The 72,089-nt window shown below is 40.4% G+C and overlaps 1 protein-coding gene and 1 long non-coding RNA gene across 2 annotated transcripts; both read right to left on the bottom strand.

The window, feature by feature from the left end:
* Nucleotides 1-18,747: 18,747 nt before the first annotated feature.
* On the bottom strand, nt 18,748-28,486 carry LOC127351268 (uncharacterized protein C14orf132-like). Its single transcript, XM_051378615.1, has 2 exons — nt 28,454-28,486; nt 18,748-22,466 (listed from the first exon to the last, which is right to left on the bottom strand). Exons 1-2 carry the CDS (start codon nt 28,469-28,471, stop codon nt 22,236-22,238), a joined length of 249 nt encoding a protein of 82 aa, XP_051234575.1. The 5' UTR covers nt 28,472-28,486; the 3' UTR covers nt 18,748-22,235.
* A 29,673-nt stretch (nt 28,487-58,159) lies between these two features.
* Nucleotides 58,160-64,925, bottom strand: LOC127351280 (uncharacterized). Its single transcript, XR_007880838.1, has 4 exons — nt 61,741-64,925; nt 60,451-61,112; nt 60,166-60,320; nt 58,160-59,421 (listed from the first exon to the last, which is right to left on the bottom strand). It is a non-coding gene; the product is annotated as an uncharacterized LOC127351280 (long non-coding RNA).
* Between the last annotated feature and the right edge of the window lie 7,164 nt (nt 64,926-72,089).

Below are 72,089 nucleotides of genomic sequence, written 5' to 3'. Positions count from 1 at the left end.
AAGTGAAAGTACACAATTCAGTCTACCAGGATAAAATCATTTGAATAACAATATACTAAACATTGTCTGTTCAGACTAAGGATAAAAGCAAATTACTTTAACAGAGGAACGTCAGAAAACAGCAGCATTGCAAAAGAAAAGAAACACTTAGTGCTTAGTGTTGCTTAGTGAAGGAGTTGGCAAATTCACAATGAACAGGCTTCGGCAAGTCAAACTGAGCTGTATTCTCATCAGAATGTCAGAAAACTGTCAGCAGAGCCCACAGGAGGTGCCTGTAGGATTTTGACATCAGGCCTTTGGGGATGTCGGTGTCAGCGTGGCAGCTCTAAATGGAGGGTTGACCTGTCACGATTCACTGTGCGTGCTCAGCCAGGCGAGCAGTGCACTGGGGCGGTTATAGAATGCTGAATATTGCAGGGTGGGACAGTGTGATGTAAATGCTCAGCAGATGGACTCATGTCAGGATCCAGATAGGTGAGCACAGAGAACTCATTATTGCTCAAGTACGGCCAGTGGTGTTTTGCCCTTTGGGCATGACCGCCACATTGGTCCACACACCTGCATACAAGAACTGTTTTCTTTATACATATCACCACACAGAAGGAGGAATGCATCTACCCATGGATGAGAGGCTCGTGCTTATGACAGAGTAGGATGTAAAAATTAATGGTGTTCTCCTCAGCTGAGCTGCAATGTTAGCTAGCTAACCTAGCGCCACTGAGATAGCTAACGTTCAGCTACTGTTGTGTCAACTCAGGGTTAAAAGTTGTACTGAGCACTCCAGCCTAGATTCACCCAGGAGCACTCCCAACCTGCAGGGGGCAACCATGCAACAGAGTTGGTGGAACTAACTTCTCAGGAAGTGCTCTTGGGACCATATTCACCTGTGCACCCAGAGGGAGTGCATGGCATTTGAAATGTTTGGTAAAATCTCAGTTGGCCCTCTCACCCATTCCTGAAGAGGCACTATGACCACAGCTCCTGATCATCTAGAGACGCAACTGGTAGGACAGAATTTGGTTGAATGTGTTGAGGTCATGCTTATGACTATATGACTTTTGCTTGGTGAAATGTGCAATTTAAGTTAAATAGTTGAAAACTTTATTATGTTAACAGATCTTGGAAGAAGTAATGTTACACAAAGCATGTATATTGTTTAATTATTATATAAGTTTAATTGTGGGATTTGTACTTTAATTATTAACTAGTAGAGATCCTAGGTTAATCTAAATTACTTTGTTTGGTTGGGTTTTGAGGATTCAGTAACATTAATTTATTATTACTTTGAGAAAGTGATTTATTTGTAACTAATTAATGTATTTTGTTTGTATCTTAAAGGTTCATCAACCTATTCTGCTCCATCCCAATTTATCAAACCATCTTCAAGAAAATAAAAAACCAAAAAGTGAACAGATTTGAGTTGTCCTTTGCGTCCATCAGAGATCAAGCAGTTTTTCAAGTTTGGGCAGTGCTGTGGTCAATCACAAAACACACAGAACTTGACAGCTACAGTTGGTTTGGCAGTAAGAAAGTAGTTCCTACATGAAACTGCTCACAACAAGGTCTGTAGATTATCTTGAGTAACCATTTCCATTTCTAGAGACATTGCTGTCAAGTTTTTCAAATGTGATTTTTTTTTTTAACTCTTTGAATAAGCCCAGTGACATCAGAGGCCTGTACCAGGAAGCAAGTTCAACATACCCATATAGCTTATCTTATATATGTAGCCAGGTGGGTTTTGGGCTCCTTAAAAAGTGTTATGTAGTTTGCTTGTGGGATTAGTACGCCACGCTGAGGGCAACACTGAACAGCGGGGTTAGCAGGGGGGATATATATACGTGTTGAATTCCAGGTGTGTGTCTTGGAGCACAGGCTGCACACTGGAGTGAAAAGAGGTGCCACTACTGTTGTCTAGATATAGCTAATGTTTGAAGTTCAGTATAATGAAGTTGAGCGTTATGAGTTTGAGCCTGGTTGCTGTAACTGTGGGTAGCCTACATACACCATTGTTTATCTAGTGCTAATGTGAACTGTTGAAGCTGACAGTTGTTGTCAATTCAATTCAATTTAGTTCAGTTTTATTTGTATAGCGCCAATTCATAACAGAAGTTATCTCAGGACACTTTTCAAATAGAGCAGGTCTAGACCGAACTCCTTATAACATTTACAGAGACCCAACAGTACCACTGTAATATCTTGAGGTGGAAATAATAATCAGACGGAGACCAACTTGTGCCATGAGACTCCCGTACCTTTACTGTGCAACGTTAAAAAGGGTCCCAGTGGAAGCACAACACATACACCCAACACTCGCCAGTAGATGGCAACATAAACTTATAAATCATTCCCACTACATATAAATTATTCCCAATACACTACAACCACCATGAGCAAGCACTTGGCGACAGGGGCAAAGAAAAACTGCCTTTTAAGAGGCCTAGGACAGACTCAGAGAGGGAGAGGGAGAGAGAGAGAGAGAGAGACAGACAGACAGACAGACAGCAACAACTACCCTAATAGTAGTGACTGATGACGATGAACACGAAGATGATGACGAAGACAACAATGATGGGGGAGCAACAAAAACAACAACAATAATAATAATAATAATAATAATATTTCTGTAATATTAGCAATGGGAGTCAAGCAGGACTATGGCAGGAGGCTCCACCAGGGTCCATGAGAACCTGCGAGACGAGAAAGCACAAGAACTCCAGGGAAGAAGTGAAGTTAGTAACATGCATTAATGGGACATGAATGAGTGCAGAAAGAGAGGGAGAGGAAAAGATAGTCTAGGCCTATAGCAGCATAACTAAGGGATGGTTCAGGACTCACCTGATCCAGCCCTAACTATAAGCTTTATCAAAGAGGAACGTCTTAAGCATACTCTTAAATGTGGAGAGGGTGTCTGCCTCCCGAACCACAACTGGAAGCTGGTTCCACAGGAGAGGAGCTTGGTAGCTGAAGGCTCTGACTCCTGTGCTACTCTCTGAGACTATAGGAACCACAAGTAGCCCAGCATTCAGAGAATGCAGTGTTCTAGTGGGGTAATAGGGTATTATGAGTTCTTTAAGATAAGAAGGGGCCTGACCATGAAGAGCTTTGTAGGTGAGGAGGAGGATTTTAAATTCTATTCTAAATTTTACAGGGAGCCAGTGCAGAGAAGCTAGTACAGGGGAGATATTATCTCTTTTCCTAGTTCCTGTCAGTACTCGTGCTGCAGCATTCTCGATTAATTGGAGCATCTTAATGGACTTATTGGGGCAGCCTGATAATAAGGAATTGCAGTAATCCGGCCTAGAAGTAACAAATGCATGGATTAGTTTCTGCATCCGTCTGTGACAGGATGGGTCTAATTTTTGTAATATTACGTAAATGGAAAAAGGCAGTCCTAGAGGTTTGCTTTATGTAGGAATTAAATGACATGTTCTGATCAAAGTTAACTCCAAGATTCCTGACAGTGGTGCTAGAGGCCAAGGTAATGCCATCTAAAGTAACTATATATTTAGACAGTGAGTCTTGGAGGTTTTTGGGGCCAAGTACAAGAATTTCATTTTTTCTTTAGTTTAACATTACACATCATTTGTAATTTAGATAATGGGTTAATTTCATCAGGCTTGATCGACAGGGGTAACTGTGTATCATCTGCATAACAAGTTAATGGAGTGATTCCTAATAATGTTGCCTAAGGGAAGCATATATAAAGTGAATAGAATTGGTCCAAGTACAGAACCTTGTGGAACTCCATGACTAACTGTAGTATTTATTGAAGATTCATCGTTAACATGTACAAACTGCGAACGATCAGATAAGTATGACCTAAACCAGCTTAGTGTGGTTCCTGTAATGCCAATTTGATGCTCAAGTCCCTGTAAAAGAATATTATGGTCAATGGTGTCAAATGCAGCACTAAGAAGAGAAGTACAGAGACAAGTCCATTGTCGGAAGCAATCAAAAGGTCATTATTAACTTTAAACAGAGCTGTCTCTGTGCTGTGATGAACTCTAAATCCTGACTGAAAATCCTCAAATAAGCTACTGCTATGTATGAATCTTAGAGAGAAAGGGGAGGTTAGAAATCGGTCTATAGTTGGCTAAAACCCCTGGGTCAAGAGTGGGCTTTTTAAGAAGGGGTTTAATTACAGCTACTTTAAAAGGACTGTGGTACATATCCTGACAATAATGAAAGATTGATCATATCCAGTAAAGAAGTGCCAATTAAGGTTACGACTTCTTTAAGCAGCCTAGTTGGGATGGGGTCTAACAGACAGGTTGATGGCTTAGATGTAGAAATTATTGAGGTTAACTGATGAAGATTGATAGCAGAAAAACAGTCTAAATATATATCTGAGTTTACATTAGTGGAAGTTCCTGAACTTGGAGAGACAGTGATACCTGTTGAGGGCATTTGGTTATTAATTTTGTCTCTAAAAGTAATACTTTTCTTATAAAAGAAGCTCATAAAGTCATTGCTACTGAGGGTTATGGGGATATGTGGCTCAACAGAGCTGTGATTCTCTGTCAGCCTGGCTATAGTGCTGAAGAGGAACCTAGGGTTGTTCTTATTTTCTTATATTATTGCTGAATAATAGGCTCCTCTGGCATTCAAAGGGCCTTTCTATATGTTTTAAGATTATCTTGCCAAATTGAGCGATATTCTAATAATTTCAAAGGACTACAGGAGTTATAGGACTCTGTTGTGTGTGTGTATATATATATATATATATATACATATATATACACTGTTATATTCAGTCATGGCATTGAATTAAACACTGATGGAATCTCCTCCTTAAATTTAGCTACAGTACTGTCAGATAGACATCTGCTGTAGGAAGTTTTGCCTAATGGCTTGTAATCTAGTAATATGAATTCAAAAGTTATTAAATAATGGTCAGATAGAAAAGGATTTTGTGGGAAGACTATTAAATGTTCAATATCAATGCCATATGATAGAACAAGGTCAAGAGTGTGATTAAAACAATGAGTTGGTTTATTTACACTCTGACGGAAGCCAATTGAGTCTATTAATGAGATAAATGTGTTACTAAGGCTGTCATTGTTAACATCCACATGGATATTAAAATCACCTACAATAATTACTTTATCTGATTTAAGGACTAAACTTGATAAAAACTCTGAGAATTCAGATATAAAATGAGTACGGGCCAGGAGCGCAGTACACTGTAACAACAGAACTAGGCTTTCAAATGAATTATAATTTAGTTTAGGTTTAGGGTCCATTAAAACGCTCAAATTATATATGGCTGCTACTCCACCTCCTGGGCCGGTGCCTGGAGGAATGGGAGTATTAATATGACTGGGGGGGTGGATTCATTTAGGCTAACATACTCCTCATGGGACAACCAGGTCTCAGTAAGACAAAGTAAATTAATATTATAATCTGATATTAATTCATTAACTAGAACAGCTTTACAGCTTTTCTCTTATTTTGTGCTACTGAGGAGTTAATTTTAATAATTTTTATTAATTTTTATGTTTAATTCCTCTTTTTTTTATTTCTTTAAATAATTTAGGTGGTCTTGGGACAGACACAGTCTCTATGGGATTTTGGGTGGGTAACTGCTCTAGTAGAAGCAGAGAAGTGTGTAAGACAGCAGCTCTGCTTCCTGGTCCCAACTCTGGACTGTCAGGTTTTAGAAATAAACTTTGTCACATTCCTAGATAAGAGAGCCACTCCATCCAAAGTGGGATGGATGCCGTCTCTCCTAATCAGACCAGGTTTTCCCCAAAAAGGCTGCCAGTTATCTATGAAGCCCACATCGTTTTCTGGACACCACCTCGACAGCCAGCAGTGGAATGACGACATGCGGCTATACATGTCATCACTGGTCATATTGGGCAGGGGTCCAGAGAAAACTACAGAGTCCGACATTGTTTTTGCATATCTACACACTGACTCCACATTAATTTTAGTGACCTCCGATTGGTATAATCGGGTGTCATTACCGCCGACATGAATAGCAATCTTACTATATTTGCGTTTATATGGAAAAAAAGACGGATAAAACTTAGCCTTGATAATAAAAGTTTCCTCAAAGTAAGTTGAAATTATGAGATAATACGTAGAAATTATGAGATAAAAAGTCATAATTATGAGATAAAAAGTCATAGGCTAATATGAGGTAAGACGTGCGCACTTCGCGCATCAATAACTCATAATCGAGACATTTTTAAAACACAGCCGATGCCTCTTTCCAATCGTAGTAAAGCACACAACGAGCTACAACCTCATTTTCATTAAAACAAGCCGTCCTCTGCGCTGCTCGAATAACATTGATCTCTATGTACACCGGGCTGTGAGACGAGTGCGCAGGGACCGTCAACAATTTTCAATAACGAAAATAGATATCAGGGGGGAGAAACTACAGTGGCTGCGAAACGCGAAAAATGTGAATGGCCCTATCTAGAGCCAGTGTTTGGTTTGTCCCTTCTGGGCTACTTTAGAGACATGGCGGCTCAACATGGTGGACTCAATCCGATTGTTATTTTCAGGTGATTATACAGTAATGAAAGATACCTCTGAATGTTATATTATATTTCTGACAATAGATGTTCCTAAATGTTACACACCTTTAAAGATACAATTGATAACCTCAATTTGTAGCCCATACACCTAAGAAAAGGTTTAATTATGCCTTTTAAAATGAAAATAAAAAACATCAAACAACAAGATATTTCCAGTTTCATCTACTGTGGAGCTAGATAATTCTGGGTCAGTGTGTTTTTGTTCGGGGTGAAATGCGGTTAACTGATGAGTCCAGTGTGGCTCCCTCATGTATTGCCATTGAGTGAGAGAAACAGACCTCAGCAGAGGAAATGACATGACTTTGAAATGAGCGGCTGTGGCTCAGAGGCAGAGTGGGTCGTTCCTTAATCGGAAGGTTGTGGGTTCGATCCCCAGCTCCTGGTGCCACATGTTGAAGTATCCTTGAGCAAGATACTGAACCCCAAATTGCGCCTGATGCTGTGCATCGGTGTATGAATTCGATGGACTTTGCCATCACTGAGTGAGTGTGTGTGAAAGGGTGAATGTGGCACGTAGTGCAAAAGTAACTAACAATAATGCTTTGTTACTGTACAGACCTAGTACAGACAGTACCTGGACAGACCGGGAAGCACTGTGAGAATCATGTTCAGTGCGTTCAACACCATCTGGCCTGCTTTGCTGGTAAACTGACAGCGATGCAGGTGGACCCTCCCCTGGTTTCCTGGATTACCGACTATTTGACGGGTCGACCACAGTTTGTCAGACTGCAGGATGCTGTGTCTGACACTGTGGTCAGTAGCACTGGGGTTCCACAAGGAACTGTTCTTTCCCCCTTTCTGTTCACCCTGTACACCTCAGACTTTCAGTTCCTCTCTGAGTCCTGCCACCTGCAGGAGTTTGCGGACGACTCTGCAATTGTTGGCTGTGTCAGTGAGGGGAAGACATGACAGAATGTTACTAAGACACCTTGTGTTTAGATGGTAAATGGTAAATGGACCTTTACTTGTATAGCGCCTTTCGAGTCTTCTGACCACTCAAACCACTTTTACACAGCGATGGCAAAGCCCATCGAACAGAAACTAATGCATTCATACACATTCACACACCGATGCATGGCATCAGGAGCAATTCGGGGTTCAGTATCTTGCTCAAGGATACTTCGACATGTCATGTGGCACCAGGAGCCGGGGATCGCACCAACAACCTTCCGATTGGGGGACGACCTGCTCTGCCTCTGCGCCAAAGCCGCAGCACATAGGACGCTTTTCATTTCAGAAGTGAGGAGAGAAGAGGCTTCTGGAGGAGCTGAGAGCAAGGAAACACCAGTTTATCCTACACGAAAGTCTTCTTCAGGGGCGGCTGTGGTGCAGAGGCAGAGCGGGTCGTTCCCTAATTGGAAGGTTGTGGGTTCGATCCTCGGCTCCTGGTGTCACATGTCGAAGTACCCTTGCGGAAGATAGTGAACCACAAATTGCTCCCAGTGCCGTGCTTCTTGGTTATACAAGTACAGGTCCATTTACCATTCTATCAAGTGGCGTGGGCGTGAAAAATTCTGCACCTTCACATATGGAACATGAGTGCTATTTTTTTTGTATGATTGAAAACCTAATTGATAATATTAAAAACTAAATTTGATCACTCTTAATTCACACAGTTTATTCTCACAGCTCTTACTCTGTAGTGTTGCAGGGATTGCAGTGACACATTACATAGGCTAATAGAATACGGTTACATGGTGAGATGCAACATAAGGCACTGTTATATTGTTAGGTTAACGTGCTACGGTAAGCGTACTGACTCATTTCCGGTTTACTTCCTGCTCTGTGTACACTGTTTGGTGCTGTAGCTCTGTCGGTGAACGCTAAATCTAAATTTGTTTTACTCGTTACAGCGGTTATTTTCCTGCTTAACATTTAAACGTAGACTAGTTATAGCTAAGCACTCGGAGTTACTCCTTCTTTTAGCGACTTTTCGCTATTTTCAAAGTTTTTCATACACGCTAGCTTCAGTAACATTAGCAGTTAGCTATGGCTTCTTCCTCTCCCTCTGCTCTGTCCTGCTCAGTGTGTCAGATGTTCAGTTATTCCTCTGCCTCCTTTAATAATAATGGTACCTGTATTAAGTGTAGTTTATTTACTGCGCTCGAGGTGAGGCTTAGTGAGTTAGAGGAACGGTACCGCACCACGGAGATATCTTTAGCCGCTATAGTTAGCCAGCCCTCAGCAGCCGGTGCGGTCCGACTGAAGGTAGCTTCTGTTAGCCGTCCTCCGGTAGTTCCTCCGGTAGTTCCCGAGCAGGCGGGAAGACAGGGAGGCTGGGTGACTGAGCGAAGGAAGACTAAAACACCGAAGCCCACAGTTCACCTTCAACCCATTCATGTTTCTAATACATTTTCCCCACTCAGCGACACACCCGCTGAGGAACCAACTCTGGTTATTGGCAGGTTCATAGTCAGAAACGTGAAGTTAGAGAAGCCAGCGGCCATAGTTAAATGCATCCCTGGGGCCAGAGCAGGCGACATTGAATCCTATTTAAAACTGATGGCTAAAGATAATCGTAAATATGGTAAGATTGTTATCCACGTCGGCGGTAATAAGACACCCGTTTACGCTTATCGGAGGTCACCAAAATTAATGTGGAGTCGGTGTGTAATTATGCTAAAACAATGTCGGACTCCGTAGTTTTCTCTGGACCCCTGCCCAATGTGACCAGTGATGACATGTATAGCCGCATGTCGTCATTCCACTGCTGGCTGTCGAGGGGGTGTCCAGCAAACGATGTGGGCTTCATTGATAACTGGAAGCCTTTTTGGGGAAAACCTGGTCTGATTAGGAGAGACGGCATCCATCCCACTTTGGATGGAGCGGCTCTCTTATCTAGCAACATGGCGAAGTTTATTTCTAAAACCTGACAGTCCAGAGTTGGGACCAGGAAGCAGAGCTGCTGTCTTACACACTTCTCTGCGCTTTCTTTAGAACTCACCCACCCAAAGCCCCATAGAGACTGTGTCTGTCCCCCGACCACCTAAATTATTTAAAGAAATAAAAACAAGAGGAGTTCAACATAAAAATCTAATAAAAATTAAAACCAACTCCTCAGTAGCACAAAATAAAAGAATGAAATGTGGGCTGTTAAATATCAGGTCTCTGTCCTCTAAAGCTGTTTTAGTGAATTAATTAATATCAGATTATGATATTGATTTACTTTGTCTTACTGAGACCTGGTTGTCCCACGAGGAGTATGTTAGCATACTTGTTGTCAAGTTTAGTCCTTAAATCAGATAAAGCAATTATTGTAGGTGTTTTAATATTCATGTAGATGTTAACAATGTGCCTTAGTAATTTTATATCATTAATAGACATGGTTTGTCAGAGGTAAATAATAGCCAACTATTTTTTAATCACACTCTTGACCTTGTTCTGTCATATGGCATTGATATTGAACATTTAATAGTCTTCTAATCCTTTCCTTCTGACCATTATTTAATAACTTTTGAATTCATACTATTAGATTATAAGCCATTGGACTTCCTAAACAGATCTGACACTGTTTTTGCGTGTGTGCTAATTTAGGGATTCCTTCAGTGTTTAATTCAATGCATGTCTGAATTTAACCGAGTCCTATAATGACTTTAGTCACTCTGAAATTGATAATCTTGTTATGTTTTGTTATGTATGTTATGTAATTATGTTATGACATCTTCTGGTAATGTAAACTTAGATTTTTAGCTGTTTTTTTGTATCGATCTTCTTTAATGACCTTCAGATTGCTTCATGGCATGACTTAATGGACTTGTCTACTGGTATGATCTTTGTATTATTAGGATATTCCACATCCTTTAAGTAGCTGAATTAAACCCATTTGAAAAGCCCACCTTGACCCAGGGTTTTAGCCATATTAACCTCCTTCCTCTCAAGATTCTGGAGAAAGTAGTCGCCAAAGAGTTGTGTGACTTTTTAAAAAAAAATATTTTTTTTTAAATTTTTTAATAAAAATTTAAAAATTATAACAAACAGAGACTTGAGCATCAAATTGGCATTAAAGTTAATAATGAACTTCTGTTGCTACTAATGTCTCTGTACTTGTATTATTAGATTTAGTGCTGCATTTGACACCATTTATCATGATTCTTTTCAGGCTTGGAGCCGCACTAAGCTGGTTTATGTCACATGTATATACTGACATGTTAACCACGAATCTTCAATAAATACTACAGTTAGTCATGGAGTTCCACAAGGTTCTGTACTTGGACCAATACTATTTACTTTATATATGCTCCCTTTAGGCAACATTATTAGGAATCACTCCATTAACTTTCACTGTTATGCAGATGATACGCAGTTATATCTATCAATCAAGCCCGATGAAATTAATCAATTATCTAAATTACAAACATGTCTTAAGGACATAAAATCCTGGATGACCTGCAATTTTCTGATGTTAAACTCGAAAAAAACGAAATTCTTGTTCTTGGCCCCAAAAACCTTAGAGACTCACTGTCTAAAGATATAGTTACTCTAGATGGCATTAACCTTGGCCTCTAGCACCACTGTCAGGAATCTTGGAGTTATCTTTGATCAGGATTTGTCATTTAACTCCCACATAAAGCAGACCTCTAGGACTGCCTTCTTTCATTTACGTAATATTACAAAAATTAGACACATCCTATCACAGACAGATGCAGAAAAACTAATCCATGCATTTGTTACTACAAGGCTGGATTACTGCAACTCTTTGTTATCAGGTTGCCCCAATAAGTCCATTAAAACGCTCCAATTAATTCAGAACGCTGCAGCACGAGTACTGACAGGAACTATAAAAAGAGATCACATCTCTCCTGTACTAGCTTCTCTGCACTGGCTCCCTGTAAAATGTAGAATATAATTTAAAATCCTCCTCCTCACCTATAAAGCTCTTCATGGTCAGGCCCCTTCATATCTTAAAGAGCTCATAGTACCCTATTACCCCACTAGAACACTACGTTCTCTGAATGCTGGGCTACTTGTGGTTCCTATAGTCTCTAAAAGTAGAACAGGAGCCAGAGCCTTCAGTTACCAAGCTGTGGGCTCCAGTTGTGGTCCGGGAGGCAGACACCCTCACCACATTCAAGAGTAGGCTTAAGACGTTCCTCTTTGATAAAGCTTATAGTTAGGGCTGGATCAGGTGAGTCCTGAACCATCCCTTAGTTATGCTGCTATAGGCCTAGACTATAGGGGGATTTCCCATGGTGCACTGAGCTCCTCCCTTCCTCTCTCTTTCTGCACTCATTCATGTTCCATTAATGCATGTTACTAACTTCACTTCTTCCCCGGAGTTCTTGTGCTGTCTCGTCTCGCAGGTTCTTATCGATTCTGGTGGAGCCTCCTGCCATGGTCCTGCTAGATTGCCATTGCCAATACTGTTGTTGCTGTGCACCTGTCCGTCTCTCTCTCTCTCTCTCTCTCTCTCTCTCTCTCTCTCTCTCTCTCTCACCCCAACTGGTCGAGACAGACGACCACCCACCTAGAGCCGAAGGATCTGTCCTAGGTTTCTGCCTTTTAACAGGCAGTTTTTCCTTGCCCTTGTCTCCAAGTGCTTGCTCATGGTGGTACTGTTGGGTCTCTGTAAATAATGTTATAAGGAGTTCGGTCTAGACCTGCTCTATTTGAAAAGTGTCCTGAGATAACTTCTGTTATGAATTGAATTGAATTATATTGTGTGTGATAAATAACAATTTACTAGATCATTTAATCTCACAGTGTTGTGGCATCACTCAAAGCAGTGGTTTATTTTTTATTAGGGCCCGAGCACTGACTATGCAAAGGCCCTATTGTAATTGAAGGAATTTCTTTTTCCTCCTAGACAAATACATATTTGGAGGCTTTCCCATGCTAGACAACTCATGAAACGCGGCACACATGTCAGTCGTAGCGAAAAAAAAATTTTATTTTCTAGGGGCCCACTATAAGCATGGCAAAATGGCCCCTCAGGGGCCCTAAACTGTGCCATCTGGGGCCCCTTTCACCGATATGCATAAAAATCGGCACACGTGTAGATCTTATCTAGACAAACAAAAAATCCAGTGGGTGCCATATCCCAAACCCAACAGGAAGTCAGCCATTTTGGATTTAGCGGCCATTTCTGGCGATTTGCACATGTTGTATTTGAACAAACTCCTCCTAGGGAATTGATCGGATCGTCTTCAGATTTGGACACAGCCAACTAAAGACATTCATGATTAAAAGTTATGCTATTTACGACCGTCGAACTGTGTGCGTGTGGCGTGGCGTGGGATTTCAACGACTCGCCATGAAAGAGGGATATGTCATAACTTCTGCAGACATGATCTGATCTCAATGAAACTTCACATGTTTGATAAGAGTCCTGCCCTGAACACATCTATGTGATAATATTCAGTAATAGTGAGAGTGCCACCTAGTGGTGAAAGGAAATGTTATGTTTTATACTTCCATGTTCTACTCCTAGCAGGATGATCAGATGTAGCTGAAATTTAGTTGGGAAATGCAAAACATGTTGTTGATGATATTTCATGATTGTGTTGAGTTTTTGTCAAAGGACGTGTCCGTGGCGTGGCGTCAAATTTTGATGACCGCTAGAACACACAAAGTTGCTATAACTTGAGTGTACATTGTCCAATCGTCTCCAAACTTCACTTGCCTGATAAGAGTCCTGCCCTGAACACATCTATTTGATAATATTCAGTAATAGTTGGAGCGCCACCTACTGGCAACAGGAAGTAAGTGCTGCGTGGTGATTTTGATCTGATTTTCGGGAAATTTTCATCTTGTGGTCCGCACACGTTATAACGGCACGTGACGCGGCCGCAGCACACCCCGAGTTGCGTGGAGTGCGAGGGCCCGTTCATCGCTGCTTGCAGCTTTAATTTTATTTTGTATTTTACACACAGTCGACATACACACATTCTTATGCAGCTCTTTGGTGTATTATTGTGCAGACAAAAGCAACTAAATACATAACCAAAGTTATCTTAACAAATAACACTCATCTCTTCATATATTAGTTAATTAATTATTTGGTATTAAATTATTAGCAATAGTTATAATACTGCTAAAATGGGCAATGTTAAGCAATTTACATATCTAAATGAATACTGTGAGGTTTTAAAATTGTTGTTAAATAAGGGATTCAGTGGACATTAGTACCAGCCTGACAGGTGATACAGCTGGGCAGTACGTCATAAGTATCTGGTTAGGGTTGTGGCTAAAATTAGTTTTACAACGTGCTGTCAAACGATTAAAATATTGAATCACGATTAATGGCATTAATGTCATAGTTAACTCTCAATTAATCACACATTTTTATCTATTCTGTCCCTTGATTTCTTTTTGTCCCATTATTTTTTCTCATTTTAATGCTCTTATCAACATGGAAAAGTGGATCGGCTTGCTTTGTGCAAAAACGTTTTTATTGAAAAATCATCCATTGTCGCCTGGCTTTGACGAGGGGGCGGAGAATTCGCATCAGCTGTGTGCTTGGCCATCAAGTGGTATTTCAGACTGGGCGTGCTGCGATGATAGCTCAGTTTACAACGACAAAACACACAGATGACTTTGGTCTTGTCAATGGAACCATTTGGCAACTTTTTAAAAGTAAACTTTCCATTCAGAATATTATTGGCATCCATTTTGGCGTCTCGTGCTCGCCATCCACTCAAAACGTAACGTCTACTACTCTTAAACAAGAGTGTGCAGCATGCCTGTTGTTTGTTTCCAGTCTAGCTAGATCCGGTATGGTGTTGTAGTTTTTCTAATGTTACTAGTTGTTGCAACAGCATGTGAAAAAAACTTTCAAAGTGTGCTAGGCCAAAAAGAACGTTAATCTTGTGATAAAAAAAAATGTACGCCATTAAAATGGGTTTCGTTAACGCCGTTAATAACGCCTTAAATGGACAGCACTAGTTTTACAATAACTTTTTTTCACCTGTTTTCACATACACAAACTGTAATTTAGAAAATGTATCCTGGCAAAACTTTTTTTTTCACCTTGGAAAAAATTTAGAAAGATTGGCAAAAACCTTCTTAAACCATACACCCAGGAGAGAAAACAATGAGTGAAAACAGTTTAGATCAGACTTAGAAAATTTATTACCAGAACTTTTTTTTACTTACTTCCTCTCAGAGCTTCCATACAAACCAACTTTGACCTAACGCTTGTCTAAAGCTGAAAATAAAAATACTGTCTAAAAACTTCTTAGTCCAGACCATAATGCAGGTAAAGATACTTTTGGAATGAAGCTTTGGTGCACATGATCAGGTGCCTATTATTGTTTGCTATTAAATGGACACTGTTAAACCAGCTTCTAGGCATTTGAGCATATTTTGTTGTTCTATATGTTTTATGTAACGCCCTTTGTTTCACCGTTTCACACAAATTCATGCCTTTGTCAGCCCTTTTTACAATTGTTTGTCACATCGGTCCCTCTAATGTCTCCATCAATGTAACATAATTACTTGCATTGGCAAAGGAGGTCACGGTGCTATTGATCTCTCAGTTGGTTGGTGAGATGTCGTCTTAATAATGAACTCAGTAAGTTACCGAGGCATCACAGAGTCTTTAAAGGGATATTTGTGGCATGATAGGAGATGAATTTAGTACATTTGACTGCTGTGCCCATAGGTCTTTTCAGGTACTGGATAGAGGACAAACGCTAACAATATTTGGGCCCGAGCAGCGGAAACAGCTGCAAGAACCCTACTGATTATTATTATTTCTAGAAATATATTGCAGTGTTGGCGGCCACAACGTGCCCTAAAAGTTATAAAACCTGTCACACATGTCAGTGGTGGTGAAAATTTCCATATGGGTCTAGCACATGGGCATGGCAAAATGCTGCCTGGTGGAATTTTAGCCTTACTCAGTGAGTGGGGTGGGGGGAATCAGTATTGAAACTTAAGAGTTGGAAATCCTGGGATGCATATTTAATAATTTATATAATCAGGTCATTTAATATATACATTATTTTTAAAATATAAAATAATTTTAAAATAATATATCAGTGTATTTTCTTGCTAGATTAGCTTGCAGGTCCTGGAAAAAAATAGAACATAACATTATTGTGCTTCTGATACTGAAACAGGAACCTCTTGTTTGAATGCACAGATTTTGATGTTAAACTTACCATTTCTTTGACTAATGACTTGTCTCTGTACCCAAGTGCCCGTTTTCTCAAAATCTGTCTGGTTTTACCTCAGTCTAAAGTAAGTGAGCTACCTGCATATCTGTGCATCTGAATACGTGATGAGCTTCTCTAATTAGAATACAATTAGCCCCATTTCTGTGAGTCATCAATCTCCTAGTTAAAAAAACTATTGATCAAAGTCCTAGCCAAACCATCTGATAACACAAACTAATAATAGTGTATGTCACGTGTTCCTCTGAAAGGACACTGTACTGTGTGGCTTCATCATCCTGTGGTCGTGACAGGCAGACTCAGAAAACACTGATTGTGTTAATGCACTGTCTGTGACCTCCAGGCTCCTGCTGGGCTATCTCGCACAGATGCATCAGGGATCTTGTGACATTTCATTAGCCTCTCTGGCCCAGCATTACACCTAATGGGCAGGCTGGCTGTCGGCTGCTGTTTGGGGACTGACTTTGTGTGTCCTGTCTGTGGGGCGGAAGGGGAGGAGGACACTGTCTGGGCTATGTGTTAAGGGGCGTCACACTCTACAGGCAGAATATTCATTCAAATCTATCTGATCCTCTGGGTTGAGATGAATCACGAGGCTCCAATATTTGATATTCACCGCAGGAAAAGGAGAGCTATTTTTGCAAAGTGATTGATGGACATACTTGGAAATGGATTAGAAGTACTGTAAAGTGCAAAAAGTAGAAAATGGATCATTATATATGTATGTTCTTGCAGAGGTCAGTAAATCTAAATCTTATTTAAACCTGCAGTGTGGAACTTTTGTCTCCCTCTTGTGGCAGTGAGAGTAATTACACAAACACTGTCAACAGACATACGTCCACCATAGTCCTAGTTGCAACAGCCTACACCGTCACTACAGTTGCCCATAAAGCTCTGGCAAACCAATCATTGCTGGTTGATGTAAAACCAAGACGATAACTAATAATGGACGTTGTCTCTGTGATGTCACCCACTGTAGTTTCTGAAGAGCTGTTGTGATGCTCAGTGTGGTCGGTTCTGACCGTCACCATCTTGGTAGCCCTGACTCCTTTCCAGTCCTGAGGTGGGCTGAAAAAAGCTTGGTTACTGAAAACAGCCACCTGTGACGGCACCAACCTTTCACTCAAAGTGGGCACACACCTAATTATGCATAACTTTAAGTATAACTTTAAGCATAACTTTAAGCATTAATATAATTTATACGCGTGAAATAATATAACAAAAATTAATCCCCCATACAGTTGTCATGAACGGGAAAGTTTTGCTATAGAGACCAATAACATACTGTAAACATGTTTATTTCTGCTGTAAAGTTGAGCATTAAATATATGGGGCCTTATGGAGATTGACTCACTGCTGGAGCCAGCTTCAAGTAGCCGTTAGAGGAACTGCAGTTTTTGTTACTTCCACATTGGCCTCATTTGCAGAGGTTACAGCTTGTGTAAAAAACTTCACTACCAGGAATCTCTTCTGACACCAGATTCAAAGACTCTTGTATACTGTGAAATAGATTTACTTGGCGGTGATAGGCTTAATCAGTATTGTGTGAAATCATTTGTCAAGGGGTTGAATGTCACAGATGTTTATTTTTTGTAAAAGTCCGGCACTCCAGCTTTAAGTCTTTTATTTAAGAAATAGAGAAAAGAAAAGAGAGAGGGGATGACACGAAGCAAAGGGCCACAGGTCAGATTCGAACCCTGGGCCGCTACAGCAAGGACATGGTCGCCAGCTCTACCAGCTGAGCTAACTGGGTGCTTTTTAAAGGAAAAAAGGGAAATATAAAAATCACAGTTTGTGGGGTGTCTTAGTGCCCTACATCAATTTGAATTTTGAATTTGAATTTTGAAGCTTTGAACCTGAACTGTATGTCATCCCTGTTGCTTTCTCACTCTTTTTTCTGAGTCTCTACTGCTCATCTGTCAAAATAAAGGCAAACATGCCAAAAACAGTATAAAAACAAAATAGCTTTTGGCGAGAGTAGCATGCAGAAATTATTCCTCTGTGAACAATTGTCTGGTCACAGTGACTGTTTGCAGTATCCTGGAAGTATTGTCATCACAGCAATTAAAACTAATGTTATTCCAGCTTCATACTTAATGCAACACATCAGCTTGATATTTACACCTTTCTTTCTGAAAGAAAAAAAATATACATATTTTCTAAAATGTTTTTTTTTTTCAAAATCAATTTCAAATGGTCCTCTATTAGGTGTTGTGGTGTAATTTGCTGAAGTGTGTGTGTGTGTGTGTGTGTGTGTGTGTGTGTGTGTGTGTGTGTGTGTGTGTGTGTGTGTGTGTGTGTGTGTTTGTGTGTTGTGGTGTCATTAGTTTAGTGTATGTTGCAGTCACCAGTTGGGCTGGGAGACATAAAGCAGGTGTGCCACTGTTGGAGCATGAGGGTGGGAGCAGGGAAATGCATCACTATGGCAACAGACAACTTTCACCCCAGAACTCATTACGGCATATTCTACTTGGAAAGCAATTTGGCTGCTGCAAGTGAGCAGAGCAAGGACAGAGATTATGGGAACGGCAGTATTAAGGCTCCGGCTCCTCCAGCTACATGTCAGAGTATCCTTATACTCTGACATGTAGCCGGAGGAGCCGGGGATCAACCTTCCGATTAGTGGACGAGCCGCTCTGCCTCTGTCATATTTGCTGTTGGGCAGCTGTGGCTCAGAGTATGAAGATATTTTTTTAAATAAAAATACCTAGTGCAGCTTTAAACAGAGAGAGGCTGAGTGTGATAAGGGCTGCTTTTTTATTTAAGAGGCCACAATCTCTAATTTGAGAGTTTACTAGCTCACAAAATGTATGGACCCAATGTTGTAGCTTAATTCAAAGCATAAAAAGATAGTGCTGTGCTAAATGAGATGCAGTCAACAAAGAAATGCTCTTGGTGCTCTTGGATAAAGAAAGGTGTAATCTTATGATTAAATCAACAAATAAATATCAGCTGTAACACTAACTGTGTGTTATATCATCTTGCGTGTCATTGTAATTGTTTTTACATAGGACACACACAAAAACATGGCTAAATGATGGACTCCCTGAACACATATGCAAAAAAAAAAAGCAGAAAGTGGACTATTGAATGGCAAAGCATTTAAGGACACACATAACAGCAATGCTTGTTTATTAAAGTCCAGCTTAAATGAAAAATGCCTTTTCTTTAAGATTACACCCAGATTGTATCCCTATTTAAGTATACCAAAAAAATTACAAAAAAGAAATGTCTGATATAACTGACAGCTGTGTGCTTTAATAAGTGAATTGAGGCAAACATTTGAAAGTAAAAGTTACTTTCCCTATTAACTAAATACTTTTCTATGCAGTAATTAGAAAAGTAATTCAGTTAATTTTGGGAGAAGTAACTGTAACTGATTACAGTTACTCAGTAACTTGTTTAAATGTTTGAAGCATCAGGCCAAGAACAGGTTAACTGATAAAGACTTTTTATGAGAAGTCCACACAGGCTAGTTCTCCTCCTCTTCGCATGAGTGTCTACAACTCTCTGGGCTATGGGTGGGCACCCTAAACATTAAATAATTAAAGGAAAAAGTTCTGTTATTGTAAAGCTATATTAAGCTCGACATTACCTTTTCCAAAAAAATTGATTTTGCATAGTATTTTGAAGGGAGGTTGTTTTTTATCCGTCTATATGTTAGCCTCTGTTAGTTTGTTTCTCCAATAATCATAATGTGTTGTGTGCTCATCCACCAATACCTTACTTTACTGTACAATCCTTAAAGATTGAGATTGTGGCATTTGTTTCATGAAAGCAATTTGTGAGCAATGTTGACACAAATGTTTTCATGGTTGGTTTTGAAAATGAACAGCAGTGGTAATGATCTCATCTTGCACGATGCAAAATCAGCCCCTGGTTCACAACTCTCAATTAACATTTGCAAGAAATATAGTAATAATATTGGCCCCACAACATCCTTTTTTTAATTTGATATAATGGGGGAAACATTTAAAAAATTTTTACAGTGACTTGGGAACTCATGTTTTAATTTCAAGAAAAACAAGCTACCAGCATGGAGGAGATAAAATAGTAATACTGGCTCATTTTGTACAACAGAAAGACACATATGGTGTCAGATTTATGTCAAATGCTCACAAGAAAATTATACTATTTCACAAGTGCAGATAATAACTGCCATTCACACACAAATTCAACAACCGAGAGTTGTACAGGCAGCAGCGAGCCAGAAAAACAAAACAAAGGGAGAGGCAAAGAATGGCAAAGTTTTGGGAGGCACTGAACCTCTTATGACCCACATGGACCTCCATGCATACCTTGATGACAGCTTCTGATTGCGGCCAGTTACACAGAGCACATCAGGTAAAAAACAGTTGGTGGATCTGTGAAGTGAGGCAGCGTGCACACCCAGGCAAACAAATGTGATTAACAGAAAAAAATACTGAAGCAGACGTTGAGCTCTAGATGAGTGAATTCTAGCTTCATTTCAAAGCTTTTGTGTAACTGAGGTTACATGAGTTAACCCCCCACTACACCCCAGCTCTGTAGCTCTCTCACACACTGTACACAGAAAAAAAACAAGCAAACAGCTAGCTAACCTAGTTATTTATTTAATCTCTTGCTTGATTTGATTGGCTGTCTAGGTCCAGTGGGACACTGATGAGCAGGGTGACTCCACGCCTTGCACTGAAAAGAAATATTTGAAAATTTTTTCAAGCGATGAGATGGAAGTAAACTTAGTGCTGTGCTAGTTTAAACTAAATTATACGGAAAGCTACAAACAGAAGGGAGCGTACCTATGTTCCCCGGGTTCTATGTTCCCCGCTTTGTATGGGACCGGGGAACCCTAACCCTAACCTTAGCGGGGAACATAGGGATGACCCCAAACAGAATATCTCAACATATGTTGGACGTGATTCAGGTCGTTATATAAAGCCACCAGACTCCTCTGATAAAAAGAGTCCTTTTACCTTGGGAGTTGCTGGTCTACCGCTTGGTTTGTTTGTTTATGTTATTGCAATTATTTATTTTTATACCATGCCACTGCCTCCAGCTGCAACCTGTGCAATATTCCATATCTATCACATCTGTATAAAAACTGTATAAATAGCTGTATATAGCGTTTTATTTATTGTGTACTTTTCTTATCTGTTGTATTGTATCTGGAGCTGCTGTAGCAAGTGATTGTCTCCATCAAGTGTGGAATCAATAAAGTCATCTTATCTTCTTTTCTTTTCCTCATCTTATATTATTTCAGGCACTGGTCTGATGGCAAGTTGTGAAAATATCATGGAGTGGAATGTTTCAGGGGACCTAGGGCCTAACTAAATACAGTACAACTTTCACAACTTTATTCACTGTTTTTGGTCAAACTGGATCATATTTGATGGAGTAAATATTTTCTGGTTTGTCCTCTGATGTCCTTCGGCTGCTCTGCTTCCATTTTATTGTGACATATGACATAACTCTGACGCCATAGAGGAAATCACAGTTTAGGTTGATTTACAAGTAACTCTCTAAAACAGTACAGCACACACCACCCTCCCCCACACCAATTTACTCCCACTGTGATATAATGTCACACAGCACCTTAAGTGTAACTGTGAGGCATAGAGCAGCTTATTCAACTCAGGTTTCTTTGTTTACTGTACAATGTTCTGTACTTTAAGTGGTAAGTTATGTTATATTTAAAAAAAATTATATTTTTAATTTTATATTCTACTCTTCTACTTGTGTGTTGCCTCAGGGAGTCGGGCAAAGTAAGATTTTCATTGTAAATACAAACCTTGTGTTTCTTACTGTACATATGATAAAAAACCTCTTGAATCTTGAAGTACTGTTACAGTTACAAATAAAGTAAGTGTCTTTGGCCAAACATTCATTCATATTGTTGCATATGGGGAAATTTACAGACAGGGTTAACAGTAAAAACACAAAATAACACCACATTTAAATATTTCAAGGGTTTGAAAAGTTGGAATGTTTGTCCTTGAATCTGTTGTTTCAGAATAAACGTTTTTCTAATGGAATAATGGAACAAAACAGTATCTGCTCACCTCTTCTGCTGAGCTTACACAGCCAGCCAAACACACAAACTCACACACTACCCTGATGTTTCCTACAGTATTACATAATTTTTTCAGAAGGCCAACAGGTTTCTGCCTCCTTTAAAGGGCCCCTTGTCTGATCCATCACCCCCACCCTGAAGCCTTCACACAAGTCCCTGCAACATACTGTAAGTAAACATTTTTCAGTATTTTAAGTATATATCGCCATTAAAGGAAAACAGAAACACTTTGAAGCACATAAACACACTGAAGAAAGAGGACATATTTACATTATGTCTGCTATAATATATGTATATATACACACACACACACACTTTTTTTCCCCCCACTCTTCCACACTTCGTTGGCAGATTATGACTCAAGTGCTTTGCGACTGATGACTGCTGGGTAATTTTGCTGTGTTCTGTGACGAATTTCCATTTGGTGAGTCATCTGGTTGACAGAGAGTGTGCTCACAGCCCATTGCTGCTCATACAGTCAGACACTATACCCCAAGTTCTTTCAAACATCCTGGCTCAGAGCTCTTAGAATGTGAAGGCGTACACTACGCCTACAACTACTATGTTCCCAATGGTGGCAGTGATGGCGATCCAGAGCCAAATGGCATCCCCAGACATTGACTGGGGCTCTTCAGGCTGGCTGTGAACTGCCATGGAGGCAGCGTGGACGCTGGTGGACGAGTTGAACAGAGAATGGTCGGTGCTGTAGTCATCATTGGGAGATGAGTCCATGAAGGCGCCTGTCATCACCGGAATCTGTGGGCACAGAAAAAAAAAACCTGTTGTTTTTGGACAAACTGGCTCTAGATAGGGGGGAATATTTCCCCTGCTGAGGTCTGTTTCTCTCACTCAATGGCAATACATGAGGAAGCCACACTGGACTCAACAAAAATACTCTAACAGAACCAATATAATCCAACTCCACAGTAGATGAAACTCAATATATCTTCATGTTGTCGGTTAGGATTATTAGGTGATCAACGTTTCGTATTTTTAAAGGTTCAGTGTGTAACATTTAGGAGGATGTATTGGCAGAAATGGAATAGAATATTCATAGGTATGTTTTCATTAGTGTATAAATTAAAATAAGAATAGGGTCATCGTCCATGTAGTCGGCCATGAACCGCTGTGTTTTTACAGTAGTCTGGAAACAAACCAAACGCTAGCTCTAGATAGGCCTGCGTTTCACAACCACCGTAGTTTCTCTTTTTGGAAGGGGAAAGTGAAGCGAGGGAATTGCAATCTGTAACTACTGAGCTCTACCAGGTGAGCTATCCGGACGCCCCCTAAATAATAAAGTTGTACTAAATGTTAAATGCATGACATTAATGGTTTAAAAATCACAAAGATTTGTCCATTTGTCATGCAAGCAGCAGCCTTATAGTATGTCTATGGATTTTTGGTAAGAAGAACTGCATGTCTGCATACATTTCCTGGGGTTTTCAACAAGCAGCAACCTCTGTGGCTGGCAAATGAAGCCAACACTGAAGTAACAAAAATTGCAGTTCCTTTAGTGTCCAGTTGAGTCCGCTGATAATGGAAGACTGTCTTGATGAATTGATTCTCAGTGTGAAATGTCAGCCGTAATTACTAGAGGTACTCACAGAGCCAAAATGTATAAACTGATCCGAAACTAATTGTGGAAAATCTACCTAACCGAATAGACCTGAGGATAAACAGACCCAATATAGAGAGCAGCTGACCTGAATAGACGCTAAAGGAGAAAATCACCACAAGCAGCAGCATGAAGTCCTGTTTTCAACACCTGAACAAACTAAAAAGTTAGAACTGCTACTACTTTTGGGCAGTTTTCCCCATTCTTTGCAGGACCTCCCAAGCTCCATCAGGTTGGATGGGGAGTGTCGGTGAATAGCCATTTTCAGATCTCTCCAGAGATCTTCAATTAGGTTCAAGTCTGCATTCTGGCTGGGCCACTCAAGGACATTCACAGAGTTGTCTCGAAGCCACTACTTTGTTATCTTGGCTGTGTGCTTAGGGTTGTTGTCCTGTTGAAAGATGAACCTTCGACCCAGTCTGAGGCCCAAATCCCTCTGGAGCAGGTTTTCATCAAGGATGTCTCTGTACATTGCTGCATTCATCTTTGCCTCGATCCTGACTAGTCTCCCAGTTCCTGCCACCGAAAAACATCCCCACAGCATGATGTTGCCACTACCATGCTTCACTGTAGGGATGGTATTGTCCAGATTATGAGCAGTGCCTGGTTTCGTCTAGACATCACGCTTGGCATTCAGACCAGAGAATTTTGTTTCTCATGGTCTGAGAGTCCTTCAGGTGCCTTTAAGTAAACTCCAGGCGGGCTGTCATGTGCCTTTTACTGAGGAGTGGCTTCTGTCTGGCTACTCTACCATACAGGCCTGCTTGGTGGAGTACTGCAAAGGTGGTTGTCCTTCTGGAAGGTTGTTTCTCCACAGAGCAATGCTAGAGTGACCATCGGGTTCTTGGTCACCTCCCTGACTAAAGCCCTTCTCCCCCGATCGCTCAGTTTGGCTGGGCGGCCAGCTCTAGGAAGAGTCCTGGTGGTTCCAAACTTCTTTCATTTACGGATGATGGAGACCACTGTGGTCATTGGGACCTTCAATGCTGCAGATATAATCCTGTCTCTAAGGTATACAGACAATTCCTTGGATTTCACGACTTGATTTGTGCTCTGACATGCACTGTCAACTGTTGGACCTTATATAGACAGGTGTGTGTCTTTCCAAATCATGTCCAATCAACTGAATTTACCACAGGTGGACTCCAATCAAGTTGATGTAGAAACATCTCAAGGATGATCAGTGGAAACTGAATGCACCTGAGCTCAATTTTGAGTGTCATGGCAAAGGCTGTGAATACTTATATACATGTTATTTTTTCGTTTTTTATTTTTAATACATTTGCAAAAATTTCAAACAAACTTTTTTCACGTCGTCATTATGGGGTATTGTGTGTAAAGTTTTGAGGAAAAAATGGATTTAATCTTTTTAAACGTAACAAAATGTTGAAAAAGTGAAGTGATTTGAATACTTTCCAGATGCACTGTAGATCTTGTTCCTGTCATAACAGGAAAAACACTGGTGTCATTAAAATAACATGACGACATTTGGTTTAAGAGAGACAGTTTTCTAAAAGTAAAAAGGCTGTTTTGTGGAGTCAAACCGCGACTAATAAAAGTTATATATTTAGCGTTACTGCAGTACTGGTACTTAGGTGCAGGTCCACTGTAACATATCATACTCATATCATCTCCTATTGTATGATAAACAACACTGAGGCTCAGTGCTAAATGTCTGTTATTGCACTGGGAACAACGTCAGTTACAGTCACAGTAAATGTCCTGTGTGTGTATCTGCTGCCATTAGATAGACATTTTTGTTGGTAACCTCAGACTGTTTCAACAACACATCACTACAGTTAGCTGCAACAAGGCACCCACCAAAGACACTGCTTTATTATTTTAGTTTATAACTTTGAGCCACAATGAGCTGTTGTAATTATACTGTATTATATTATACTGTATATTATATGCTGTCTTACAAGTAACACTGAATCTGCCTTGTTTTACAGGTGACCTGATGAAGCTCAGGTGTTCCTGGACCCATCAGAGGACAGAGACAGCTGCAGCATCAGGACAGCCTGTGTATCCAAAGGAAGACTCATCAAGATGAACACTGACTGCAGAGCTCCATTACCAGCTCACACTTCAGTATACTGGAAACCTAAGATACCTTGATGAAGGACACAATCTGCACAGTTTACATAAAAGTTATAGCTTTGTTACTTACAACATGTGTAACTGGAATATGAATGAAACATAAATAAAGTGTTTTACTTTTAAGAAGAGTTTTGGTCATTTTTAAATTCAGTAATAAGTGTGGTTTTATATAAATAACATGTTATTTCACATAGGCTATGAAGATTTCCTGGATGTACAAGAGTTGAAAACCTGGTTTGTGTAACATCTATCAATATGAAAATGTGAAATTTAAACCTGTAACACAATACATTACTGTCTCACATTCAAACTTTATTATGTTGGAAGACAAATGACATCATAATATATAAAATAAAACGTAAAACACAATTGCAGCTTTTACAAATATCTAAAGGTTAACTTTGGTAATAATACTTTAAAGTTAAATTATCAGACTATCAAATATGGATACAGTACAAGTACAGTTGGTTACTTAGCAGTTTTTAAACCACATAAACATGTTACTTTATTAGATGAGTGATGAGTAATTGCTTCAGTTATGTTGACATTGTTGTACAGGATAAAGTATTCCAGGCAGGTTTCTGCCTCATTATGGCAAGTTTCCATGGTCTCAGTAAACTAATGTGTATAAAGAATATAACAGATGGGAGGTTACAGTAATCATCTTACTATTACTCTGATTACTTTGGTACATTTACTGGCTGTTTCTTCACTAGAAACAACTGCTTGACTAATATTGTTAATATTATGTAATATATAATATGTTTAACTTCACTGGGCTGTGTAGACTGTAGGTCACTGCTCACTGCTGTACCTGTAAAAACAAGCATAAAACACAGTGTTGGTTCTCATAATTAAGGTATGAACACTAACATTATATGATAGATAGAGGTTAATATATATATATATATATATATATATATATATATATGTCGGGGTTCGAATCCCGGTCGGGGGAGCAGCAACATGAGAGTACAGATAAAGGACGTCGCCCGGGTCAACAAGGTCCGCATCAGGTGCTAGGGAACCAGGGCAACCTGATGAGAAATGGGCTACTGGAACAAGACATAGATGGACAAACTGCTAAGTGAATGTCTCAGGCAACAGAAACCCAATAAGAGTGCAGAAGAAGAAGAGGAGCAGAAAACCTGGAGGGACAAGCCCCTACATGGCACGTACCACCACCAAATTGAAGAAGTGGCTGATATTGAGAAGACCTACCCATTGCTAGAAAAGGCTGGACTCAGAGACAGCACAGAGGCACTGATCATGGCAGCACAAGAACAGGCCATAGGTACAAGAGCCATAGAGGCCAAGATCTACAAGAGTAGATCTGATCCAAGGTGCAGACTATGCAAAGATGCCCCTGAGACAGTCCAGCACATAGTAGCAGGGTATAAGATGCTAGCTGGGTCAGCGTACATGGAGAGACACAACCAAGTAGCTGGAATAGTGTTCAGGAACATCTGTACCCAGTATAGAATAGAAGTACCCAAATCCCAATGGGCCGCACCACAGAAGGTGGCTGAGAAAAACAGGGCCAAGGTGCTGTGGGACTTCAGCTTCCAGACTGACAAACAGGTCCTGGCCAACCAACTAGACATAGTGGTGGTAGACAAGGAGCAGAAGAAGGCGGTGGTGATAGATGTGGCCATACCAGCAGACGCCAACATCAGAAAGAAGGAACACGAAAAGATGTCCAGTGGTAAGTTTTTGGTTTAGAAGCAGTTATTGAATTAATATTGATGGTAGAAATGCAGATAAACTCAGTAGCAGTGAGGAGCTAACTGCCGGCAACGCTGAGGCGGAAGTGGGAGGGGCCAGAGCGTCATCCACGTCATCCGCGTCATATTGCCGACCAATCAGAGCAGACTGGGCTTTTCGGGAAGGGGAGCCTTAAAGAGACAGAAGCTAAAACCGATCGATTCAGACAGAAGCTAAAAAGAGGTGCTCAGCTATAGACAGTATGAGAAAAATAATGTGTTTTTTGAACATTAAAACATCTAAACCTATTGTAGGAAATCCACAAAATACAATTATGAACCTGAAAAGGGGCATAATATGTCTCCTTTAAGCATGTCTTGCTAGCCAATGTCTACAGGTCCAGGAAATGGTCAAAAACAAACGTGCCGCTTGGCCAAAAAGGAGCTTTGTGCATCTGCACTCGATTGCTCTTACTGAACGACCTTGACCCGTCTGTGACCTTAAAAGTGAATTTTGTTTTGGTTTGAAATTGAATTGAGAGAACTGAATTTGAATTGAGAGAACTGAAATTGAATTTAGAGGACGGGAACTGAAAGTACATAAAAAGTTGAATTTTTAGTGAGGCTCAAATACAGTTTCAAATGTATAGCAATTCAGTTTCAAACTAATAAATTCAAATTCAAATTATGCTATTCAGATTCATTTTTTCAATACAGTTATTCAAGTTAAACAATAAAAATTCAAATTATGCAATTCAAATTCAGTTTTTAAGGCAATTATTTAAGTTGAGCAATTCAGATTCAGTTCTAAATGATTAAAATTCAGTTTCTACTGACACAAAAATCAGCCCATACTTTTTACATAGCAACAACTTGTTTGAGGATTTTCAGTCAGGAGTACATCAAAGCACAGAGACAGCACTGGTGAAAGTTACCTTCTAATTGCATCAGACAATGGACTCGTCTCTGTACTTGTCTTGTTAGATCTTAGTGCTGCATTTGATGCCATTGACCATCATATTCTATTACAGAGACATGAACATCTAATTGGCAAAGGAACCACATTAAGCTTGTTTGAGTCCTATTTATCAGATCAATCTCAGTTTGTAAATGTTAACAATGAATCCTCCATGCACACTGAAGTTAGTCATTGAGTTCAAGGTTCTGTGCCTGGACCAATTCTATTCACCTTATATATGCTTCCCTTAGGCAACATTATTAGGAATCACTCTATTAACTTTCATTGTTATGGAGAAACTTGGATGACCTGCAATTTTCTGATGTTAAACTCTGTCAAAACTGAAGTTTGAAATCTACCAACTTACCTTGGCCTCCAGCACCATCGTCAGGAATGTTGGAGTTATCTTTGATCAGGATGTCTTTCAACTCCTACATAAAGCAAACATGTAAGACTGCCTTTTTCACTTTCACAACATTGCAAAAATCAGATACATCCTGTCACAGAAAGATACAAAAAAAGAGTCCATGCATTTGTTACTTCTAGGCTGGATTACTGAAACTCCCTATTATCAGGCTGCCCCAATAAGTCCATTAGGACGCTACAATTGATTCAGAACGCTGGGGCACAAGTACTGACAGGAACTAGGAGAAGAGATCATATTTATCCTGTATTAGCTTCTCTGCACTGGAAAATTCAGAATAGAATTTAAAATCCTCCTCCTCACATACAAAGCTCTTCGTGGTCAGCCATCTTCATATCTTTAAGAGCTCATAGTACTCTGCTATCCCACTAGAACACTGAACTCTCTGAATGCAGGGCTATTTTGTAAGAATTCTGGTGGTTTGGTGTATCAGAGAATGACTTTGCCAGTATAATTTTAGACTATTTGCATAGGTGTATGCTAGGGTCGTGCTGTCCATAGAACTGTTACAGAGCAGAGAAGATTGTGAGACAGAAAGACAGAAAGACGGACAGAACATGTCAGGGAGCTGCAAGCCACAAACAGGTTTCTAAGCGCTTCCCCCTGCTGATTTTGACCAAGAAAATTTTTGTTTATAAATTCAAAAGATATTTAGCACTCTGCTAGTGGTGCGTAAACAGTAGCCTTAGGTTGTTATTTTTTATTAGGGACCGAGCCAGCGACCGCTCGATTTCTTACCTATTCTTCTTATTATTTTTAGCCCCCTTTGACTGCACTTTTGCCCCTGGGAACATATACGAAAAGTCAATTTTATTTGGCAAAGTTGTCAGGCCTGGTGGAAATGGGGATATTCTATGCGTCGCTTTCGGGTTGGCCACTAGGTGGCGCTACTATCATAAAAAGTGCGTTTAGGCTAATAACTTCTGCATAGTTTGTCATAAACCTGGTATCCACGCGTTCGGTGAATGGAGCTGAACAATTTGTGAGTACAGTCAAAAAATGGTTCTGATTAAAAGGTGTGCTATTTGTGCATGTATGTTGAAGGGCGTTTCCGTGGCGTGCTCTCAAAGTTGGCCATAGTGAATTCCGTGCGCATTTTCGGTGAATTCTTCGCGTTGTATTTGAACGAACTCCTTTATTTATTTATCGGACCTACTTGAAAATTGGTCAGTACAGTCAAAAAATGGTGCTGATTAAAAGTTGTGCTATTTGTGACTGTACGTTAAAGGACGTGTCCGTGGCGTTCCCTCAAAGTTGGCCAGGTTGAATCGAATGTCAAACTGTGATGCTATTTCCGGCATTTAAGGGCTTCTGTTTTAACTAACTCCTCCTACAGATTTTATCAGGTTGACTTCAAATTTGATCACTTCAATCTACACACATTGGTTATCAAAAGTTGTGCTATTTGTGACTGTATGTTTAACCGTGTGCCCATGACGACGTGTGGAATTCCACCGATTGGCCATCAAACAGATAGTACTCATCTTCAGTGTACAGTCCCACCCTGAACACGTCCTCATAACTTCAGCGTACATGATCCAATCTCAATGAAACTTCACGTGTTTGATAACAGTCCCACCCTGAACACGTCTACATGACAATATTCAGACAGTGATAGCGCCACATACTGGTAACAGGAAGTATCACGTTTTATACTTTCATGTTCTACTCCTCGCAGGATGATCAGATTCGGCTGAAATTTACTCATAAAATGCAAAACACATTGTTGATGATGTGTTGACTGTGGTGAGGGGGCGTGTCTGTGGGGTGGCGGGAAATTTTGATGGACCGCCACAAAACACGAATTCGAGTGTACATTGTCCAATCGACTCCACACTTCAAATGCTTGATAACAGTCCCGCCCTGAACACGTGTACATGACAATATTCAGACATAGTGATAGCGCCACCTACTGGCAACAGGAAGTAAGCGCTGCATGGCGATTTTGAGCTGATTAACGGCAGATTTTCATGTTGTGGTCCGCACGTGTTACGACGGCACGTGACGCGGCCGCAGCACTCCCCGAGTTGCGTGGAGTGCAAGGTCCCGCCCAACGCTGCTTGCAGCTTTAATTGTTTTTGTTACTTTCTGAATCTCTTGCATGGTTAAATATATGATTTTTATTTATGAAAAAATTTCCCCCTTGCAATTTTTAACAGCCCCCTCAGTCACCTACCCTGGACATAACCTGAATTTACAACATAATTTCTGTTGATTTTCTGCCCTGCTCCAGTTCCCCATTCATCACTGCCACAGCTCTGTATGAATATGCTGCTGTAAATATTTATTACAATGTCTTTCTGAAATATTCCTATTATGTTATTTTGGTGGCAAGTGCACCCTCACATGGACAGGAAACTGAAAGTAGAGATATTGTGGTCAGTAATGTCAGTAAATTTTAAGAAGATTAACAAATGTCCAAACCGACTCTAAACTAAGTTTATATCAGTGTGCACTTTCCTATGCCTGCTTCTGATCTCACCCATAACAGAATTATCCACAACTCTGCTGTCATCAGCAGGCTGCTGCTTGCAGTGAAAGGTTTTGATAAACCCACAGTCCACTACCTGCCCAGCATCGAACAGCAGACAATGGTAGAGATTAGCTAAAGCTGCCCAATAAGCCCTCTGAACTAAATGTTAAAATAAGAACTTTATCATTGCATTTAACAACAAACAACTAAATGTGTCCTTCCTGACATCCTTGTCATCACTCATCATCATTCGTTTCCTCCACCACCATAATTAAGGTTAGGTTTAGGATCAAAAACCACTAAATGTACAGTATATAATTTCTGTCACAAGGGGGTCTCTTGTCACCCCTGGATTAGAAGACATACATTTAGCGACTATAGACTATACAGTAGAATATATATAACTGTGAATATATGATTTAAATACGATGCTAGGTGGTGGGACTTGCTGAGAAAACAGCGGGTCGCATGCCGGTGCTGAAGCCCATTCCCCGGTGAACTATGTTTACCATTGCACCACCCCACCCTCTGTGGTTAGTGTTAGGTTCAGTTGGCATCTGTGTAGATATGGAAAATGCTTTTGTGTGTACCAAAAATCATGCATATTGTTGAATCTAATATTGTTGTTCAAAAACATCAATGTTACATCCATGCTTCCCAGTCTAGGAACACTTTATATAAAGTATGTATTCTCTCTCAGGGTTACACATAGTGCAAATCTATTTCTACAGCACTTATATCTAATGCATCAAATGAGTAAAAGAATGGCTCTATCAGTCCACATGGCCACACTGTGTTATTGAAGGAGCTGGTATTGCTCAGTGTGTATCACTGTCTCCAGGTGGTCTGATACATATGGACTGGGAGAGCACTTAACAAACAGCTGTCACAAGTGCTGAACATCTTTATGTTGCTATAGGCAACAAAAAAGCCTGCTGTTGGATGACAGTCACGGAGGGTTTAAGTGCTCTCTGTGGTTAAAACGCTCGTCTGTGTGTTGCCTGCAGGGCCGACACACGGGGAAATGATGCACTGTATTCTACAACAGAGAGCCTGCAGCAGCTGTTTGTTTACTGAGATCAGGCTGAGCGCTCACTTGATGTTTCTGTTGTTCTGAAAACAGAATGTACCATGCAGTCGATAAGCATAAGATAGTTTTGTTGTGTTGGCTCTGTACTCCAGCACAGTGCCGTTAAAAGAAACAATTGGGTTTATTCACAAATTAGACACATTACTTATTACTTATTATTTCTCTTCAATGTATTTGTTACAATGGCATTATAGACACATAAAGACAGCTCACATCTTCAAACTTTATATGTAGTATAATAGCGCCAAAGTCCAAATATAGGAAGAAAGTAGTGGTAGACCAATGGGTTAAGTACAGGACCTGCACCTGGGAGGCTGGCATTTGACTTCCCAGTAAGATAGTGTTTTAGACTTAGTTGACTTATAATGTTCCTTAGTATAGTAAAATAGTTTCTTTAGTTTTCAGTCGCACTGTGGTTAGTTTTAAAATGTTAAGACATCTTAACCTTTTGGTTAGGTTTAGGAAACAAAACCACCTGTTTAGGTGAAAGGCAACAAAACCACTTGGTTAGGTTTAGGATACAACATCGCCTGGCTATTCCTAGTGCTTGAATGTTACGCAGGGCATATCTTGACATGAAAAGCAATAGGATCCTATAATAACACTGAAGCAACACTTAGTGTCAGGTCCACAGACTTTCTTTTGTGGAAACTAAATAACACAGCATGGAAGGTTGGGGGTTAAGGCACTGACCATGTGTCTGGTTATAATCTGACCTGTTGTCTCTCCACTATTGTTATCTAATAAAGGCATGAAGATTCCTTGGAGACCGTTGATGACCACACAGCCCAGAGAGAGGTAAGATCAGATTTTTGTATATTCAGAATTTGCCTTTTTTCAAATAACGAAAAACAAAAATCAACAATGCATCTGTGTGGAACTTGTTTTATTTACCTACAATTTGCAGTTAGCTGTTTCTTGTTGTTGTTTGTAATGACTCAAGGGACTCTGGCTCTGCATCATTAAGAGCAGCTACTTTTGTTTTCTCCACATTTTTCTCTTCGTATTAGTGAGAGCTAATAGCAACAATTTTTTTATTTGTGGGAACATAAAATACATGTGACAGTTCTTTATGTCACTATACTGTCTGCTTACGTTTGTAACCTGATTTGTATTCCAAGGCTTGCTCGCTTTAATATCTGCATTATCTCAAGTCTCTCAGTGCTGCTTTTGTTTTCCTCATTGATACTCTCATACACACCATGCCAGACGTTGAATCATCATATGTTTCCAAGAGAGCTTTGAAAAAGTTGCTGCAGTTATTGGATTTCCACCTTGACAATCTATAACGATGATGTTTTCACAGGTCCTAATATGAGCGCCTGGCACTTAATGAGCAGAATTCTGTCATGCGCCTATTGAGAAGGTGTTGAGATATTCTGTGATTTATACTCTATATATTTGCCTGTATGATTATTAACTAGAATAGAAATATGTTTACTTGTGCTTACATTGATTATGCTTACATTGATAAAGGGCTGTTAAGGGAATACTAATAACCGAAATAAAGTAATGAATATTAGATGTTTGTATGATGTGTTATAGAATTGTAACTTACTAATGAATATGAATAGCAGGCACAGTATAAGGGAGAAGAGTGTGGGTAGTTGTTTGGGAGAGGTAGCAGTAAACACGGCCTCCGAGGTCAGTGTCAGGAGCTCGTAAAAACAATGATAGAACACATGACGGACTCCTTCCAGTCGTGAAAAACAACTTCATATCTGGAAGAGAGAGTACGAAGTGTATACGTAGGTTTAAATAATATGTGCATAGGTTTAGATAACATGTCATTGAATGTCAGAAAAAGAGGCTGTTTTCCCCTTCGATGAGTTCCAGGTTGTGGCTACCCCATCAACACCATCCTTGGAGACAAGATACCAAGGGGACAAGGGGTGGAGATTATACCATCTTATGCTATGTGTGTTATCTTCAAAAATATAAGAACTGATGTTAGGAACAGGAGGTGGCTCAGACTTCGTGAACTGGCAGACCTTGTGCAGGTCAGGTTAACCGTAGTTGAACCCAGAGCTCTGTTACTTTTGTACAATATACTGGTGTTAAAATAAAGCTGTTTTTTTATACCCCAAAATCCTTCTATCGCTTCATTAAAAGAACACGTGGGTTTTTGAAATACAGAGATTCCTGCCACTCTCTTTCGGCAGCTAGATAATCCAACCGTATGCTGTACATAAGCTCTGGAGAAAGTTTGTCGCTGCACGAATGTGTCCCAATGAGAGAGTTTTCCTTTCTTCTTCCGTAGCATTTGCAGTCAAAGTTACAGATTTTCTCCATTTCGCTGTCTTTATCCCCTTCACATGTTACCGTAGATATAGCGTCTGATATCTTACGCTCCAGCTCCTCTGGTGTGAGGCCAAGAGATTCTTCCTCGTCTTCATCTTCAGCTAAGGTCAGCTGTAGATTAGGGATGTTCTCCAGTGTAATACAGTCGCTTTCATCGTCAGTGCACTCATCAGAATCAGAAGTGAAATCGGCATCGGAATAACCAGAAGTATCCGGCATCTCGCTAAAGTCACGATTTAGCTCTTCTGCAATGCATTTTTCCTGGTCCATCCTCATTCAATGATGAAATCACATGCAGCTTCGAGAAGTAGCAGAACTTATGTGGGGGGGGGGCTGCATAAGTAGCCATGTGGTTCATTAGTAACGTGCCCCTGATTCGCCAAAAAAAACAAAAGCACGTGAATGGTCACAGGTAGCCAGTATGGAAATTACCTGTATCGCCGGACACGCCCAGCGAAGCACCAGCCTTTCCTGAAACTATACCCAATTTCAAACACAAAATGTATACTTTTAAGGCAACCAATACTGTTATCTGAAACGTGGAGTGGCTTCTTCATGATCTCAACTTGCACATTCTGTAAAAAAAACGAAAATCACTAATTTTGAAAAAAACGATAGTTTCTTTGTTTATGTGAATTCCTCCCAGCCGGCTTGCTACTGGTTTTCTCGTGGCGCGTCACGTATGTGTAAAAAGAAAGATTAAGCCTAACTTACAGGTCCAGTGTGTAGGATTTAGTGACATCTAGTGATGTAGTTTCAGATTACAACTCCTTCACATCACCCTCCCCTTTCAAGTGTAAAGGAGAAACTATGGTGGCCGCAAAATGCAAACGCCCCAATCTAGAGCCAGTTTGCTTTGTCCATTCTGGGATACTGTAGAAACATGGCAGTTCAACATGGTGAACTTAGTGGAAGTTAAGTTATCCATTGTTGATCCCTGTAGGGAAATTCAGTCTGCATTTGACCCCTACAAAGTACTAGAAGCAGTGGGGACCAACCCCAGTCATATGAGTCAAGGCCACTGACTTGAGAATTGATGGTGCGGGTAATCGGAACACATGCAAACACAGCGGCATGCAAACTCCAGACCCTGTCTGGGATTCAATTCAATTTAATTCAGTTTTATTTGTATAGCGCCAATTCCTAACAAAAGAGCAGGTCTAGACTGTGCTTCTTATAAAATTATTTACAGAAATCCAACAGTTCCCACCAATGAGCAAGCACTTGGCAAGGAAAAACCTTTAAGAGGCAGGAACCTCAGACAGACCCCGGCTCTAGGTGAAGAAGAAGTAAAGTTAGTAACATACATTAATGGGACATGAATGTGTGCAGAAAGAGAGGGAGAGGAAGAGAGGAGCTCAATGCATCATGGGGAATCCCCCAGCAGTCTAGGCCTACAGCAGCATAACTAACTATAAGCTTTATCAAAGAGGAACGTCTTAAGCCTACTCTTGAATGTGGTGAGGGTGTCTGCCTCCCAAACCAAAACTGGAAGTTGGTTCCACAGGAGAGGAGCTTGGTAACTGAAAGCCCCTGCTCCTGTTCTACTTTTAGAGACTATTGGAACCACAAGTAGCCCTGCATTCAGAGAACGTAGTGTTCTAGTTGGGTAGTAGGGTACTATGAGCTCTTTAAGATATGAAGGGGCCTGACCATGAAGAGCTTTGTAGGTGAGGGAGGATTTTAAATTATATTCTGAATTTTACAGGGAGCCAGTGCAGAGAAGCTAATGTACTTCTGTCAGGTACTGTCAGTACTTGTGCTGCAGTGTTCTGAATTAATTGTAGCGTCTTAATGGACTAATTGGGGCAGCCTAATAATAGGGAGTTGCAGTAATCCAGCCTAAAAGTAAGAAATGCATAAACTAGTTTTTCTGCATCTGTCTGTGACAGGATGTGTCTGATTATTATTAAGTAAAAAAAAGGCAGTCCTTGAGGTTTGCTTTATTTTGAAGTACATATCCTGATCAAAATTAACTCCAAGATTCCTGACGGTGGTACTGGAGGCCAAGGTCATACCATCTAGAGTACCTCTTAGACATCTTTAGACAGTGAGTTTTGGAGTTTGGAGCCAAGTACAAGAACTTAAGATTGATCATATCCAGTAAATAGGTGCCAACTAAGGGTAAGACTTCTTTAAGGAGCCTAGTTGATGGGGTCTAAAAGACAGGTTAATGGCTTCGATGAAGAAATGATTGAAGTTAATCAATGCGGATTGATAGCAAAAAAAAAGTCTAAGAGTATTTCTGATTTTACATTTGTTAAAATTCCTGAATTCGGAGAGGCAGAGTTGAGGGCATTTGGTTATTAATTTTGTCTCTAATAGTAATAATTTTATCTTAAAGAAACTCATAAAGTCGTTACTACTGAGGGTTATGGGCAGGGACGGCTGGTATATATGGGCTAACAGTAAAGGCAGGGGGCCTAGACAGACCAGACCCGGGCAGCAAAAGCTGGCTTTGGGGACGTGGAATGTCACTTCGCTGGGGGGGAAGGAGCCGGAACTGGTGCGGGTGGTGGAGCGCTATCAATTAGATCTGGTGGGGCTTACTTCTACGCACAGTCGAGACTCTGGATCCTTACTCCTGGATAGGGGTTGGACTTTATTCTTCTCTGGAGTTGCCCAAGGTGTGAAGTGCCAGGCTGGTGTGGGGATACTAACAAGCCCCCGGCTGAGCACCTCTACGTTGGAGTTCACCCTGGTGGACGAGAGGGTAGCCTCCCTACACCTACAATCTGTGGGGGGTGGAACTATGACTGTTGTCTGTGCTTATGCACCAAACAGCAGTGAAGAATATTCGGCCTTCTTGAAGACCCTGAATGAAGTCCTGTATAGGGCTCCAGTACGGGACTCCATCGTTCTCCTGGGAGACTTCAATGCACATGTGGGCAATGATGGAGATACTTGGAGGGGCGTGATTGGGAGGAACGGCCTCCCCGATTTGAACCAGAGCGGTGTTTTGTTGCTGGACTTATGTGCTAGTTATGGATTGTCCATAACGAACACCATGTTCGTACATAGGGATGCTCATAAGTGTACGTGGTACCAGAGCACCCTAGGCCAAAGGTCTATGATCGATTTTATGATTGTATCATCAGAACTGAGGCCGCATGTATTGGACACTCGGGTAAAGATAGGGGCGGAGCTGTCAACTGATCACCATCTGGTGGTGAGTTGGGTTAGGTGGCGGGGGAAGCCACTGGACAGATCTGGTAAACCCAAACGTGTAATACGGGTGAACTGGGAACGTCTGGAGGAGGCCCCTGTCTGAGAGACCTTCAACTCCCACCTCTGGCGGAGCTTCTCCTACATTCCTGTGGAGGCGGAGGACATCGAACCGGAGTGGTTGATGTTCAAAGCTTCTATTGCTGAAGCTGTGGCTGTGAGCTGTGGTCTTAAGATCTTTGGTGCCTCAAGGGGCGGTAACCCTCGAACACGGTGGTGGACACTGGTGGTCAGGGAAGCCGTCCAACTGAAGGAGGCCTTCCGGGATATGTTATCCCGGGGGACTCCTGAGGCAGTTGCAGGGTACCGGCAGGCCCGAAGCACTGCAGCCGCAACAGTGAGGGAAGCAAAACAGCGGGTGTGGGAGGAGTTCAGAGAAGTCATGGAGAAGGACTTTCAGACGGCACCCAGGCGCTTCTGGAAAACCGTCCGACACCTCAGGAGGGGGAAGCGGGGAACCATTCAAGCGAATTGGGCGGTGGAAGGAACACTTTGGGGAACTCCTGAACCCAACTAGACTAACAAACCCACCCTCTGTGATAGAGGCAGGACTGGAGTGTGATGGGGGATCTACATCAATTTCCCTGCGGGAAGTCACTGAGGTAGTCAGACAACTCCACAGTGACAAAGCCCTGGGGATTGATGAGATTCGTCCAGAAATGCTGAAGGCTCTGGGTGTTGAGGGGCTGTCTTGGTTGACATGCCTTTTCAACATTGCGTGGAAGTCAGGGACAGCGCCAAAGGAGTGGCGGACTGGGGTGGTGGTTCCCCTATTTAAACAGGGGGACCAGAGGGTGTGTGCAAATTACAGAGGCATCACACTACTCAGCCTCCCTGGGAAAGTTTACTCTAAGGTGCTGGAAAGCAGGGTCCGGACGATTGTTGAACCTCTGATTGAAGAAGAACAGTGCGGGTTTTGTCCTGGTCGTGGAACAACAGACCAACTCTTTACTCTCTCAGGTGTCCTGGGATGGGAGTATGCCCATCCGGTCTACATGTGCTTTGTGGATTTGGAGATGGCATATGACCGGGTTCCCCAGGATATCCTGTGGGAAGTGCTGCGGGAGTATGGGGTGAGGGGGCCAGTTCACAGGGCCATCCAAGCCCTGTATTTCCAAAGCGAGAGTTGTGTCCGGATTCTTGGTCGTAAGTCGAACTCGTTTCCAGTGGGTGTTGGCCTCCGCCAGGGCTGCGCTTTGTCACCAATCCTGTTTGTAACTTTCATGGACAAGATATCGAGGCATAGTCGTGGGGGGGCAGGGGTTGCAGTTTGGTGGGCTGAGGATCAGCACCTCTAAATCGGAGGCCATGGTTCTCAGCAGGAAACCGATGGATTGTCTACTCCGGGTAGGGAGTGAGTCCTTACTCCAAGTGAAGGAGTTCAAGAATGGAGCAGGAGATTGGCCGGAAAATCAGGGCAGCAGGGGCGGTATTGCGGTCCCTGTATCGCACTGTTGTCACGAAAAGAGAGTTGAGCCGAAAGGCGAAACTCTCGATCTACCGGTCGATCTTTGTTCCTACCCTGACCTATGGTCATGAGAGATGGGTTGTGACCGAAAGAACGAGATCCCGTGTACAAGCAACCAAAATGGGTTTCCTCAAGAGGGTGGCCGGCGTCTCCCTTAGGGATAGGGTGAGAAGCTCGGACATCCGCGAGGGACTAGGAGTAGAGCCGCTTCTCCTTTGCGTCGAAGGAGCCAGCTTAGATGGTTCGGGCATCTGATGAGGATGCCTCCAGGGCGCCTCCCGAGGGAGGTGTTCCTGGCAAACACAGTAGCATAAGCTTTCATTGACAGGTGTCCTAACACGCCCCCTTCATATGCTGCCCATTTGGGCTGAATTCAATCACAGCGCAGTAGCTACAGTACAGTGACCTTCGACCAATCACAGTGCAGTAGCTACAGTACAGTGAGGCTAGTTCGTAGTATGGTGGGCATTAGCATGAACATGAACGAGGTGGATTATTTACTTTCTAATCAATTTTTGGTCTTTGGAGTAAAAATGGGAACACATCATCCAAATGATGTTAAAATAACACGAAAGGACAAACGACAAAATCGTAATTTTGTGTTACGTGGTTTCAGCTAACAGACTGGCTAACAGCAAGTGCTGCTAGGAATTCACTTTTCTGTTTCCATGTTTGTGGTTTGGAGGAGACACAGTTTGGACCCAACAAGGAATTGTGGATTTAAAATATTTATCCGACAAAATTAGTAAACATGAATGCAGCACGAGCCACATTGGAAATAGCGTAAAGTTGTCATTGCTGGGTTTTTTGGCATCAGGCCATTCTTTTGGGTATGTCTCCCCAGTGTTGCTGTAGAGCCCTTGCTATAACAAAGTATACAATGTTGTTGCTGTAACTTGATGTGATGCTGCTGTTGCTGCTGTGTGATGTATTGAGAGTGTAATGCATTCGTTAGCCCACCCACCCAAAATCACCACCACCCGTCACTGGTTTTGGGGATACATGCTGTGACTCTGTCAGCCTGGCTTCAGTGCTGAAGAGGAACCTGGGGTTGTTCTTATTTTCTTCTATTAGTGCTGAATAATAGGCTCCTCTGGCATTATGGAGGTCCTTTCTATATGTTTTAAGATTATCTTGCCAGCTTGAACGTCATTCTAATAGTTTGGAAGAGTGCCATTTCCTTTCAGATTTCCACGCTTTTTTGTTTTAATTGGCTTGGTTTGGTTGTTGTACCACTGTGCTAGCCTCCTATGTTTTAATATTTTCCTTTTTATAGGGGCAATAGAATCTATTGTTGTTCGCAGTGAGCCTGCAGCACTATTGACAAGATGATCGATTTGGCAGGGACTAAGGTTATTATAGGAGTCCTCTGTTATATTCAGACATGGCATTGAATTAAACATTGATGGGTTAGGGTTAGATTTAGCTACAGCACTGTCAGATAGACATTCTGGCTTGTAATCTAGTAATAGGAATTCAAAAGTTATTAAACAATATAAAATAAATCACACCCAGGAAGGAAGGTGACCCACTGTGTCTGTAAATAAAAAAACTGCCCATTCTTAGGTAACGCATAATAATAATAATAAAAACATAATAATTTCTATTTTCCGGTGACTATACACTAATGAAAACATATCTACGGATATTTTACTCCATTTCGACCAATAGGTCCTCCTAAATGTTAAACACTGGACCTTTAACTATCATGATTACACATTGTCACTGCAGCCGCAGTCATGCCACTTATGTGTATGTATTAACTAATGTTTGCATCTATATTATGCTTTTTCGATTGGTGAAATAGAGTGACACGCATAAAAAAAAATATATATAAAAAAATATATACATAGTGGACTTACATTAAGACAAAAACATGAGACAGCTACCATGATATATGTCCTGATAAGATAAAAGACAGGTGTGGGTATCATGGCTGTGTGTAGCCTATTTGGGATTTGGTGTATGAAGTAAAGAGTATTGCATGTGTGGCTGAGAAAAAGACGTTAATGTTGTATTTATGATAAAAGTATGCTGTAACAAAATTAATGCAATCCATAATACATCAATACAATAATTTGACTAATACTGTAATAATTAGCCCATTGTAGAATTTTTAAGTCACTATATGTGGATACATTTACATGGAGGACAGTAAATGTAGTGCATTACATATATTTACACTAGTAAATAGAGAGTGATTTTGGACACAGCCCTACATACTGACAGGTTCTGGCTTTTCTGTGGAGTATCTTTATTAACCATCGGCTGATGGCAGACATCGACAGTGAGATACCTCATTCACATTTCATTTGTCCTTCCAGCAGAGCGGACTGATAACGGATTAGCGACGAATGAGGTCTGGCATCAAGGAGCAGCGCAGTCACATATAATACATCTGGAAAAGATAACATTAAGCTATTGATATTATTAATTCTTATTCTAGGAGCGCCGCAGAGAGTGGCAGCTTGGAGGGAGCTGTTGCGCCTAAAATTTTACTAGTTCTTTATTCCTTCTTAAATAGCACTGTGTTTATTGTTGTAAATAGACCTCCAGTGTTGGTAGTTCTTTTTTTACTTTTTTAGCCATAGTTGAACTTAGTTTTTTTAAATATAAACAATGTGTAGGAATGTGGACACAACAACCACCACACAACAAAACACCGGAGGTTATTCACGTGAGGTCTTCCTACGGTATCGGGATTTACGTGTCGCATGCCGGAGGGAGATCCCGGTGGAGTTAAGGAGACGAAGGAGAGGAACCAGAGTAGGCACGTTGGTGAGGACCAAAAAGATAGAGAGGCGGTGGAGATAAAAGCCATGTCTTCCCTCGGTTGTCATGGGAAACGTACGCTCGCTGAACAAGACGGACAAGCTCTCGGCCCTGGTCAACGGACAGCGAGAGTATCGGGAGTGCAACATATTATGTCTGACGGAGATATGGCTGAATGACATTACACCAGACTGTTAAGTGGAACTAGCTGGCTTTTCACTAGTTCGAGCAGACAGGTAGAAAAAGCGGTAAAAAGTCTGGAGGAGGGCTCGCTGTCTTTGTGAACTCTAAATGGTGTAACCCTGGACATGTTGTCAAGAACGCAGAAATCGCCATGCCTGACATTGAACTGCTGGCCATAGGGTTAAGGCCATACTATCTGCCCCGTGAGTTTTACGGCCACTATTGTCATCACTGTTTACATTCCTCCATCGGCAGTAGCGGCGCACACCTGTGACGTCATCCACTCCACCATTGCAGACCTGCAGACACGTCATCCCAGTGCATTCATCATCATAAATGGAGATTTTAACCATGCCAAAATCTCAAAGACCCTGACAGACTTTACCCAATATGTCACCTGTAACACCAGAGGGGAAAAGACCTTAGATCTGCTCCACAGCCCTCCCCCCTCTCGGCAAATCTGACCACTGCCTGATACATCTCAATCCTACATACAGGCCTGCTGTTAGGAGGAAACAGTCCATCACCACCAGGACTGTGCAGCAGTGGTCGGTGGAGGCAGAGGAGGCCTTGATGGAATGTTACAGGACAACCGACTGGGAAGTGTTCCAGGAAGACTACAGAGATGACATCAAGGGTCTCACCCAGCGTCACAGACTACATCAGGTTCTGTGAGGACATTGAGGAGCATTACTGGCATGAAAAGGTCAGCAGGTTCAGTAGATGGTACAAAGGGACGTGCCAATGAGCTAAACTTGTTCTTCAATAGGTTTGACTCACAAACCCCCTCCACCTCTTCAGGTACCCCCTTTCACACCCTGGATACCCCACCCTCCTCCTCCACAGCCCGTATTCCCCTTGATGACTGTAACACCACCACCCTCATCTGCCCTAAACCCCCCTCTACTCACTCCCCTTTCCCATCCCCCCATCCTCTCAATTTCTCCACCCCACAAACCTCCACCTCCTCCCCCCACCTACCTCTCTCCACTAAACCAACTCTCCCACCCCCTTGCACCCCTCCCCTCCTCCCCCCCTCCCCCCTCTACCAATCACCTCACAGCTGGGAACTGTCACCCCCCAATCACTGCCACAACAAACCCGGTCATCACAAGATGCCAGGTGAGACGGCAGCTCACCAGGACCCGGATAAAGAAGGCCAGTGGTCCAGACGACATCAACCCGAGAGTCCTTAAGGTGTGCGCAGAGCAACTGGCAGGAGTGTTCGAGCATCTGTTTGACCTCTCCCTGAGGTTGAAGAAGTTCCTGTTCCCAAAAAAGGAAGACCCAACTCTCTCAAAGACTTCAGGCCTGTAGCCTTAACGTCACATGTTATGAAGACCTTTGAGAGACCTCAGACCCCTGGTACGCGACTGCCTGGACCCTCTGCAGTTTGCGTACCAGGCCGACATCAGCGTGGATGATGCCATCATCTACCTGCTTCACAGAGCTTATACCCTCCTGGAGAAGTCACAGACCAACGTGAGGATCATGTTCTTCTTTCCAGTGCCTTCGACACCATCAAACCATCAAACCTCTCCGGCTGGCAGAAAAGCTCTTTGTGATGCAGGTGGATCAGGACCTCGTGGCCTGGATCACTGACTACCTCACTGACAGACCACAATACGTCAGACTGCACAGCTGCTTGTCAGATGTGGTAACCAGCAGCACTAGTACACCCCAAGGAACTGTACTGTCACCGTTCCTGTTCACCCTCTACACCTCTGACTTCTGATGGAGCTGGACAGTGTGGAGACTGTGACGGAGAAGAGGATGAGAGGGAAGCTGAAAGCCATCATGGACAACCCCTGTCATCCTCTCTACACTGAGCTCAGGCAGCTCAGGAGCATCTTCAGCCACAGGCTGACCCAGCCCCGAGCCTCAAAGCGGTTTGGAGGCTCATTTGTACCATCTGCCATCAGACTCCACAACGCCACAGCTCCCAGTTCCTCAAACCCCAGCAGATAAAGGCTGGTTTAGAACTCCTACCTACAACGTGCAAACCTTTTGCACTATTTATATTTGATTTCCACCATAGTAGTTTAGTAGTTTTAGTGTATATACTTTAATTATTAGTTTTTATATCTTCTAATATTAATAATATTTACTGTGATTTTGCGCTGCTTTGGCCTATTGCTGCTGTGTCGAAATGAATTTCTCCTTAGGGGGATAAATAAAAGAATTATCTTATCTTATCTTAATTTAATTTATCCTTCCACCTCCGTGCTTACTGAATGTTTTGACTGACAGTGCAACAAGCTGATAGCAGCTAGTGAGACTCTAAACCTCATGTGAACTCTTTGTTGTACCTTGTTGTTAGATGTGGAGCTGGCTGGGGGTTCAGATTTTAAACATCTTATTGACCTTTGAGACTGAATGTCAGATTTTAAAATGGGACCAGAGTCAATCAAAACAAAGATTAATCATCTTTATGTGATATTTAGAAGGCCCTCAGGCATGTGTGTAACTTACACAGCAGATGAAAACAGACTATAATTTTAACTGTTTGAGCAAACTACCAATGCCATCATCAGTCAGAACCATTGACAGTATATGTAATGGACAGAGCTTCCCAGTCTGTGAAGACCCTGACAAGAAAGTGTCTTAAACCTGCATTTTATGTAATGGCCAGCAGGGGGCATTAAAACACAGATACCATGCAGTCTTATGGAGAAATGAGCTGACTTCTTACTTGATTTATTAGCTCAGTAAACAGTTTCCTAATGAGTTTATGGTCTCAATTGCTAGTTTCAAGTCTTCTTCCATAAAGCATGTTGTTCATTTAGTGTTTTTTTGGCGTGGCTACCTTATGATTGATAAGTCATTTTCAGTGAGTCCATCCAGCTCAACGCACCAAACTCAGATCAAACTGTCAAACTAGGCAGTGCTGATCAAATATGAATCAAGAATCTGTTACTGCATTGCCTATTTCTCACCTTAAATTGTTTTAGGAACCTATTTACTGTACTGTTTATTTGTAATACGAGATTGTGTGTGACCAGACGAGCCGCCATCGTTTCCTGCTACGGGTGGGTCAAAACTGCGCAGCCAATGAGACCAGCTCAGCTCACAGTATGTCACCTCCACTGGCTCTGACAAACTGTCATAGCAACAGCAATAATGCCTTGAGGCTTTAAAATGGTTCTCCACAAACCAATGGGTGACGTCATGATAGGTTCACACTTCAGAACAGTCTGGACAAGTATTTTAGTTTAGTATCTTAGATTGCTCTTATTTTGCATTCAGGACATGTTGAAGAATCAGAAAAGGTCACTTTCTGCAACAGAAAATGCAACAGACCTCCCCCGAACTATGTTAAAAATTTCCAAGATGCAGGGTATTTTGAATTTAGTGTATCATTTCAGTCCAACTGACAATACAAATAGGTTTTTGTTTTTAAAAATCAAGTCATAGTAATTATTATTTCATTATTTCTCTCATCAAAATATTTAACTTATAAAGAATTCAATGTCAGGATTCTGAAGGGAACCCAGAAGCAGATCGGACAAAAGGGTAGAGTGTAAACAGTTTATTTGACAAAGAGTGGATTAGTGAAAAAGGGGGAGCTGGCAGCCGAGAGTGGGAGTCCAGAGGTGGGGGAGATCCAGAGAGTGGCTGGCTGGCAGGCTTGTAGTGTGGGGATCCAGTGGCTGGCTTTCAGGAAGCATGGGTTGAGTGGACTGGGTTCCGGGACTGAGTCCCAGGGACGATTCACAATACTTCACAACAATCCAGCATTGACTGGATGTGTGGCTGCTCCTTAAGTACTGCAGAAGACTGATGAGGAGCAGGTGTGGTGATGACCTCAGCCAGGTGTGTGAACAGCCAGAGATAGACACGCCCCCAGAGCACTGCCAGAAGATGACACACACCACAAGACAACACAAAACACCCAAACAGTCATCATGGCCGGTAATAAGTAATAAGGTCTGATGTTGGCCTATTTCTACGAACTATTCTGTTATACGCATGATGTTCAGTAGAAAGAATATCGTCCAACCATGTCTTTTTGAGTCAAGATGACAAACTTGTAATCTAATACCTGACAAGATGGGTCATCTACTAATTAAAATACTTTTATATCTCTTTCTTACTGTCCCTGTTCTTGCGACACACCTTCTATTGGCTCTCTGTCAGGGTTAACATATTTAAAAAGACTACTACTTAGGTTCAAATGTATTGGATATTGGTCTATTAACCTGTTATATGCATGAGCTTTTCTGAACAGGCAATCACACAGAGAAGCGTAGTTAATGCATCACCAGCAAAACCATTTTTTACTTATGGCAAGCAATTGTTGTGAGCTGAAAGGAGCGAGAAAAATTAAACTTAGCCCAACAACTGGAAATTATGTGCAAATGGCTCCCAAGATACTTGGCCTTATCAGCCATTGGGTGGGACTGAAATTAAACTTTGGAAAATGGGGATGAACTACGGCTGAGTGAGTGCTCATCTTCTGGCCAGGCCCCCGCTCCTGACGTGGCGGCTGATTCAATTCAATTCAATTCAATTCAATTTTATTTGTATAGCGCCAATTCATAACAGAAGTTATCTCAGGACACTTTTCAAATAGAGCAGGTCTAGACCGAACTCCTTATAACATTATTTATAGAGACCCAACAGTACCATCATGAGCAAGCACTTGGCGACAAGGGCTCCCCAACCACCACAGATCCAGCCTTGGTCCTGCAATGCTCTGCCTCCAACACTGCTGAGGGTCTCCCTGCCTCCCAGGGCCCGACTGGTACTAGTCCGGACCGACTAACTTCTCCTGTTTGCCAGGACCGACCAAATCCCACTAGCTTGGCTCATCCGTCTGCCACTCATCCGGTGGACCTCAACTGCCCTCGTCCACTGGCTGCTACGGCCCCTCAGGTATCCCCTGCTGCCGCTGCAAATGGGCGACTGTCTTCTATGCGCAACCCAGCCCGCGCATCAACCGCTGTCTCTTGAGTCCAGTCCTCCAGGAGGTCAGACCTCCACGCCCAGGCTCAGCGCCCCCCGTCGGTGTTTGTTGTTGGCACCTCGATGGTTCGATACGTAGCAGTATCTGGTGGCCGGTCTTTCTGCTATCCTGGTGCCTGCTTTAAGGACATTACACCCAGCGCTCTACAGCGGATTAACAACCACAACTTCACCACTGCAGTCGTCGTCCAAGCTGGCACAAATTACATTAAATACCAGCAGTCGGAAAGTCTCAAAGATGAGTTCATCTATCTTGTGGACAGTCTGGACACCAGGAAGCAGGTAATTACTTCCAGTCCGCTCCCCTCACCTCGTTTTGGTGACGTGAAGTTTAGTTGCCTACGCCAACTCCACATCTGGCTCAAGGGTTATTGTCTGAACAGAGATATTCCATGTTTTGACAATTTTGCCACCTTTAATTTTTTAAGCTGGCTGGCCTCCATCCTTCACAGGAAGGGTCACGCCTCTTATTCACCAATATTGAACTGACTCTGCGCTCCTGTAAAGCGTGTATATCTTGACCTACAATGAATCCATTTAACTGTACCCCCCCAGGCTCTTACAGTATCCTTGTCAGAATTATGCCTAGATTTCAAACCTGCTACTCTATGCACTCTGTCTCTTCTACTGTTAGATCTCATAATTTGGTTACGGTTTACTGTGGTATTTCCACTCCAGCTCAACCCCTTATCCCATTTGCCTGTGCCCTTCTGAATGCACAGTCTATGGCTAATAAATCCTTCATTCTCAATGATCTAATTACATACCTTGATTTTCTGTTCCTTACTGAAACCTGGCTTAAGCCTGGGGAGTGCTCCTCTCTAGTGGAGCTCTGCCCACCCAGCTACACATTTTTAAATTCACCAAGACTAACAGGCTGGGGTGGGGGTATTGCAGTTGTCTTTAAAAAACATTTTTCTTGTATTCCACTTAACAGTTTTGAAATCTTGTGCGTGAAGACCCCATCTGCTTTATAATAATTTACCGTCCCCCCAATTCCAACTCCAGCAGTGGTTTCCTCACTGAATTCTCTGAGTTACTGTCCTCTCTTGTGCTCAAATTTGACAAGGCCATTATAGCTGGTGACTTAAACATTCATACCGATAAAACTTCAAATCCATTTGCCACAGACTTCTTAAACATTTGTAAATCTTTTAACCATGTGCAATACGTCTCAGGCCCTACACATAACCGTGGGCACACCCTTGACATAGTTTTTACTCTGTATCTGTCTCTTAGTTCCCTGATTATGCATATGATTTTTATAGACCTATCTCCAAACTTCCCTTTTTATCTAAAATACTTGAAAAGATTGTTGCAGACCAGCTTCTGAAACTGGTAGAGGGTCATAGAAACTTTCGCCAAAAGCATAGCACCGAGACAGCATTACTGAGAGTGTCTAATGACATGCTTATGCATGCTGACAAAGGTGAAAGCTCCATCCTTATTCTTCTCGATCTGACTGCAGCCTTTGATACCATCGATCATGCCATTTTACTGGATAGTTTTGAGAACTCGGTTGGCCTTTCTGGTACAGCCTTAAACTGGTTTCATTCCTATTTGTCTAATAGAGTCTTCAATGTCTGCATTAATAATAATTTGTCCTCCTCTGCTCCCCTGCTGTGTGGTGTCCCTTAGGGGTCGGTTCTTGGTCCAGTTCTGTTCTCCCTGTTCATGCTTCCTGTAGGTCATTTGTTCAGCCGCTTCCATGACACGTCATACCACTGTTATGCGGATGATACACAGACCTACTTTTCTGCGAAACCCAATAACCTGAATCAACTGTCCTCTCTCCATGAGTGCTTAGCTGCCACCAAAGACTGGATGTCTCTTAATTTTCTCCACTTAAATCCTGACAAAACTGAAATAATTTTATTTGGCCCTGAAAACTTTGTCACTGCGGTTGATCAGTTTATTGGACCATTACTAATATCAAACCCACTGCTAAGATTCTGGGTATCATCTTCGACCAATATATGACATTTGACCTTCGTGTCACAAAACTTGTCCAGTCCTTTTTCCTGCAGCTACGAAACATAGCAAAAATCTAGTTTGTCCTGTCCTCCAGTGAACTTGAAAAATTAATTTGCAGCCTCATTTTCTCCCGTCTAGATTACTGTAACTCCCTCTACACCTGCCTCAGAACCAGCCGTTGGTCCCACATTATTCCTGTTCTCTCATCCCTTCAATGGCTTCCGGTAAAATTCAGAATTCAGAATTCCGATCTCCTTGTTCCACATTCCACTCCTCGGCCATTTCGCTCCACAAATTTGGGCCTTTTGTCCATTCCGCGCTCTAACTGTGAAACTAAAAGGCATTTGCTGTTTCAGTCCCAACATTGTGGAATAGTCTTCCCCATTCACTCAGATTCACTGAATATGTGGACTGTTTTAAGCGGCTGCTCAAAACCTACCTCTACAGGCAAGCCTTTTTATAGATCTCCTTGTTTGTTTCCTCATCTTTCGTCTCTTTTAATTTATTCTTTCCCTCTTGTTTTATCCTCCTTTGTTTGTATTTACATGCTCCCTATGTTTGTTTGATTGGGTATGGTTAAACTCTTTACTGTTTACTTGTTGTTTGTACACTGTTAAAAGGGATTTGGGCTTTTAGTCAGAAGGACTATTGTTGTCAAGCTGAGAGAACTCATTGCCCATTACAACAAAGTAAGAAGAGTTACAACAACTTCAACTTGAAAAAAGCGCGGAAACTCATTAAAAACCCATAGTAATCCCTTCAGTTCACTTCAGAAAATAGGTCAAGGTGGGCATTTCAACCAACACTCATGTGCCTGCAATGTGACGTCACCCGCAGTGTTGAACTCTGAAAATCCGAGCCGACCGCCATCTTTTTTTTGGAGCCGAGCCGTCCAAGTAAGTACATTTAAAATTATTTTGGCTTAGTTCATCTGTTGGTAATGTGCATTAGTCGTCTAATGTCTCTCCGTCTCAAATGATCCGTCAACATAACGTGATGAATATTTCATGTTTGTTTGTTTACGGAAATATTGAGGGTGAAACGTGACCCATTTTTACATTTGATAACAGTAAAAACACCCTCAACAATTCACCTTATAGCTGTAATTTGATGACTTCTGATGTGACCCAGAATATACAAACCAATACAAATATTTCATCTTTTTTAATCAACAGACGCAAGCAATAACTTGCTCTATGTTATTACTAACACAATATTTGACACATTAAACATAAATTGATCTTTCCAGTAGGCCACTCCTATATATTATGATATTAAATAATGCTTGAAGTGATATGAATGACATATTTTTATTTAACTACTTAAATCATAGTAGTACATACTGATTTGTTAAACTTACAGGCTTGTTACTTAGCATGTATGAATTATCATGACAACATAACAAAGCATTGACATATCAGTCTGATTTAAACATTAATAAAACTTAATAACCTGTCACACAAGCCAATCTGCCAGTCTGAGGACTCAAATCGTTGAGGTTGAAGTTAATATTAATGAAATATGCACCTTGAGACAGGTCTGCGCTGTATGTCACATGTCTGACAACATGTCAGTTGTAGTGCTGAAATGTGAAAATTTTGGTGACTTTTAACTTGAACTAAAACTGTAATGTTACTTCTCCACATAGATCATCAAGGAATTCACCAGGCTCATGTCAATGGACATCAATAAGTTCTATGAGGGTCTGGACAGCCATCTGCATAAACTTCTTCAGTTATTCCAGTTGAAGCGCTTCAAGGAAGTTCAAGAAATGACATCCTTAATGGAGAGTCTCGACAAGGATATAAGTGCATATTTGTTGTAGTTGTGGTCCACATTAATTGTGCAACCCCACTGCGGAGAGGGACCAGGATGTAGATTATGACAGACAGTAAACCTCCTCTAATTAATGTGCTTGGATAGGCACTTTGATACAGACTGAATGAATAAGAAAATGAAACAACATAGCTGGCTCTGTAAGATGGAGGAGATGGAGAGAAACTCTGGGTTTGTTGAATAAAACCTGCCAGTGAGAAGGTCAGAGTTTAAGTTACCTCTCTTGAACTGAAAGCTCAGTTTCCGTCATTTGAGGGTTGACAAAAATCAGAGTTCTGATATCAACTGTATTCACGTATCGTGTTTTTACAGGCATCAAACCAAAGGAAGAGAGCAGCAGCTTTGCAGGGACTGACATGGTACATGAAGGAAAATCCTTCTACATTGATGAAGAGATGTGAGGTAAGCAGCAAAATGTCGTTCAATGATACAAAAACTAGTTCACAATGGGCAGGGTTACACACATCATTTCAGGCATCCTCTGTGTGGATACACTATATAGCAAAGCATGTCTAAAGCACAGGCACCTTTTTTTTTTGGTTGCATGAAGCCAACAGATCCTGGGGAGGACGTCATCAAGGGAATGGTGATTGGAATCCTTTTGGTCATTTAAGATGTGAAGGAGCCCCCTCCAGTTTCCTAAAGTTGTTATAGATGTTGCCATCGTTATCGAGGAAAAGATTGTCATGCGTCATCTGGGTGATGTACCCAACACTTTTGTGAACCTGATGGGCCTGCTGTACATGCTGAACCTTGACTATCCAAAAGACTTGAAATATACTTTTGAGGTGATTCAGCGCCTGTTCATGGGAATCGGGTCCGAGATGTGCACTCCCAGGGTCCATTCTCTAATGAGTAAACTGCTCAGTTAGAGGGATGGCCCAGGAGGATGTTTCTGCATTTGGCCCTGAGGAAGTGTTCTCATTTTTTTGCCATTTGTCCATTGCACTATGTAGTAAGAGGAAAAGAAATGTAAAGCCCTTCTGTGGCTCACAACAGTTTTTATATGTTTTCATGTTCTAACAGATCTCTATTGCTCTCTGTGGAGGAAATGTCTCTTGCAGACACTAATTTGTATTTCATGTTGTAGAGCAAACATGAACAGAGTGGAGATTTCAGTAATGTTTGAACGTGTTCATTTTCTGGCTGACATTTGAGCAAGTTTCTCAGAGAGATACAATTTTATATGTATATCTTGTTGCATTTTACTGCAACAATGCTGAACACTCACTTAGAATGGATCAAGATGTAGATGTTGATCAAGTCACTTAGAGAGTTGTTTTTTTTTCCCCTCAAAGGAAGGATGCTCTTTTTTTTTTCTTTCTTACAAGCGGGACACAGTGTAATTTGAGTTTTTGACCAGCCTTAAAAGAGTTGGAAGAGCATGGAGGTTTAAGAGGGTGCGAAAGCTTTTTTTTTCTGCATGTCCCAGAGGAAGAATTCAAATTTTTTACACTATTTAGTAAGAGGAGATGAAATGTATCACCCTTCTGAGGGTCACACCAGCTTGTTTTCATGTTCTGACTTATTTCTATTGCTCTGTTTGGAGGAACACTAATCCATGTGATGTTACGGAGACATTGTCAAGAGAGTGGACATTTCAGTAATGTTTGAATGTTTTCATTTTCAACATTTTGAGCAAGTTTCTCAGAGATACATTTTTTGTTTGTTTTTACGAATCTCTTTCTGCAATTTACTGTAGCAACTCTGAACATTCACTCAGAATGGACTCAGTTGAACTGAGAGTTACTGTTTTTCCCCAAAGGAAGGGTGCTCTTCTTTTTATGTATTATATTATTATTTATGTGTGGGACAGTGTAATTTTAGTTTGTGAGCAGCCCCAAGCAAAAGTGTGTTAGAGGGTGTAAAGGCTATTTTTTTAACATGTCCCAAGGAAGGTCTGTTTTGATGTCTCGACATCCATTGACACTTATTTTGAAGCAAGGCTGGTTGAAGTTGGACTTGTTGGGGTTTTAATAAAGGTCCTTAATATTTAAGTTTGACTGGCTAATTCTCATGTAGATTCTTTGTAGATATTAGTTTGCTTAAATTTTTTTAATCTAGCAATTTCTGTAAACTCAATTAACTTGGCAATAGAGCATGAGAAAAAAAAAATGTTGCCCTAACTTGATAAAATAAGTTCAACCAACATCTTTTTTAGGTCTCTTAAGTAATGTTTTCCAGTCCACGTTACTTGATACAGAAATTTGAGTCAACAAATGCGAGTTGTATATTATGTATTCCATGTTGAGCCAACTTGATTCACAGTTGTATGAACTGCTAAATAAATTCACCAACATCTCTTAGAGTTTCACAAATAATATGTTCAATCCAACTTACTTGGAAAAAGAAAGTTAGTAACAAATTATTTTCACCCCTTTTTTTAATTTTAAAAAATTTAACCAAAAAAATTACCCAAAAAAAACCTCAAAAAAAAAAAAAAAAAAATACTAATTAAATTAAATAAACCAAAACTTTTTTTAAAAAAAAAAACACCTTTAAACTTTTTATAAAAAAAAAAAAAAAAAAAAAAAAAATTAATTATTAATTAAATAAATAACTAAAAAAAAAAAAAAAAAAAAAAAAAAAAAACAAAAAAAAAATAAAAAAAAAAAAAAGAAAAAAACACAACCCTAAAACTTTTTTTTTTTTTTAGTGAGTGTAAGGTGGTTTATTTTGTATGAAATGATCATCATTATATGAGATTTTTTGTAATAAGTTAGTCTTAGAGGAGTACACAGTAAAACAAAGAACTGTCTTTCCTAAGTTTGGGCTGGAGTCAAGGGTGATCAGGCCCAATTTTATATGAAAGCCTTGAAAAAAATACTTATTTTACTTATTTAAAGTGTTTGAGAGGCCATACATTCTAGAGCAGCATCACAATGATGTGTTTCAAGCAATAATTTTAGCCCATTTTCCCATTGAGCATAGAGTAACCTAGAGTTCAAACTTTCATTTGCTCTTCCATTTCCACTCTTTTCAAGTGAAAAAGCCAATAAGCATATTTAGAGATGAGAAAGATGGGAATGTCCGTAGTTGTGTAGGTATTCGGCCATAAACCAAAGCAGGGATGTGCCAGTGATAATACGGAATAATGTCTGATTTGATAAGAATTTGCCAAATCATGACAGGGCCATTCCAACAAATCGGTGCCTTTTCCCTCAGACATTACATGCATAAATATGCATGAAAACTATATGTACAATGCATTATATTATTAAGCAAAGTGTCTTTTGTTATTATTGAGTGACTATTTCGATTTGGACATACGTTTTTTCATTGGAGAGGACATGAGGAGAGGACATGTGCAACTCACTATGCTCTAATAGGGCTACAAATACCAGATAATCATCTCTGTCCTACTTGCATGAGATACAGGAACATCCAGAGCTGGGATATGAATACTCCTTCTTTTCTCCTGACTCCTTATATAATCATAATCATCATAATTCAAACGGCCATTAGCACTTTCATAAGGACAACTGGGCAGGTTGAAGTGGAATGACATTCCCTGATCCAATCCTTGGAGCTATAGGGTACTATTCATAAAACAGCAATCCTTTCTTTACTACACTCTACTCTGTTTTGTCCACCTGTTAGATCCCGAGTTACCGGGATAGGTGGTACCGGACCAGCTCTCTGTTATAAAGTGTCCGAGCCTCTTGCCTATGAGTATTACCCTATTAGGCTAAAAAGCCTATTTAAGCTGGTGGCGAGGAGACACGCCTAGCTTCTAACTGCCTTTGTCCGAACACCTACCCTGCTCACTCTAGTGCAGCACCCGACCGAATAGCCCTAGGGCCGAATACTGCACTACACTGATTCAATTCAATTCAATTCAATTTTATTTGTATGGCGCCAATTCATAACAGAAGTTATCTCAGGACACTTTTCAAATAGAGCAGGTCTAGACCGAACTCTTTATAACATTATTTACAGAGACCCAACAGTACCACCATGAGCAAGCACTTGGCGACAAGGGCAAGGAAAAACTGCCTGTTAAAAGGCAGAAACCTAGGACAGATCCTCCGGCTCTAGGTGGGTGGTCGTCTGTCTCAACCAGTTGGGGTGAGAGAGAGAGAGAGAGGGAGAGAGAGAGAGAGAGACATACAGACAGACAGAGACAGAGAGAGAGAGACACACACAGAGACAGAGAGAGACAGACAGGTGTACAGTAACAACAGTATTGGCAATGGCAATCTAGCAGGACCATGGCAGGAGGCTCCACCAGGATCGAAAATAACCTGCGAGACAAGAAAGCACAAGAACTCCGGGGAAGAAGTGAAGTTAGTAACATGCATTAATGGGACATGAATGAGTGCAGAAAGAGAGAGGAGGAGAGGAGCTCAGTGCACCATGGGAAATCCCTCGATAGTCTAGGCCTATAGCAGCATAACTAAGGGATGGTTCAGGACTCACCTGATCCAGCCCTAACTATAAGCTTTATCAAAGAGGAACGTCTTAAGCCTACTCTTGAATGTGGTGAGGGTGTCTGCCTCCCGAACCACAACTGGAAGCTGGTTCCACAGGAGAGGAGCTTGGTAACTGAAGGCTCTGGCTCCTGTTCTACTTTTAGAGACTACAGGAACCACAAGTAGCCCAGCATTCAGAGAACGTAGTGTTCTAGAGGGGTAATAGGGTACTATGAGCTCTTTAAGATATGAAGGGGCCTGACCATGAAGAGCTTTATAGGTGAGGAGGAGGATTTTAAATTCTATTCTACATTTTACAGGGAGCCAGTGCAGAGAAGCTAGTACAGGAGAGATGTGATCTCTTTTTTTTTTTCTCGTTCTGAATTAATTGGAGCGTTTTAATGGACTTATTGGGGCAACCTGATAATAAAAAGTTGCAGTAATCCAGCCTTGAAGTAACAAATGCATGGATTAGTTTTTCTGCATCTGTCTGTGATAGTATGTGTCTAATTTTTGTAATATTACGTAAAATGAAAGAAGGCAGTCCTAGAGGTCTGCTTCATGGGGGAGTTAAAAGACAAATCCTGATCAAGGATAACTCGAAGATTCCTGACAGTGGTGCTAGAGGCCAAGGTAATGCCATCTAGAGTAACTATATCTTTAGACACTGAGTCTCTAAGGTTTTTGGGGCCAAGAACAAGAATTTGTTTTCTTCTGAGTTTAACATCAGAAAATTGCAGCTCATCCAGGATTTTATGTCCTTAAGACATGTTTGTAATTTAGATAATTGATTAATTTCATCGGGCTTGATCGATAGATATAACTGCGTATCATCTGCATAACAGTGAAAGTTAATGGAGTGATTCTTAATAATGTTGCCTAAAGGGAGCATATATAAAGTAAATAATATTGGTCCAAGTACAGAACTTTGTGGAACTCCATGACTAACTGTAGTATTTATTGAAGATTCATCGTTAACATGTACAAACTGCGAACGATCTGATAAATATGACTTAAACCAGCTTAGTGCGGTTACTTTAATGCCAATTTGATGCTCAAGTCTCTGTAAAAGAATATTATGATCAATGGTGTCAAATGCAGCACTAAGATCTAATAATACAAGTACAGAGACAAGTCCATTGTCAGAAGCAATCAGAAGGTCATTATTAACTTTAACCAGAGCTGTCTCTGTGCTATGATGAACTCTAAATCCTGACTGAAAATCCTCAAATAAACTATTGTTATGTAGAAAGTCACACAACTCTTTGGCGACTACCTTCTCCAGAATCTTAGAGAGGAAGGGGAGGTTAGAGATTGGTCTATAGTTAGCTAAAACCCCTGGGTCAAGAGTGGGCTTTTTAAGAAGGGGTTTAATTACAGCTACTTTAAAGGACTGTGGTACATATCCTGATAATAAAGAAAGATTAATCATATCCAGTAAAGAAGTGCCAGTTAAGGGAACAACTTCTTTAAGCAGTCTAGTTGGGATCGGGTCTAATAGACAGGTTGATGGCTTCGATGAAGAAATGATTGAAGTTAACTGATGAAGATCGATAGCAGAAAAACAGTCTAAATATATATCTAAGTTTACATTAGCAAAAGTCCCTGAACTTGGAGAGCCACTGATAACTGTTGATGGCAGTTGGTGATTAATTTTCTCTCTAATAGTAATAATTTTATTATAGAAGAAGCTCATGAAGTCATTGCTACTTAAGTTTATGGGGATATGTGGCTCAATAGAGCTGTGGCTCTCTGTCAACCTGGCTACAGTGCTGAAGAGGAACCTAGGGTTATTCTTATTTTCTTCTATTAGTGCTGAGTAATAGGCTCCTCTGGCATTAGGGAGGGTCTTTTTATGAGTTTTAAGAGTATCTTGCCAAATTGAGCGATATTCTGATAATTTGGAAGAGCGCCATTTCCTTTCAGATTTCCTAGCTATTTGCTTTAACTGCCGGGTTTGGTGATTGTACCACGGTGCTAGTCTCCTATGTTTTAATAATTTCCTTTTTATAGGAGCGATAGAGTCTAATGTTCTTAGTAGTGAGCCCGCAGCACTATCGACAAGATTATCAATTTCAGAGGGACTAAAGTTGTTATAGGATTCTGTTAAATTTAGACATGGCATTGAATTAAACACCTCATTTAGGCTAACATACTCCTCATGGGACAACCAGGTCTCAGTAAGACAAAGTAAATCAATATCATAATCTGATATTAATTCATTCACTAAAACAGCTTTTGAAGACAGAGACCTGATATTTAACAGCCCACATTTCATTCTCTTATTTTGTGCTACTGAGGAGTTGGTTTTAATTTTTATTAGATTTTTATGTTTAACTCCTCTTGTTTTTATTTCTTTAAATAATTTAGGTGGTTGGGGGACATTTAGGTGGTTGGGGGACTGATAAAAATGATACTTTGAACCAACCTAAAACAATTACAGTAATTTGTTACAGCTAATTTTATTAGTTTTTGTCAAAGTATATTTATGACTTGACTGAAACTGAAAAGTTTAATTTTGTTTAAATCAAAATAATCCTTCAGTCCAAGAAAAAATATTACATTCACGCAAAGTAAAAATAGTGTTTATTATAGAGACCATAAATCATTTTTTTTACTTTAGTAAAACTTACATTTGTACGTTGGAAAACCCTACTTTTTTCATAAAATCCAAGTATAATTTTTATGTTGAACTAAAGTAATTAAAATGCTGTAATTTGTTACAAGCAATTTTATTACTTTTATTCAAGTTAAATTTATGATTCAGTACAAACTATGTTTTTAAGTTATACCATATCAATACATTTTCTTTGGTCACAATACTAAACTTAACTTAATGTAGGTCAATATAATAAAATGTTTTGCTTCAATACAACTTAACTTTTACCATTAACAAAAGCTACATTTGCTTTAATATAAAGAAGAATTATCAGTAAATGCTTCATTTAGTTGACTTGCTATGAATTAAGACAGGAATATTTTCATCAAAAGACCTTGATGTTTATTATGATGGCATTGTCTTTGTTTAAAAAAAAAAAAAATCGCATTCTCTGTTGTCAAAAAAACAAACAAAAAAATACAAAAAAATAAATAAAACCCTAAATTTTGCTGGCTGTTAGGCTAGCCGGTATGTACTTTACACATTACAGCACATTTGAGAAAAAACACAAGAATAAATTAAAGAAAATCATGGTCTTTTCAATACTTTTTTTTAAAACTTCTGTAACCTTTCTGTAACATTAACCACACTAATGTAAAACTTTTTTGTACGCCTCTCCATTAAAACTTGAGATATGTAATATAATAACCATTAAGTCTAATAGTCTTAAAACTTACCATCCTTGGGACAAAATGATCAAGATGAACCATTACAAATGCAATATCAACATTTCCGTATCTATGACCACATTAATGTGGTATGAAAAGCTTAAAGTGGTATAAAATAGCAAAAAAGAAGTGTACAAATAGTGTTTAACTGTCAAAAACCTTGGCTTTCCTTCGACAAAATGACCAGGATGTATGTAAACCTCCCCATCGGAAATTGAGACAACACTTTTTTCAACTAAGGGGTACCCCCAGTTTAATTGCTGTGGATGCAATCCATAACAAAAGGTTGATCTTCAGTTTAAGAAAAAAACATTACCATTACTATTGCTGCAATTATGAACTTTGCATTATTCGAACTTCAGTGTTGATATCAGTGCCACAATATTTATATCACAGAAACTGTTCCGTGAACACAGAAAATCAGAATTGAAGGCCAGTTTTTAATTAAAGTCTGTTTCTCTTATTAACATTTAACAGTGGCCCCTTCCTATATCATAGAATATATTTGAATACAAGCAATAACACAAAATAAAACACATCCGGTATCCAATGTCTCTTTGATGAATCCAATATTTAGAGCTTGACACTCAGACTGCACACTCTGCGTGTCATTTTCTTGGGTTCTATCTCCATGAATAGTTTCTGCAATGCATCAAAGGTGTATTTGGGCTCACTTGTATAGCTTAAGTTAAGAGCATAGATGAGGCCGAACAACATGGCACAGGTGTGTGGGACTGATGGCAACTCACTGAGCAGGACCTGCACTCCTTCAATAACAACCCCAATGTCATGTGGTGGCTGGAGAGGATCCTCCTCTTCCTTGATGACATACACGGCCATTGTACATCTCTCAAGCTCCGTTTCAGCTTCCTCCTTCTGAACAACCTGATAAAAGAAAGAGACAAGACATTTATTACTAAGTTATTTTGATGAAATCCGTGTCTGTTGTTCCTATATGTGCACAAACGATTCAAAACTAAAAACAAGACAAATTGGAGGCCTAGTGATAAGAAAATGTAATGCCTTGCAAAAGTCCAAGAGATACTAAATGTTGACTCTTCAAAATATTTTTCTCATAGCAACTTGACCAGACTTTATCTAGTGAAACACTGGTACAAGTATTATATTACACCTATCTTCAAAAAGTAACATGCTGTGACAAAAATATGAAGGTATATAAAGTAGTATATGTATCACTTCAACCAAGATTAAAAGATACAACTGCCTTGTGTACTCATATTTTCATTAATTTCAGAAAAATACCCACAGACTGACACTTTACACAATGCAAAATTTGGATAAGATTGCCATTTTAATGACCAGTCTTACACACTGCTCCATCTGTACTGCTGCTGCTCTGAATGACACACTCATACACAATGAGGCATTTTAGCAGACACTCCCTTTTTTGATTCACCTCGATGCTGTAGGTGCACAAACACACCCATAATGCATTACTCTCTTCCACTTATGCAAACAATACACCATTCACACACTCATGTGCTCAAACAGTTAAAAGGCCTACTCTAACTCCACAATCAAACTTGTTGACAAAATTAACACCATTTCTTCTATTTACAATGTAACTCTTTATGTGATATGAGTAATGCATTTTGAGCAAGTACATACCTGATTAAGAAGATTCGGTATACTCCGGGTCTTCTCTCTGACAACTCCTCCCATGTTTCTGATGATCTCTATCAGCTTGTTGTAGTGCTTGACAAGGAAGCCAGGAATTGCGGTTCAAGTGGAACAGTTATAATTCTCATAAATTCAGCATTGATCTAAAACAAAAAACAAAAAAAGAATAGCAAAGGTGAACGTAATTACATTTAAACTCTGGAGCTTTAGACTTAAGTGAATTTGCAAGTATTTCAGAACACCCAAGGCCCTTCAGCTGAGTTCGGTAGTTACCCATTTTTGTCTTTAGCCGCTGCTTCCACCCGTAGCATCCATTGTATGAGCCAGGTTCAGAGAGGCAGGGGTGTTTCTGGATTAGTGCTTAAGCAACGTCACTAAAGTCAGCATCTATTGGGTAGGCTTTGAACTTGAATATCTCTTCTGCTAACTTTTCCAAAATATCTGACTTTGTTTTCCAACCCAGTGTCAACCTTGTGTTGTTTGACCTAAACACAGCATTTCCCTTTTCTAGCTGTAGTTCAGTGTGACAGGAGAATGTTGGTACCGGAAATGCACGTGGCCACATCTGAGTTCTTGTAGAGACAGAACTGGAGGGTGATGACAGGAGCTCAGTATCATCTGATTGAGTAGACACTATATCATTACAGAAAGAGAGAGTAATTACTTGGCCATCATCAGGTATTGGGATGACCTTGACAGTTGCCAAATCCTCAAGCTCTGCAGTAGATGTCAAGTTCACAAGAGCATCTCCAAAGTCTTTGTCTTGGTACTGCAGTCTTAAAATTCCATTTAGCCCAGACACTTTCCTGATTTCATCCATAAGCTGCTCCATTGACTCTGGAATTCCATCAGGCAGAATAAGCTTCCAGGTGTCATCAGGGTTCAGAATACCTTGGCTGGCCTTTTGCCTGTCATGTCTTCCCATCCAAAATTATCTAGTCAAAACAAGAAAAGAAACGGCAGTATTAGTTGTAGTACAAAATTGTTAGTTACAAAATAACTTACAATAAATTCATATTCACAAATTAATGGATTTGGAAATTCTTAATATTTGTTTAAATCAAACTGCAAAGGCCCTATGCTATCTTAGCGTTTTCTTTTTACATAGAAAAAAGGACAGCAAATGTATTTTTCATTATTGATATGCATAGCAGGAATTAAAATGGCAACAAATAGCTTTTGTACACTATACAGGAAGGCCTTTGACGATTGATTTCACATGCAGAAGTACTAATTTGTTTAAGTGCAGAAGATATTTTTCATTAACTTTTGTGGTATTTATAAGGTGTTCTATTAAACTTTATTTTTTTGTTTGTTTAAACTACTTGTATTAGCTTTGATTTGGGGGTTATTTGTATTTTAAATTTTGTAAATATGATATTAGATTTGAAAAAAATGAAATACCGACATGAAGTTATATGAAAATTAGATTTTCAAGCTGTCATGTAATTTCTATTAGCAAGGACACATCTGTGGACATTTTGAAGCTATTCTCTATTGTTAGTCATTCCTATTTAAACATGTATGCAAATAATGTTCACCGTTGTTTACTTTGGGACTCACCAGATCAGCAATAAGGCCAAAATCGTGAAATTTCCAGGAAGCGTCAAACCTGTAAACACAAAGGAAAAGCTGAGAATTCACATTTTGTTTTTTTGTTGGGGCAGTTACCACTATCCACACTACAAGCTGTAAATCATTAATTAGACCTAAATCATACTGGTAATATTGTACTATACTGCATTTTAAACTGACAGATGAAACAATGGAATATGACATCTTCCTCTTCAATCAGAATTCTTTGTCTAAAATGTAATGTATTTAATGAATCACATACTGTACTATTAATCACACCCTCTATTGCTTATCTGAATGGATTCACTGTTTGGAGTGTGTCGGATTATAATAAAGGAGTGCATTTCTGAAATGGCTTTAAACTGAATGTTTACATGCAGTAAACAAACGGTGACTACACATATCGGCAATGGCGGAGAGACACGGCAGGCGAACCAGTGCCACCCATGTCAAATTAAGTTTTAATAAATGTTGTTGTTTTTTCCGGTTGTTTATGCCACTTACAGTCGGGAGCATTTCAGTTGTCACTTCTTTAAACTGTGTCCGCGCTGTGCTCTGCTCTGCAGCCAGCCCTGTGTGTGTGTGTGGGCAGCGCAGCCCCGCCCTCAGGAAAACACAGAACGCCCCTCTTCAGCCGCCTGAATTACTTTTCTGAGTTGTGCTGACCCAGTGGACGGCTCTAATCACACACGGGCTCAATCGGACATTACATGCACCCTGTTCCAACTGATTCGGACATTTATTTGCCTTCTCATATACAGAAACCTCGAATGTCTAGACTAGTTAACGCTTACAAGAAAAGAAAAATAAAAGTTGATTGGTTGCTAAAGCATATTCACTAAAGACAAACGTACATTATCACACGACACTCCCATAATATTTCCGTTACATCAAAGTAAAACAATATTAACAACGAACTTGACTTTGCATTTGACCAACAGGTGCATTGCGATAGCCTGGTTTAGCTAACGTTAGCTTTAGGCAACACGTGCCTAAACACAGTTCTCTAATGTAGCTTAGTTTACCACTAATCATAAATGTGAATGAAAAACACTTGTTCTCGTTAAAATAACACAGTTTTCGAAAGCTTACCCTATCAAAAAGAGATTTCCTCCTCCTGGGCCACGACGTGACGGAGTCTTCACATTCGAAGCGAAGTAATGGCGGACAGTAAAAACGCTGGCTGGATGTAGCAGATGTGACGTCGAGTGGTCACATGACATGAAAACTTTTTTTTTTTCCTTTTTCTTCTGGTCTGAAGTAAAAATATGACTGAAGTAAAATTGTTCTTTTAATTTGTTCTAGGGGGTTCATTATCTACTTTAAGGCAAACTAGACAAAACAGGTTTGAAACAGAAAGCACGATTTTCACTTAGTCCAATGTAAAAATGCACTTCAAATAAACGACACGGCAGTTTCACTTTTTTCAGTGTAGTCACGTTTGTTAACAGCAGCTCTCCTCTTACTGACCTGTGCACTTGTTAGTTGCTAGGATTGTTTTAGGGGCTTGGACAGTAAGCCCTAAGGGTCTGTTTAATTTCTTGGGCTAGAGTAACCTGTTAGAACCGTTAAGTTGATGATCACTCTACCTAACAATTACTGCCTGATGAGATATCATAAATCCAATGTCCACAGTTTATTCTTTAACTTCAATGGTTATTTTTATTGCAAGATTTAGCAAGGGCCAGCATACAGCATAAACTGGTTCAAAAACTGATTGTTCACATTCACTAATAATGATTAACTAGGTTTCCAAAATTAAGTAAGTAATTGTTTAAAATTCAAACCCCTGATGAAAAGGCTTGTAGCTGAATGGTCGAATGTCCAGCTTGTAGAGAGAGAGGGAAGAGGTGTACTGGCCGATACAGTTCTTCCTCGCCTGCCATACTGTTGGTTGCTGTTGAAACTCCCGACTTTGTCCAAAGTCCGCAAAGTCTCTGACCAGTGCAGTTCTCTGATGGAAGGGTGAACGAAAGAGTGATCCTTGGTGATCAATTGGAACCTGCAGCCGGGTGGAGATGGTAAATCCTCTTCTGCCCGCCGCTCCCGTCTCGGCTGTAGGTTGTTGGAATTCTCTTTCTGTGATGATGGCTTGTTTGTTGCTCTGTCTCTTGAGTTGAAATTCTAAGTTCAAAGATGAGTTGCCCAAATGTGGTCGATCGATCAGCAAGTCTTGAACCCGAGAGCCGGCTGAGGACTAACCACAATCCCCCTTGTGTAGCCCCTTTTAACCCCCTAGGGTGTTCGGTTCAGGGCCGTGCCACTTCCTCTTTTGCTCCTCACAAGACAGTCCTGTGTGTGCGCTTAACTTTACAAGATGTATCCGCTGTGTGCGCTCATCTTCACAAGATGTATCCGCTGTGCCTTCTTACTCGTTACTCAACATTATCCTGATTTGACCCTTTGTTCCCCTTTCTCTCCGCACCAGATGTTGCATGTCCGGTTGCAATACGTACCTTTTTACCTAGTTACTCAACACTTCAACATGATTTGCTCTCTTGACCTTACTTTCCATAGTTCTATCTTACTACTATGCATTTATACTCATTAATTATCAAATAATCAGTTACAATCATATAATCATGTTTCCTTTCATTGTTACATATTTCATTTTGTAATATAGAATCAACTTCAATCATTATACAGCTTTTGGTTATTATAATCTCTGTGCATTGCGTTATTCAGATGGAGTCCCTAATGCTCCATTGTGGTTTTAGCGGATCAGGGATCTCAACTTACTTGACACACCCCAGCCTGCTAGTGTTGCAACTCTGCTCTCCTTTACAACAGCCAGGCTCAACAGTGTGAACATTTCTCCCATACATGGGATTTAACGAAGAAACTTCACTCGGTACTGCCACTGTACAACAAGTTTTTCTGTGGTTTCAGTCCAACAGAATGGTATCTATCCACTAAATGGTAACTGGACCTGTACTTGTATAGTGCCTTTCTAGTCTTCTGACCACTCAAAGCGCTTTTACAATATATGCCACATTCGCCCTTTCACACACATTCACACAGTGATGGCAAAGCCCATCAAACAGAAACTAACTCATTCATACACATTCACACACTGATACACAGCTTCGGGAGCAATTTGGGGTTCAGTATCTTGCTCAAGGATACTTCGACATGTGGCGGGAGGAGCCGGGGATCGAACCACAACCTTCCAATTAGTGGACGATCCGCTCTGCCTCTGAGCCACAGCCGCCTTACTAAAACAATCTAGCTGATCACATAATTTGAAATGAGAATCTCCCAATTAAACTCGTATTCATATTATATCAATAATATAAGCTTATCAACTTCAGAAGCTTCAGAATTTGGATCAATATTTGCACATCTTCAGCTATGTATATACATTTTCGCTATTAAACCTCTTGCAACCCTGCGTCCTCATATGGGGACAAAGTTTTATAGTAAATCAAATCCTGATGTTCTCATATGAGGACATAATTTTTTGTGAACTAGTAATTGTTCAAAGACAATGCTTTGTTTAGAATAGAATAGAATAAACTTGTCTTGGGCACAGTGCTACAATTTGTTGCTTCACAGAAACAAACATATCTCAACAACAGACGCACATAAAAAAACTATTACAAAATCAACACCAAAAATCTTAAAACATGAAAGACACTAATAATACATTTTAACACTGGCAATATGGCACCTTAAAAAAAGACTGAAAAAAAATTAAGAAACTATAAGAATTAAAGTGCTACGGTGCTGGTTTGTTTATTACACATTGCTCTATGATTTAGAATTAGAGTTCAGCAGTTTGATAAAAGTCAGGACGAACGATAATGGTTTTTATGTTTATCAGGTCCTACTAATCCCTAATAGCTAGGAGAAATTAAAATGCACATCAAACAAAAGCTCGGATCTCAGGAGGGTATAGTAAACATCTTTAGCACAGAAATATGTTTTGCTATGGATTCATTTTCAGATAGTAGCTTGAGTGTGCACTGGAACGTTGTACCATTTATATAAATTTAAGCATTTGATTGGACTTGGTATTGGCAGATACCCATAAAAGAGTCAGATCATGATTTGAACAATTTTATTTGGACATCCCTAGAATTTACTGAATGATTCATATTCCCCATGGGATGACCCATTTACATTTTGAAGGATAAACAAGTTTTTTTTGCCCAACTACTGGTAAAGTTCTAATTTCACCTGTGATTAATTTTGTTTTTTTTTTTTGGCGCTTTTATTGCCTTTATATGATAGTGACAGCTGAAGATAGACCAGAAAGGGGGGCAGAGAGAGAGGATGACACGCAGCAAAGGGCCGGAGGTCGGATTCGGGCCGCTGCAGCGAGGACTCAGCCATGGTACATGGGACGCCAGCTCCACCAACTGAGCTAACTGGGCAGTGCACCCACCTGTGATTCAATTTAACTAGAATTGCAACCTGTAGGGACGGCTAACAGGGCTTTGAACTTCATCTTGTATATTTTATTACATAGGAGCACAGTCCACAATCTTAATTAATCAGATCCTAGAGAGGTAATGTATTTGCGATCAATCTTTCCTTTCTTAGCAGATTTCAGTAAGACGGCCCCACACATTTCTAATTTAGCTCATGTCTGTATGCTTGACACTGTCCGACAAGCTGATATTCCACAATGTCTTGCGTCTGTCCATATACATCAAACTCATGATTACATGTACTACACAGAGTGAGTGGTGACTGCTGAGTAACAATTTATTCAGATGGGAACTCAGAAAAGAAAAATTTAAAAAGTATCATAAAAGTTCAGCAGTTGCAGAGATATCCTGACTTTTAGTCCCCATAGGTCAAGTTTCTAGTAAACTGAATGTTTTGGGGGTTTGGACAGATGGGCAAAACAAGACATCTGAAGACCGTTGGTATTCTAGGATATTGTGATATTTTATAGATAAAAAGTGCCCTCTTGAATGCCCCTATGGTAGATAAAACATTATCAAGGTTCCTGATCATGTTTCCCCTAGGTTGCCCTTCCAGTGGACAAAACACAATAAAGTGCTCTCTAAGGTGTCCTTCCGGTGGATAAAATGTAAGAAAGTGCCTTCTAGAGTGCCACTACAGTGCACAACAAACAATAAAGTGCCCTCTACGGCGCCCCTCCAGTGGACTAAACAGACTAAACACAATAAAGTGCCATTCCAGTTGACAAAACAGGGTGCTCATTCTAACCCTGACTAAGCTGTTTCACCATAAATGGTAATGATAAATTGTCCTGTATTTGTATAGTGCCTTTCTAGTCTTCCGACCACTCAAAGCGTTTTTACACTACGTGCCACATTCACCCTTTCACACATACACACACAGGCCATCGAACAGAAACACTTTCATTCACGTTCACACACCGATGACACAGCATCGGGAGCAATTTGGGGTTCAGTATCTAGCTCAAAGATACTTCTAGGGACCGAACCAACAACCTTCCAATTAGTGGCTGCTCTACCTAGGGTGGCCATTCGTCCGGCTTTAGGCCGGACAGTCCAGCTTTTAAATGCCCTGTCCGGCTGCAGGCGCAGCCTTAAGCCGGACACTCATTTGTCCTCCTTTTGAGAAAATAACTGCTACCACCAGGCTGTCAATCAAGCTCTCAGACAGAGAACGTGTGAGCTAACGTTGGTTGTTGGACTGAAATTCTGAAAATGCTCATACTCATATCTAAAACAGAAGGTGCTGCATTTTGTTTACCCTTTATCTATCCAGATAAAAACATTAAGAACAGTTTCTGTATGATGTTTATTAGACCTATGTAATCTGAATTGGAAGGGCACGTTGTCATGAGCTGTATCTTGTATATTTATTATTAGCTATGTGGTATGTCTATGCACCTTTATGTAATCTGGTGGAAAAACATTCAAATTTAAAACCGGATCATACCAAAAAAAATATCTGCTTGCGTGTCCCCGTGTATGCAAAGTGTCCTCCTTTTTGATGTGAAGGAAATGGCCACTTTAGCTCTACCTCTGAGCCACAGCCGCCCCCATAAATGCATCACAACTATCTGAGCACTGGTGCCCTTTTTATTTGTTTTTCTGCCCCTTCACTTTAAACAGGCTGACACCTAATAGGTGGACCAGATCTCTATTAAAACAATCTAGTTGACATCATATCAGTTTCAGTTGCCAGTAGGTGCCCTGTGGAGGTTTCTTGTAAACACAGTTCAGTTTACAAGCACACTGTGTGCTAGAAACCTCACCAATGTGTTGAATGCATTTCATTCTTTATAAAAACATTGCAATGCCATTTTTCTTGTTTGTGTACAAGCAGTCTTTTCCCTACTATTGCTATGTTTCTAGGTGTATTGCCACCACCAGCTGTACATCAGCAAGAAAAAGTGAAACCTCACCTGAGACACAAACAGAATCAATTATTTAATTATTACAAATAAGTCAGCAGGTTACAGCTGTTATTTAAATACATCAGATACATATTTACTACATATTTACATTCCATATCTTCTACAGCTCTGCTCATTTTTAAGCTGTATAGTTACAGGTTGTGAATATATCTGGGCTACCACTGAAACTGTTCTTGCTTTTTCATCTAAGGAACAAGTACATTTCTCTCAAATTCTAATATTTAACTTTTGTTAAAAGTATTGAGTGCTAAACTGGATTCATCCGGAGTTTAAATGGATTTGTGTTTGATAAGCACATTTGAAACTGCATTCAGATTTGATAAAATGCTATTGAACTCCAGCCATAAATTATTAGTGCAAACCAAACTGACCTTTATGTGTAAAATCTGTGTCTCAAATACAAAAAATTAACATTGTTGTAAAATAAATCTTCCTAAATCTATGTTTTGGATACATTTGTGCAACAAAAAAAGCCAACAAAAAAACAAAGCAAATGTTATTAGAAAACATTACAAAAAATAGAACATCCTTCATTCTGTCAGAACTAATCAGGCCAGACATTAATTTCAATCCATGCACTGAAAAAAAGAGTCACTTGCTTAGGGATTACAGCTCATTTTATCTTGGTTGGAAAAGAACTCAGGACAAACAGTGGAAAATCCTTCCACAAAAGAAAATTAAACACCCGGTGAAGGACAGTCAAGTCTAGCACTGCTGACAGCTTATTATTATTCCTGCCTCATATATCGCCTCTGTTCTCTACTAATACTGGGCCCGAGAGAGGAGGGATTCTATTCTTAACATCTGTCAGACACAGTTTTGCCATGTTGTTTCTGGTCAGGTATGATGGGGGCTGTTGGAGAGAGACGGCTTCCAAAGACCATTAATATTAATGAGGCCACCTCCAGCCTGTCAAAGTGTGGTGAGAGCAGGGATGGTAACGATGTAACACAAAGCTACTGTCTGTATCTGTTCATGTCACAAAAACATTTGTATTCGTATTTGTACTCAGATTGTATTGGAAGTAGGTGTGGTTAATACCAGATTCTTGCTTGAATTGTATTCTATTGCCATTATACTCCTCAAATATATTTATTTATTTAGCTAACAACCAAATAATATAATAACTTTGTGCAAGGTGTTCAAAAACTGCAGGTTGCATGTGAAGGTGGTTTGTTGTGCAACAAACTTGAATTTTTGTTTTAATCTGTATTTATTTCAGCTTTAATACTGAAATATTTATTGGATGATGTCTGTATGGGTTTGATTTTAAAAGCGATAAGCTAAACTGAATCGGCTGGATCTCGGATTTTGCAACAGCTGGGGGCGGCTGTGGCTCAGAAGCAGAGTGGGTCGTCCACTAATCAGAAGGTTGTTGGTTTGATCCCCGGCTCCTCTTGCTGCATGTCGAAACATCTTTGAGCAAGATACTGAAACCCAAATTGCTCCCAATGCTGTGCATCGGTGTATGCCTGTGTGTGGGAATGCTTAGTTTCAGTGATTAAGTGGTCAGAAGACTAGAAAGGTGCTATATAAGTACAGTCCATTTAACATTTTGTCTAGCCATCACAATTTGGCCCTTGTCAAAGTCACTCAATCTTCACGCTGCCTATTTTTTTTACTTCTGACTTACTTACATTAACTCTGAGGACATATGTTCACTTGCTGCCTAATATATCCCACCCACTGACAGGTGCCATGATAACCAGATAATCAGTGTTATTCACTTCACCTGTCAGTGCTCATAATGTTATGGCTGATCGGTGTATAAATAACTGTATATATTGGTTTATTTTATGTTATTCTATAAATACTACCTTCTCTTGTATGATGCTACATACATTTCATTAGCCTTTATATATTCTTTCTCTGCATCATAAAATATGATTTGTAATTATTAATACAGTACATTAATATGGGTTAGCAGTCTTATCAAAGAAAACAGGGTGATTAACTATGTTGGTGAGTCAAGTTATCTCTGGACAAACTGCTTGCATACAGTTTTTATGGAAACAGTTGACATTTCACTATTTGTCACTTCCTTTGGGCAGAGACGTGATCGTACCTGATGCCAGAATTTCATTTTTGTATGTAGCATGAATCTTAAATGACTTTTGGGGCATTAGTTTTGTAGACTGTCCTCAACAGTAAAACAACAGCACTGACACTGAAAAACAACCCTATAGTACCCTTGTGAATAATGACTGTTGTCTCTAAGAAGCAAAGGAGGAAGTAGCATCATGTTAATAAGTCTTTCCATCCATCCATCCATCAACTCCTCCTGGAATAGCCCTTGATGTTTATAGATTAGATGACATATAATCTAATCCCTCCGAGTCTGTGATGTGCAAACCTCTTAAGAAAGGTGTCCAGGAAGTATCTTGATCAGATGCCTTAACCACCTCAACTACTATGGCTCTTTTCAACACCAAGGAACAGAAGCTCTACTCTGAGCTCCAGATGACTGAGTTCCTCGCCCTATGTCCAACCCCAAAATTCCAGCAGGCACGGCTTTATGACATCACATCTGCAACACGGGGCGCTTCTGGTTGAATTTCCTCAAGAATGGGCATGATCAGCTCCAGTGAACACAGCAGAGCTGGAACATATTGTGGCCGTGCCTGATGGAATTTGCAGGTAAGGGTGAGGCTAGCCTTTGAAGGAAACTCAATTCAGCCTCTTTTGATCACATTCAGTGGGGCACTACCCTAAACTTTAATATAGGTGAGGGCTGGCTGTACATAGAACAAATATAGAGCTTTGCTATGAGTCTAAGTTCCCTCTGGACTGTAACAAAACTGGTCTTCCAACTACGGTTCGTAGCCGCAGACCTCAAAAGGTAACACACAATCATGGATAGAGAAATAAACGTACATAAACAACAACCATATGTATTGAGGAAGATGAGTGATGGCAGAATATTTTGTGTTCCTTTGGGATTTTTGCAGAAACATTAAACAATGAGAATAACTTTTAGCAAAATTGTTAATAAAATGAATAGCCCTAAAATCGATTCTTGTGGTTCACAATTCTCAGTAGTGAGATCATCTGATTGACTGCAATGAAAGGAAACTGAAGACTGAACACATAAATAAAGTTACTAGGATACGAATTAAACCAATATAATACTTATTGAGAAACACAAATAGCATTCGTTTTATCAAGAAGGAGAACAAGGTCAAGCAAATAATAAATAAAAAAATGTAGTAGTAGTAAAATTAAAATGGAAACCATAGTACAATGTACAGTGATAATTGATAAAAGACTAGCTTCTTAAATAGCTATAGTGTAAATAATAGAAATTTGAACTCCTTGTAGAAGTGGAGTCACACTTCCAAAGAGATTGAAGTTTAGGGACAAATTAAATAGTTCAAAAACAATTATAGAATAATAACTACAACAGAGGAAAAAATACGATTGAATTTTTTTTTAGCTAATTGCTGGTCATGGACAACTTAATAATCAATGTGAAACTGCCACTAATAGGTGAAGTAAATAACACTGATAATCTCATTATCATGGTACCTGTCGGTCTTTTTTTTTTTTAAAGCAAAGCAGATTATGATATGCTAATCTCTATGATAATATGATATGATATGTTGTTGATATATTGATATGTGCGCATGCGCGAAAGCTGCATGCTGCCTGTTACGTTGCTCCAGCCTTTGAGTTCGCTTTTTTTTAACTTTCTTAACTTTTATTTTCTTTTGTCTGTTCTTGTTTCTTCACTGTAACTCTGTGAAGTTTTGTCCTGTCTAACGAGGTTGTTTTCAGAGAGTTTTCGTGCTTTTCTTCGTGTTGTTTTTATCATGCCGCTTCCACCGGGACACGCTGCCTTTGTTTACTCTGGAGAACAGCTGATCGCACTAATGCCGGCCGGCGTAGTGGCCAGACCAGCTGAAATACCACCTGAACTCTGGAGGAAAACACACCGAGGTTGCAAAGGAGGGAAACAACATCGGGGGATGAAAGG

The sequence above is a fragment of the Dicentrarchus labrax genome, unplaced genomic scaffold (assembly GCF_905237075.1).
Source record: "Dicentrarchus labrax unplaced genomic scaffold, dlabrax2021, whole genome shotgun sequence".
NCBI classification, from domain to species: domain Eukaryota; kingdom Metazoa; phylum Chordata; class Actinopteri; family Moronidae; genus Dicentrarchus; species Dicentrarchus labrax.
The sequence above is the reverse complement of the archived record's forward strand: the minus strand, read 5'-3'. Positions and strand labels throughout refer to the sequence as shown.